The sequence below is a fragment of the Acomys russatus genome, chromosome 13 (genome assembly GCF_903995435.1).
Source record: "Acomys russatus chromosome 13, mAcoRus1.1, whole genome shotgun sequence".
NCBI classification, from domain to species: domain Eukaryota; kingdom Metazoa; phylum Chordata; class Mammalia; order Rodentia; family Muridae; genus Acomys; species Acomys russatus.
Genome location: NC_067149.1, coordinates 10174534 through 10246622, shown reverse-complemented (window position 1 = coordinate 10246622; position 72089 = coordinate 10174534).

The window sequence follows — 72089 nt, the reverse complement described above, 5'->3', positions numbered from 1 at the left end:
CCATGACTTGTATATAGAAGACAGATGGCTCTTTTAGTTTTGCATTCTGCAGATTGTGTGTTTGTACGTCCATCTGAACATATATTGTGGATGATTGTGCATGTGTGAGCGAGTGTGTGTGTGTGTGTGTGTGTGTGTGTGTGTGTGTGTGTAGGCCAGAGGTTAATATCTACGTCTTTTTAAATTGCTTTTCCCTTCATTGAGACAGAGACAGCTTGCTCTGGGGATTCTTTTTCCCTGTTCTTGAATTACATGTGGGTTGCCAAGCCTTCTGATTTCATTTGGGTTCTAGAGACCTGACTTTCAGTTATCACACTTGCAGGTGCTCTGTCTGTCTGTCTGTCTGTCTGTCTGTCTGTCTCTCTCTCTCTCTCACATATCTCTCTCTATCTATCATCTATCTATCTATCTATCTATCTATCTATCTATCTCTATCTCCTCTCATCTGTCTATCACTTATTTATTTATTTTAATAAATCATATTTTTCTTCACAAATCTTTGTGACTATTACTTATAATTAACCTAATGTCCTTTTGACTTCTGTAATTGAACAACCTGGGACTGGGCCAATGATTCCTGAAAAATGTAGTTTATTGTTCACAGTGCTTAAAAATGAAGGCATGCTGAAGCTAGCATCTAGTACACACATGGAGTATACAAAAGCAGCTCGATGTTCTGATCAGCACTGGTTAAATTCAAGCTTTCATGCTCATAGGTAATGTCCTTCTGGCACACCCGTTCTATATTCACACTCCATGTCACCAAAGACAAGAGTTAAGGCAGTGGACATACTGATTGCTGCTTTCTAGGGATCACAGTAACCCTACTATCTCAGTCACTGATATATCTGAAGACAGGATACTAAAAACTATACTTCAGAATGCATACCATAGGTGCTAGGTGTAGAGTGGAAATTTACCATTCTCACATAACACATAAGCCGGGTGTTCTCTGACAATATGCTTTTAATGCAAACCTTATTATCAACATGACAGAATTGTAATAGTCACAGATAACTGAGGGAAATTGTCCAAATTCATTTCAGAATAACCATAGTTCTAAAAAGTCAGATGTTTACATGTTTTGTATGACACTATTCTGGTGGAACATGAGAAAATATTTATTTACATCAGATAGGGAACTAACTCAGACTATGCTCAACTTGGTAAGTGAGAGATTAAAAAAAATATTTTAGAGAATATAATGAAATGGGTTACTTAAGGTAGCAGAAAATGACTCAGACAGAGACATCACCAAAAGACTAACTTGCCACAAGTAGAAGGTCATAAAAGATAGATGCCATAAAACCCTTCTGAAGCTTAACAAAATAAGAGGATGCCTTACCAGAATGATCTGAGCTTTTCCCAGACAATTTCGCTGGCCATTTCCTCTTCAGGCTTTCTGTCTGGTTTGATCCTCATTTAGACTTCTTGGCTGATTTGAGACTCTTTAGGGTAGCTCAGATTCTCTGTCAGAGATTTTCAGCAATTCTCACTGTTTTATATACTTGAGGACAGAGGGGTCTGTTGAACCCTGGCAGTTTTAGGGACTTTCTGAAGCATTTGAATTGTTTACTTCCTGAGCTTAAAGTGCATCCCTTCAGAATGTAATGTTTCTTCTCCCTTTGGAATATCCTATTTTAAGGGCCTTCCCTGTATAATGGGGTGTGTTGCTTTTATATAGAATATTTCGTGTTGTGATAAAGAGATTCCCCCAAAATGGAAGGCTTTATATAATTGGAAATTGCTTGACAATGTGTAAGTTCTCTGACATAGATAGGTATGTTCAAAGCACACAGAGATGGGTAACTGAAAACCAACTGGTTCTTCTATAAAGGATGCCTTATCATTTGTACACTGTTTGAGAAGAAGAGCTTCCCACGTAGGGTGTCAGTCCTTCTGACTCAACAGTGTTTATTACACAGAGTTAAGTAGTACTTGAAAATATGGAAACAGTTTGTAGATGAACTCTTTTCTCCCAAATGCCCTGTGTTTCCATAATATATTTACACACTTTTCTTTTTTTTTATTTGCTAAAGAAACAATTATGTACTTGACCTGTGAGATGCACATGTTAGTATGTCTGAGACACATTATTTTACATTTTAAATGAATGTCCTTGAAGTGAAAAAGGGTCATAGGTAAAGCACATCAACCTTTCTTTTAATTTCATGATCCATGAAACAATAAACATATGCACTCATAACGTTTCCTATAAATTTGGCAGATGTCAAGGCCCAAATAAACAGAATTAATTAAACTTGACAAAGGCAAGCCATCAAATTCATAGAAGATCAATAGCTCAGAATTCAAACTATTTTAGAGATAAATTCACAACTCAAAATCCCTTTATCAGCATATCATATCATATCAATATTTCTGTATTTATCACATCTATGTCTATCTATCCATCTTCTCTCTATCTATCATCTATCTGTCCATCCATCTGTCTATTATCCATCTATCACTATCTACATCCATATGTATCTATCATCTAATCATTATTATCTATCTACTTGCTACCATCGTTTATCTATTGGTTTCTTTTTATACTTATAATCTATCCAACTACATTTCCATTATCTAACTAATATCTGTCTATCATTTATTTATTTGTATTCATTACTTAACTGCCATCCACTTATTTATCACCTACTGTATCATACCTATCTATCTATTTATATCATATATCTAATATTTTATCTATTTAGCTTTCTGTTATCCATCTATCATTTCTCTCTCTCTTACCATCTATAATTCATATGCTATCTCTCATCATCAGTATGCAATGTAACTATTTATCAAGTTCTTCATTACCATTCTCTGCATTGTCCTCTTTTAAAGTGCATTTTCAGACTTTTCCTTCACTATATTTATGAAAACTAACAATCATTTTAAGTAAAATTATATTTAAAAAAACTTAAGGGACCTACATACAGTTTGCACTTAGGACATATTCTTATTCTCAGATGTCTTAAAGTTACAGTGGGAAAATCTTATGATGATTGTTGAAGGGTGTGGTTCACAGAAAATAACATTGAAGACAAATAAAAGGACTAATCTGAGAAAATGTCAGAAAACCAGTCAGGGCACTTTTAGCAGTGTGATTCATCACCCAGGGCACCTAAGAACTGCCATAGATTAAGTGCTTTGTAAGTACATATCCTACACTAAAGCTGGAGCTGTGAGGTCAAGTGCTCCATGCTTTGTAACTATCCCTAGAAATTAACCGCTGCCCAGGATTAGTGACATTGGACTCTAATTTCAGTTTAATTGCTATCAGTCTGAGTATTCTTGCATGAAACTATTTAGTCCTCAGAGTTCTTTCCCTTCATAACTTCTTATCTAACACTGTCTTTTTATTTTCAGAGTTAGACTTAACAAAACAACAACAACAACAACAACAACAATCAAATAACTTCAGCAGCAGATAAACCAACCAACCAACAAACAAACAAGGAAACAAACAAGCAAACATAATCACTAAAGTTCATTCCAGACTTGGGAGAATTGCTGAACAAGCAAAATTCCTGTGATAAATCACCAAAGTGAGCTGAGACATCTGCCAGCTGCCCCCTCACACTCGTTGAGACAGGGATGCATGTAGCTGAATAGCTACAGCTTTGCTATGTAGTGAGGTTAGCCACAGACTCTTGACCTCCAACTCCCAAGTGTTGGCATTACCTATACGTGAGCCCTACTCTTTTATGAGCATCGTCCAAGTTCTCTACAGATCCAAGCCTCTGGCTTCTAGTTAGATTCATTTTATAAGTCTCTTTCTCTAAGGTTCTGTAGAGTATGAGAGACCCCCACCATCTCCAGATTTTGTTTACAACATTAAAACTTCAAATATTACAGAAAGCGTCATCCAAACCAGTTACAAGGCTCAAGAGTCTATGGTGAAACTACTCAGCTGTGAGTGAAAGAACTGAACTATGTGTTCCAAAGATAGTACCCGGAGGTACATGCTGAGTCAAGTAATAAATACTGTTTTCCATGCATTCAAAGATATCCCAAATAGCAATATCCTGGCATGATTCATATATTATTACATGTTATCTTTTTTTTTAACAACTATACATATATTTGAAAGAAAATGTGATCTCCTCCCTGCCAATGCCTGAATTATAATTTTACATCACATGTAAATGTTATCTTTCTTTTATTTTTATTGCCACGGTAAAACATGACCCAAAGCAACTGATGAAAATTTTTATGTAGGCTTATTGTTTCATAATGAGAGACCATTATGGTGAGTAGGCATGGCGACAGGAACAAGGTGAGAGAGCACATATTCAACATGACACAGAAAGCAGAAGGAGAACTGAAAATAATCTTTTTTTTAGTTATCAAATCCTGAACACAATGTCATATTTCCTCTAGTAAGGGGCATCCCCTAAAGGTTCCAAAACTTTCCCAGGTAGTGCTACTAACTGGGGACCAGATGTTTCAACAGATGAACCTATGAGGGATATTCTTCATTCAAACCATCATAGTTATTATGATAGACAATAGTGGTTAACTAGTTGGATCTGCCTCTGCTTTACCCTTTTAAGCATCCCCTCAATAAATTGCAGTTTGTATCTTTTGTCTCTCCCTGTATTAACACATACACCTCAGTTCCTGTATTCTTGCCTCCACGTTGGTAGATAGCAGCATCTCCTCTATTCAAGAGATGCTTAGAATTGCAATTACAATTTAACTCTAGCTAGTGAGTTTTGAGGAGAATTTTCTAAAGGTTACTTTAAAAACATAGCCACATTTTAGACAAAGATGGGAGGAAGGTAGTGACCTCTTTCAGTGCACTGTTTTCAGGTTCTTATGTAAAGTTCATTCTGTTAAAGTCGTCAACTTCCAAATGATTTACACAAGGGAGATGACATACAGAAAAGAGATAGAAAACTAATCTGAGAAAATCTTGCTCTTCCTGAATGGTCAGCCATAAGATAGTTAAAATAAGTTTGGTTTTTATATATTACTGCTTACAGCCCAACAAATTCTAATTTATACTGTATTTCTAACTGCAAAGTATCTTAGGCTGGTCATTTTTATTATGGTCAAATATGACTTTATCTAGAGGAAAAAATAATAGTTTTTTTTTTCCTTCAGGAAATTGCCTACATAGGAAAAAGAGTGAAAGAAAAAACACATTAAAATGTATAATGTGTTTACTTTTGGCAACTGTGAAATTGCATGGTGAGACAGATATCCATGACTTTGCACATGATATTTAGTCGTGAATTCCTACCTTCGTTCTCTGGTCCATGTAACACATGAATTCACCCCACAGCTTTACTTCAATAGAAGAAAGAGAATTCTCAATTTGAAAAAAATGGTCTTGGAGCTGGAGAAGTCACTAGGCTGTAAAAATAGTGCACTGCATTTTTAGAAGACTGGTGTTCAGTTCCCAGCACCTGTGTGAGTCAGTTCCTACTAACTGTAAAATCTAATCTGAGGGCTCTGATGCTCTCTTTTTTCTCTAGTCTACTGCACTTATATATACACCCCAACACACATCCATATGCATAATTAAAAATAATTTCAAAAGAAACAAAAATGTTTTTGATCACTGAGATTGTGGAATTGAATAGAAGCCAGCAAGGGACATTCATTTTCCAGACACTACTATTCCTTCCTGCTAGATTTGCTCTGGGCAGTTAGACTCAATATAAAGAATTTCAAAAGGAATGAAAATGTATCATGCCCATACCACTATTTCCCTACTTATATTAGGAGTCCTACAAGGCTGAGTCATTCCTGTAGCGTCTAGTTCACTGAAGGTACAATTAGGAGCTCCTTGCTTTACACGGTAAGGTCCCTAGTTTCAAAACCTGAAGAAGTTAACACCTTTGAAATGGATTATTGACTATAATAGTAACAGATGCTTTTGTTTGGTCGACCGTGATTCTTTATTCATAGCACTGCAGTTATCTCTATGGGAGAAGCACAGCATCTCTCATTGAAAAGTGTTGTGCCCCCAAATTCCAGCTGTTTTTTTCTACTATGTAGGAAATCAGTTGCTTACAGCTTGATGGATAGAAAATGAGGCCAGTGAGCCTCCCAGGCATTGGCCTCTTGTTTCTTTCTTTTATTTTGAATTGGTTTTATGGTTGGATCCAAACAGAAGGCACTGAGTAATTTCATGGATGACTGACATTGACAGTGGCAGGGAGAGTCACTTCAAATCTAGAATAGGTATCTATTTGGTAGGGAGAAATCTTTGCCCCTTTTGCAAAGAAAGGGGTCACATGTAATCAACCTACTAGTAGAATGCTAGCTGGAACTCTAATGTGTGGTGGCATCTCACAGATTGAGCCGTGACCTCAGCAAGAACAATAGTGAAGTGGAGCCTCTTAAGGGGAGTGCCCATGTAGTTAAACATACATATCGCCCTGCTCCATTCCCTCTAACTACTTTAAAAAACTGGGACTGACAAGGTGGCTCAGGCCTTAAGCTCACTGTCTGATCTTCCAGAAACCCTAGGGTTCAATTGTCACATGCAGCTCACAAGCATTTGGGACTTCAGTTGCAGGGGACCTAACATCTTGTTCTTGCCGCCATGTGTACTGAACACAATATGGTGCACACACTAACATGCAAGCAAAACACCCATACACATAAAGCAAACACATTAATTTAAAATTTCTTTTACCATTTATTTCTGTGTCTGATATGTGTCTACGTGACTGTATGCTGTGTGTGCACAGGTACCTATGGATGCCAGAGGACGCCAGAAGAGGGAGTCAGATCTCTTGGAACTGGAGCTAAAGGCAGTTGTGACCTACTGGAAATGGGTGCTCAGAACCAGACTCGAGTCCTTCGAAAAGAGCATTAAGCATTCTTAACCACTGAACCATCTCTGTCACCCTTCTCTTGATTCTAAAGTTCATAAGGAACACTGACTTAGCTGGAAAAGGCGGCTAAAATTGAACTAAAGTGGCTTATCCTATCCTTCTGAATATGCAAGAGTATTGAACGATACTAGCCTTTGTGCAGATGCACATACTTTTACGTCCAAAAAAGCACTTTTTAAATGTCTCGAGTCCGTAATAGAAGATCTGTTATTTACTTTTGTTTATCTGTTTGGACGTACACTGCCATGACCCAGTTATTTGTTTTTATGCTGCTCAGGGTTCAATCCTTGATTGTTAGCTACGTCTTCTTTCCCCAAGACTCCTTAGCAGAAAATCCTCTGTCTGCTCTTTATTAGATGTCTGATGAGACTATTAGTCACTTCTACAAAGCAGTATGCATCTTGACCTGAGGTCATCTCTCTATGGGAGACAAAATGAAAAACAAGGTGTAGTTTTGAAGATTTGTCAGTGGGAAGATTTCTTTCCTTCATTATCTGATAGTCTATGAAAAGACTGTGGCTGCTCTCTCTTGTCCTATGGCGGCAGGTCTGAATCAGAGCACATTTTTTTCTTCTTCACTTGTTGTTCGTTATGGAGTCATAGCATAGGGAGGGAGGTATACATGGGTTATGTTGTGCCATGGCAGCTGATCTGTAAACTGAAACTCAAGAAACAAGATTTTAAAATTCCTATGGTAGAAGGAAGTTGTATCTGACCTTTGACATGGCCAAGTTAAATACCGAGGTTGATGAGAGTGCATGTGGTCTGATCATCAGCATGGTAGCCATGTCAAAAAACTTAGGCACCATATTTATGAGGTGTGTGTGTGTGTATGTGTGTAAATGAGAGAACAACCTTAGGTGTCATTTATCAAGTTAACTCTACTTTTGTTCTTAAATTGTTTGAAGTTTACAACAAGATCTTCACTAGACTGGAGCTTAATACGTGTACTCTACTGGTTTGGTGAGCAAGACCCAGGAGTTTGTGTGTTTTTAGCTTCCCAAAGATAGGATTTCGAAAGTGTGCCTGTAAAAGCTTGATGGTTTTTCTTAATGTTTTTATTTATTTTTACATGGATTTCTGGACATCAAACACAGGTCTTCATCCTTTCAAAACTTGTCAACTTTGCTCTCTCACTATCCCTGGAAGCAGTATTTTAAAACTGCTTCTACAGGGATCAGAATCTGGAAATTCTTGGGCTCATCTCTGTTATTGGTATTTTATTTATTTCTTAAAGGAACCATATCTTTTCTCACAATGTCCTAAAGTTCTTGTCTGAATTCTAAGGAATTTAATTTCTACGGTGTTTACCCAAAAGTTCTTCTCGGAAAGCTGGTTTTTCCTGTTGAATCACATCGGTTCCTTGTGGAATTCCTTCATTTTAAGGCATCTGTTCAGATACCTTCTTGATGTCTTTTGCCCCCCACAATCTATGATAGTTAACTATAATTATCGAGCTGACACAATGTAGAATCTGGAAAAAGTCTCAATGAGGAATTCTCTACCTTGGATTGCCCGGTGGATGTGTCATCCATGTACTGTCTTAATAGTTAATTGATGTGGGAAGACTTAGCTGCCTGTGGGCAGCACCATTCCCAGGGGTTCCTATGAGTTGATACATCAAGCTGAGCATCAGCAAGCAAACAAGTGAGTATATATGCATTAATTTCTCTCTACTCTTGACTATGGATGTGATATGACTATCTCTTTGCTGTTCCTATCTTGACACACTCATATATTTGGGGCTTCAAACTGGTTTTTTAAGACAAACTCATGCTTCTATTCAACTATTTCCCCAGTCCAACATGATACTTTTCTGAGATGTTGCTATTTGGGTAATCCCAGCCCCAACATCAAAAATGGTTAAAACACTGAAAATATCAGGTATATTTTATAGTAGTTACTGAGAGAATCATTTTCATTCCTTTTCTTTATAGTAATTTTTTAATTCTTTTTTCTTGCTCCTTTTATTTATTTATTTATTTTTTGAATTTGTTCACTTGACATCTTGGTTGTATCCTCATCCCTTATCAACTCCAAGTCCCAGCCTCCTTTCCTTGCCATCTCCCTCCCTCCCCTAGCCCTCAGAAAGGGGAGCCCTTATCCCCTAATATCTGACCTCATCCTATCAAGTCTCATCTGGACTGCCTGTATCCTCTTCCTCTGTGGCCTGGCAAGGCTGCTCCCCTGGGGAAAGTGATCTACATATGGTCCTAAGAGTCCAGACCAAAAGTAGTCACTACTCCACATATTCTGACACCCACAAGGAGACTGTTCTGCCTGTCTACTACATCTGAGAAGAGGGTCTAGGTCCTCACCATATCTGGTTCTTGGTTGGTATACCAGTCTCAGCAGCACCCCCTCCTCCACCTGGCTTTGTTAGCTACATTGGTCTCTTTGTGGAGCTCCTGTTCCATCCAGGTCCTTCCATACTCCAACTCTTCCATAACACTGTCCGTGTTCCACCCCAATGTTTAGCTATTAGTTTCAGCATCTGCTTGGGTACCCTGCTGGGTAGAGTCTTTCATAGGACCTCTATGGAAGGCTCCCTTGCTATTCCTTCCCTTCAACTCCTTCCAGTATCTATTCTATTTGCTTTTCTGAATGAGAATTAAGCATTGTCCCTAGGGTTTTTCTTGTTATTTAGCTTCTTTAGTTCTGGGTATTGTAGTGTGGGTATCCTGTATTGTGTAGCTAATATCCACTTATAAGTGAGTATATATCATTCATGTCTTTCTGGGTCTGGGTTACTTAACTAAGGATGATCTTTTTTAAATCTATCCATTTGCCTGCAAAATTCAAGAGTTTCTAGTTTTTAATAGCTGAGTAATATTCCATTGTGCAAATGTACCACAGTTTCTTTATCCATTCTTCTGTTGAGGAACATCTAGGTTGTTTTCAGACCCTGGATATTATAAACAAAAGCTATTATGAACATAGTTGAGCAAATGTCTTTGTTGTATGGTGCAGTGTCTTTTGGATAAATGCCCAGGAGTAGTATAGCTTCATCTTGTGGTATCACTATTCCCAATTTCCTGAGATAGCACCAGGTTGATTTCCAAAGTAGGTATACAAGTTTGCACTCACAAGCAATGGAGGAATGTTTTGGTTTCTCCACATCCTTTGCCAGCATGTGATGTCACTTTGATCTTAGTCATTTTGACAGGTGTAAGATGGAATCTCAGAGTCATTTTGATTTGCATTTCCCTGATAAGTAGGCACATTGAGCATTTCTTTAGGTGTTTCTTGGCCAATCCGTATTCCTTTGTTGAGATTTCTCTGTTTAGCCCTGTATCCCATTTTTAATTGGATCATTTGGTTTGGTGGTGTTTTATTTTCTGAGTTCTTCATTTATTTTTGGATAGTAGCCCTTTGTCAGAGGTAGGGTTGGTGAAGATCTTTTCCCAGGCATCAGTCAGTCTGTAGGCTATTGTTTTGTTCTGTTGACAGTGTCCTTTGCCTTACAGAAGCTTCTTGGTTTCATGGGGTCCCATTTATTAATTGTTGATCTCAGAGCCTGAATTGTCAGCATTCTGTTTGGGATGTACCAGTTAGCTCAAGGCTCTACTATTTGTTTTTCTAAGAGAAACTTTCTTCTCCTCTCAATTTTACCTTTGAAATGTTACATCAAGGGCACATTGCCATACCTCTCATATGCAAAGAAAGCCATTTTTTCTTCCAGAGATGGCACACTTCCCGGTAGAGTTGAATGATCAAGAGAATGCTAACCTGGTGGCTTCCCCAAGGCAAGTGGAAGACTGGTATCTTATGATGTTAACATTCACACTGGTATGTCTGACTAGTATATACTTGGTCTAAATCCAGTGGCTACTTTTTTGATTGAGGGGGTTCTGAAATGAATCCCCATATTAGTAGACTTATTCATCATCTACTGCCTCTCTTGGGTCTACTGTCATGCTACCTAGATGGAAGACCTGGTATTCTTAGCAGAAAATCAAAGGGAACAAATGGAGACAAAAGGCTCATAGAGTAACTTGCATGGTTATGATGAAACTTCTTATTTTTTCTGTTGCAGATGCTGAAAAGTAGGTGTTTCCTTCTATCCATGGCTTCATTTCCTACAACAGAATAGCAAAGTATCTTTCATGTTTGTTGGAAAATCTCATTTGTTTCTGTGTCCCTGATATTATTGGATGTCCTTTGGTTGGCCTCACTTCCTTGCTGTTCTAAGTTTTTGGTGTTGTTGCTTTGATAGCGATACCTGGACAATAAGCAACTTAGATGGAAAAAAAGGGCTTATTCAGCTTACAATTCCAGATTATACTCTGTCATTCTGAGGGCACCATAGTGAGGCATCTAGTCCGAAGTATATTTCCATACCCACAGTCAAGAGTATAGAGCATAAAAACCTAGTAACAAGTGCTGTTTCTCTACTCTTAACATTTCATGACACACTGCCTAAGGAATGGTGTTACCCATAGTGGGCTGGGCCTTCCACATCAATCAATGTAATTAAGAAAATTTCTCACAGATGTACCCATAAGCCATCCTGATCTCAGCAGTTTCTCATGGGGACTCTTTTCTCTGATGATTATAGATTGTGTCAGGTGATAAATTAAACCACAGGGTCGTGACCTGTACCCCAGGAAGCCAACCTGCTTGTTGTGTTTGGGAGCCCTTGGCTGAATTTCTTCTTGTTTCTAGTCAATTTTAAAAGTTTAGCATGCTACTCTCTTCATTTGTTCCACCACCTCCCACTTTCTTTATGCCTTTCTGACCTCTAGATTTTTAACATTTTCTCTGAGTTATTTTCTGGATTAATTCCTGCAAAATCACTTATTTTCTCCTTTCACTGAAAGGAAGCTTTCCTTTGTTTCAGATTTTCTGCCAGTCTTTTTTTCTTATGCCTTCATACATGCAATATCGAACAGCTATCCCTTCACAGCTGTGGTATGTGAGTAGAGCCATCTTCCAGGTTCTTTGTTTGATATCATTTTTTACCACTTTGCTATTATTCTTTTGTTGATTTCAGACAGCACTTAAGCAATCAGCCTTGAAGAAATGAAGCTTCTCTAAAGAGACACCTGTGTCCCTCAATCTGACTATCAAAATGCTAAAAAAAACAAAAAAACAAAAAAACAAAACAAAACAAAACAAAAAACTAGATCCCTCTAAGAAAGGAGAATTTCATCAGGAGCCTCATGCTTGCAGAAGGAAGAGTCACAAGCCAGGCTCTTGTCTCCTGGAAAGATATGTGCAACTTCTTATATGACTGAAGCCAGAACAATGGTGGATCAATGCTGGGAAGAACCGAGTAGGTCTCCTTAGACGTGTATACACCTGTCTCTTTATTTAAAATTTAATCTCACTTCAAGACTCTGAATATGAACTCAGGTGTGGAGGGGGCCACTGAACCTCTTTGTCATCACTCCCAATGTGGCCATGGTGAATATATTTCCCTTTTCCGTTTCTTGCTATTAATCTGGATATTTCGATTTATTTCTCAAAGATAGGTGGCCAAATTTGGCTTCCTGGGGTACAGGTCATGACCCTGTTTGGTAACACTTGTGATACTGGTTGTTACATCTATCTCCATTTTTCAGAAAGCTTTTCTTTCATTTTCATCATGTCTTTGTAAAATTCACCCACAAGATAGAACAGGAAAAAAAAAGATCACGTTTGCAAAGTTTTCTTCTGTCTTTCATGATAGAGTGAGGAATCGAACCTATCTTTATCATTTGTAACCAGCATGGCTGTGAACTTCAGTCAGTCTTGGGAATATGATGCATATTCAGAGTTGCTCTCAAGCCCACAGTCCTGTGTCCTCGTTTTACCCAAACACATCTCTTGGGGGTGAGGAACCGCACTGATGTGTTACTAGGAAGACCTTTCAGTTCCAGAGAAGACAGATTTTAAATGACAACCACAGTAGATCATAAACTACTGAAAAAGCACTAAAGAAATGCCAGTGTGTTTAAACTGTGAAAAGGATCTATATATTGTAACACACACTTGACTTTGCAGCACACACGGTTTAAATGGCAGAGGAAAAAAATGATGGCTCCACCCCAAGTTGAAAGGCTGGGGAATCTGTGTCTGTGTTCCCTTCTGCTCCTAAGCAAGTGTTTCTTTCTCTGTGATGGGAAGGCCTATTCTCCTGCAAATGTTTTCTCCTGGTGTCTACTGTGTTCCTCTTGGAGGAACCATGGGGTGGGGAGAAAGAAAAAAGAAAAGGAAGGAAAAAAGAAAAGTCTAGCAACTAAAGCTAGAACTTGAAGAGATATTTATATATATTGTAAATCACATTGGTGATAATTATTTTACTCTATGCATGTATGTGCGTGTGTGTGTACGTGTGTGTATGTGTGTGTGTGTGTGTGTACACATCTGTGCCCATGAGGCCTACAAGAGGGCATCGTATATCTTGGAGCTGTAGTTATAGGCTTTCAGAACCACCTGATGTGGGTTCTAGAATCTGAACTCTAGTACTCTTAGAGAGAGATAAGCACTCTTTACTGACTAGGCAACTTGCCAGCAACTAAAGCATAAATTGTTGCAAATCAGAAGTAGTTCAAAGAGTTCTACAGTAAGCAAAATATCAGAAAGTAACAATAATACATGGACGTGTAACACGTCTTTGCAGAGAACTAAGCCCTACCCTAAAGTAGCAGTGTTTGCTTCAATATGATTGGGAATTTGGGCATTCTGTTCCATGTGGTTTTTAAGATAAGTTTCTGTGTCAGTTTAGAATGTTAAATATTGCACTAAGCAGTGTATTTAAATGTTGCTTATCTTGCTGGGTAAAGTCTCTAGTGACTCCTTACACTGTGTTTGGAAGGCTGTGTCTTTTGCTCCAACTTACCTGGACTATGCTCTTGGACAGAATGAGAAGTGGCTTCCCTCTCTGGCAGCAAGGAGTCTGGGAAAAACTGAAAAGCGCACTCAGAAGCTGGTTTCCTGGGTCAACAAAGTAGCTCAAAATAGAATGTATGTCTGACATCTCTACCCTCATTTAGTTTTTGTTCCTGTACTGGTTAATCTTGATAGTCAGCTCGACCAGACCTGCAATCAACTAACAGTCAGGCCACTGGTAACTCCTGCCATGGGTTTTCTTGATCAGATTATTTGAAATGAGAAGTCCCACCTGAATTATGAGCAGCAGCACATCCCTGTTGCAGCCAAGATGAAAGGACACAGAAGAAGGAAATCTTGCACTTTTGCATGCTCACCTGCACCCTTGCTAGCAAGATCATCTGCCCTGTATCCCTTTACTGACATTAGAATTAGCTTTCTGAGACTTCCAGCATAGACTGAAGAGCAGCAGTTCCCCAGCAGGATTCATCCCCATATTGTGGATCCTGAAATATTCAGTTTCATAGACTGAACAATTACAGGATTCTTAGCCTGTCAGGTGTAAGACAGTCATTTTGGACTACCCAGACTGTATTGTTTATGCCAAGCTAATAATCTCATTTCAATATATATTAAAAACAAATAATTCCCTTGGTTCTGTTTCTCTGGAGACCCTGACGAATCCAGTATACATGCCTTGGCTTTCACTTTTCTAAGTATGAAGACACAGAAGTAGATATGGTTAAATCAATCATTCTCTTCGTGACAAGAGATTGAAACTGCTCCTCTGCAACCCTGAGTCAGCATGACTAGTCTCTTCTTTAAAAGAAAACAGCAGTTCAGAAAGAAGTGGGCGTGTGCTGGAGATCAACTGAAGAACCCTGCTGGCATCCCTCGGTGGAGATACACAAGTTATTGGGCCACCTTGCAGAATATGAGTGAAGAAAGCACGGGAGGGACTGCACTGTGACTAGAACAGCTTAATTATGTATGCATCTTGGCACCTGCCATAATTCCTCCTCTGTTCAAGACAAAATTCTTCTCAATGTTCCAAATGGTTTGGAGGTGACTATACTCCTTTACTGGTTCCTTTTCCAATATAAACATCAAACAGTCTCCACTTTCTGTTTTTAACTATTCCTTGTCTCTTAATTGGTGTGCTGGGATTGGAGGCCGAGCAAAGCCAGTTGGGATTTGAGAACCCTCCTCCCACCACCTTTCCCATCTATACCTCCCCCTACCCAATAAAAAGAATTAGTGATTTAAGGGAAAAGAGAAGTCAGACTTAAAACTTCAACTATTATTTCTCCATTCTTCCATGCTTCTCTCATCTAGAGTCCCAATAGAATGTCCTCCCCTCTGTCCCACTTTCCTGGTAAGTGAAGACTTTCATGGGACATGCCCCTTGGGCTAGCGTTCAGATATAAGTGAGTATATGCCATTTGATTCTCTCTTCTTCTGGGTTAACTCATTCATTATGATCATTTCTAGTTCAATCCATTTGTCCACAAATTTCAGAAATTCCTTGTTTTTAATAGCTGAGTAGTATTTCATAGTGTAAATGTATCACAGTTTCTTTATCTGTTCTTTGACTGAGGGACATTTAGGTTGTTTCCAGGTGCTGGCTATTACAAATAAGGCTGCCATGAACATGGTTGAGCATATGTCCTTGTTGTGTAATGGAGCATCTTCTGGGTATATTCCAGGGAATGGAATAGCTGGGCCTTGACGAAGCCTTATTCCCAGTTTTCTGAGATAGCCCCAGATAGATTTCCAAAGTACTAGTTTTCATTCCCACCAGCAATGAAGGAGTGCTCCTCTTTCTCCACATCCTTGCCAGCATGTAAAAGAGACTTGATACCCTATGAGCATATGCAGGGGGAGTAGGTCCCCCTCAGTCACAGTCATAGGGGAGGGGAGTAGAAGAAAAATGGGAAGGAGGGAGGAATGGGTGGATACAAGGAATGGGATAACAATTGAGATGTAATATTAATAAATTAATAATATATATAAATTAAAAATATGAAATAGTAAAAAAAAAAACCTTCAACTATTAGGTAGAAATTTTCCTAGTGGAAGGGTCAAATTTTCTTAGGATACATTTTATTCAGCTCCTAAATTGAAGGTAAAACTCTAAGGGATTAGTGATGACTGTGCTGCTTCTTATAAAAATATAATTCAATTTGATTAATGAGAAAAGAAAAGAGGAAAAAGGAGGGGAACAGAAGGTGAAGTGTCATTCAGGGACTAAGAATCATTAAATATTCATTTGATATGTAAAAATTTCCATTTTAACTTTTCAATAAAGTTTGCACAAAGAACTTTGTTTTATTTTTGTATTGTACATAAAAGGAAAGAAAGGGATTTATTTTCTGTCCATGACAACAATAGCATGAAAATGAGAATGTTAAATTGAGCAAATTCAGCAAAGGGGGAATTGAAGATCAGGGAAAATTCTAGAAATATCACAGAAAATCTGAAGCATTCCAAGATTTGTAAGAATCTGGCTCCAGTCTTTCCAATATGAAATTTCATATAGGCATAGCTGATGTGTGGTGACCCTTTAACATGGTGCCTGACAGTATACCTGTAATTTATGTGCTGGTAGTTGTACAAAATCTAGGCTATCTATACGGTATTATTCAGAGTTCAATATTTCTCATCTAGTCAATAACTTCATTTTCTGTTTTTCTCTTTTACTGTTAAGAATTTTTGTCAGAAAATCGGGAATGATGTAAGTACCTTGACAACCTCTTTAGTGAAAGGTAGTGGGGAATGGACAGATGAATGACTCAGTTGGCAACGTGTTTCTTTTACAAGGATAAGAAGTAAGGTCTGTCCCTAGCACCTGCATACATAAAAATAATATGGTAACAATAGGCATGCTGGCAACTTTGGCAATCCTAGTGGTGGGGCAGCAAAGACAGCTGGGTCCCTGGGCTCACTGGCTGGATGCCTCACTTAAACACAAGTTCAAGAAGAAATGAGAAATAATGTCTCAAAAGAAACTCAAAATCTTCTATAAGTCAAAGAGGGAGGGGTGTGTGAAGACACAAGGGAGGGGAAAACAATCAAGATGTAATCTAAATACATTATAATAAATTTAAAAAGCAAACAAAAAAGCAAGACTACAGTTGAGGGATGATTGACTTCTGGCCTCTGCACATATATGCAAACACATGAAAATGTTGTGCCACACGTACAGAGTCCTCACATAACACCAGCATACATGCACTGATAGGGAGCCAAGTATTGATTTATTCTTCCACACAATATGTGTGACTGTGGCCTGGTAATATGATTATTTTGTCCCAAATAATATGTTCTGCTATGGATTTGACTACAAGAACTTTTGTAGTCACATGACAAAAAAAAAAAAAAAAAAAAAAAGCCATAAATCAAGGCATTTTTCAAACACATGAGTCTGGACATGAGATAGCCTGTTACAGCAAAGCAGACATCAAACAGCATCAGACAACACTGTTAGATCTGGAGATATTGAAAGCTCATGGTCGGTTAAGTTTGTATATTCCAAGGACTACCTGATAGTTGAAACCATGTGAGATCAGGTGCAGAGGTGAACTATGTGTTGGAAATTAAGGGAACCAAGATAATTTGACTCTAGATCTGCAACATTCTGACTTTCCTTGATTGCAATTTTAATTAACCAATTAGTCTTGTAGAATCGTTAATATGATGAGTTTTTTTCTTCCAGAAATTTTGTTTGGCGGCAATGAAAAAAAAAAAAAAGATGTTATAGTTACAGTTTATTTTCCAGGAGGATGATTTTTAATTTTGTATTTAAACCAGAAATGTTATTCTAAATAAGCTTTTAAAAATTTCAGTCAAACAATCTATCTCATCAAATCTCTTTGAATTGGTCTTAAAACCTTATTATTTATCCAGGCATGAGGCCAGTTTGGTCTACAAAGCAAGTCCAGGATAGCCAAGGCTACACAGAGAAACTCTGTCATGAAAAAACAACAACAACAAAAAGAACAAAAACTATAGAAACAAAGAAAAGCTTGGTTTTTTCCTCAATACTTCTTTTTTTTGCCAGTCTTAATCTGTAGTTTATTTTTTTTCCTTTTTAAAAAACTTTTTATTATTAATTTATTCTTGTTACATCTCAATGGTTATCCCATCCCTTGTGTCCTCCCATTCTTCCCTCCCTCCCCTTTTCCCCTTATTCTCCTCCCCTATGACTGTTCCTGAGGGGGATTAACAAGTGAAATCTTGTCAAATATTTAGTTAAATATGCCTCAAATTAGTAAAAAGTTGAAAGAAATAAAAACTCACAAAATAAGTTTAATAGTTATAGGAGTTTAGTAGCAGAATAAAAATGAGATGAGAAAGAGTTAACAAACTTAAAGTTGGATTGCTAAAAATTATCCATATGCGGATATTTATATATAATAATAAAGTATATACTGAGTTAGTTTGGTTCAACTAAGTCAGTTTAGTATTACTTGTATGTCTATGAAATCAAAGTTGATCACTTGGTATTGGGCAATCAATTAAAGATTTCATCCTCAATTTGAGAGGGAGTAGGGAGTTAACAATGAAAGAACTAGAGGGAGGAAAGGGAAGGGGAGATGATACTATTATATTTTAATTAAAATATAAAAATATATGCTCAACTTTAACAGTACAGAAAAAATCAGTGAAAGGAATAATCCTCCTCTTTGTTTAAGGGCCTGTGGGAATACAATGAAAAATCTGATATTTATGTAGAGTCCTGGGAAGAAAGGCAAAAGGAAAAGAGTACACTATTTCATGCATACATAAATAAAACAGACCTAAAATTGTTTAAATATGTAAGCAATAAATAATTCAGTAATGTCACTGAACTGTAAATAGAATAAAGACACCAAAAATACAAATCCCATTATGCTAGAGTCAACCCACCAAGAATTATTGAGGAAGAACTTAGTCTTTAAAGAAGCTAGAGAAATAACATGTTATCCAGGGGAAAATCATGACTGAAGGGCAGCATATTTCTCAGAAGAAAAAAAAAAAGCACCGAGGCCAGTAGCAAGTGGTTCAGCATTTGTAAAGGGCTGGATGAATATTGGAATTATCTGAAATGTCTACACAGTGAAAACAGCCTTCAAAAATGAAATGATACCATGATTCCTCAAAGGAAGAAAATGTAGAGGACATATGGAAAGCATACCTGATCTGAAATTTTTTGCTAAAGCATTTCCTTTGACAGAAGAGAAAGGATACCAGAAATGCAGTGAACCATGAAAGGAGAGCCAGTTATGTGATAAACAGTTGTGTGGATAAAAGACAGGTGATTTCTCTGAGGTCTTCAAATAGGCTTGAGAGTTGAAACAAAATCTTTTAAGACACCTGATAGCCTTTTTATGGTGCATAGATACACATGTAAAAGAGCATAAATGGAGGAAGAGAAGGCATGGGTTTTAATGTTAGGTTCCTTCATTTTACTAAAGGTAGTTAAAACAGAAAATTGTTGACAACTGTGTCGGTGGTATTGTATTGTAGAGGTGGAGACAGCTACTCAGAACATGAGATGAAATACTCAATTACACAGTTGCTAGGGTAAAATCATAAGATATCAGTGCTATAGAGTTGGGTCAGCTGGGAAGAGCACTGGCTGCTCTTGTAGAACCCTTGTAGAACCCCTACTCTGATCTAGCCAATGGACAGGACATTCTCCACAGTTGGGTAGAGAGCAGGGACTAACTCTGACATGAGCTCTGGTTCCCCATATTTGAAAACCTCTCCTTGGTGGGGAGTCCTGGTGCCACTCAAAGAAAGAATAGGCAGGTTACCAAAATGAGCCTTGATAGCCTGTTACCATAAAGGGAGGGAGGAGGTCCCCTTCAGGCATAGACCCAAGGGAGGGGAATAAGGCGGGCATGGGTGGGAGGGAGGAATGGGAGGATACAAGTGATGGGATAACAATTGAGTTGTAGTCTGAATAAATTAATTAAATAAACATTTTTTAAATTAAAAAAAAAGAAAATAGAAAAAAATAGTGTCATGGATTGGCTCTCTTCAACAGGATAGGTCACCTGTAGAGCCAGTCTTTGGTTGGCCGTTTTCTCATCCTTTGTTCCATTTTTGTCCCTGCACACCTTGTAGGCAGGGCAAATTTTGTGTTGAAGGTTTTATGAATGAATTGTTGTCCTTATCCCTCCACTGGAAGTCCTGCTGGACTGCATGAGATGGCCACTTCAGGATCCATATACCCCACTGCTAGGAGTCTCAACCATAGTCTCCCATAGGCTTCCTGGTCTCTGGCATATCCCAGAGATGCCCATACCTCCAATTTCCATTTTCTCACCTAGCTATTTCTACCCTGCTCTCCTCACTTCTAATCCCCACCCCTGTTCCTTTTACCATCCCCTCTCCTACCCACCTCCTTCCCTCCACTTCCAATGCTTATTTTGTAATTGCTATCAGTTCACATTTTCAGTAAAGCAAAAGCGAGATTGCACAAAAGAATATGTGTGGAAATGTCCTGTATGACTGCACTTTAGATGGTACTGTCATTTCTGTCTCTCTCTCTCTCTCTGTCTCTGCCTCTCTCTGTCTCCTGTGTCTCTGTCTCACTCTCCATCCCCTTTCGTCTCCCCCCCATCCCATCCAGTGGGTTTCATGTTTTGCTCTATAACCTAGGTTTGTCTTGAACCACCTCCTGCTGTAGCCTCTCAAGTGCTGGAATGACTTGTGTGCACGGCACCCTACCTGGAATAATTTCTATATAAATTATACTTCAAAGTGTAATTTTAAAATATGTGCATGGCTTGAGTTCCTGGGATCTTTCCTTGGCCGGTCCTAACTCTCTCACCTTGTTCTCATCTGACTCACTCATGACCTATTAATCTCCCATAACATTAAAAGCTTTCCCATCTTTTAAACTGATTTATTTGACTCTCCAGTCACTCATCACTCTTCAATCTTTCAGTTCTGGCTTGACTTTGAAAGCCCTATGTTGGAAAGTCAAATACAGTGGCCGGATGACTTCAGTTTAAGTTGTGAGATATTAGATTTTGATGAAAATAGAGGCTTAAGTACCAAGAATATGATTTGGAGGAGTTAGCTTTAAAAAAGTTCATGTGGCATTGGCATTATGTGACCCACAGGAAGCAGTTTGGTTTATGCACTGGTTTCAGAATTTAAGACATAGTAGAATCATTTGGGGAGCTTATCACTAATACATGGGTGAAGTGGGATATAAAATCCCTTTGTATGTAGCTTTGCCGGTGACTTGAGTGCAAGAGTTTTCTGACCAAACTTTATATACAGTAAGCCTGCTTTATTGTGTTTGGCAGCATAGGTGTTATGTACCTGTCAGAAAGGAATATGGTCACTGCTCGTATCAGCAAGGTGTTGGTGTGGCTCTTAAAAAAGGTGGTCTCTTCCCTTGTATCAGATAGCATCATATTTGCATGAAATATCCACAGTCTTCCTGTTTGCTTTCTCTATGTATCATCCTAGGTTACACAGAGAATCTCATGTATTGTAAATGTTATGCTACACCTTATCATTTAGGGGATGCTGTTGGGATCATAACTCGCATGTATTATAGACAAGTAGAAGGGTTTCCTTTCATGTTTCCTAGACTTCTATTCAGGTAAAGCCAAATCTTTATTTTGCTGCTGAAAACAACATTAGGATGAGTCAATAGAGAATTGGAGTTTATTTATTAAAGGGTATATTTTTAAAAAATATGTTGTGTTTATTTATTCATTTTATGTGTGTATGCCAAGACACACACATGGAGATCAGAGGACAACTTTCTAGAGGTTGGTTTTCTTCTGCTACCAAGTGAGATTTGGCAATGGAACTTGGGGCATCAAGGTTGGCTGTAAATATTTTTATTCACTGTCTTAATTAGGATTTCTATTGCTGGAAAAAGATACTATAACCTCAGCAACTCCTAAAAAGGAAAACACTTAGTTGGGACTGGCATACAATTCAGAAGTTTAGTCCCTTTTTGTCATGGCATGACACAAGGTGGCATGCTGGCAGACACGATCCTTGAGAGATGGCTGAGACTTCTACAATTGGGTAGGCAAGAAGCAGGAAGAGTTACTGGACCTGGATTGAGCATTTGCAACCTCCACACCCACCGCCAGTGACGTACCTCCTAGTAGTGTCACTCCCTATAAGCTCACAGGTTCCATTTTATTCAAAGCACCACAGCCACTGAACCACCCCAGAGGCCTTAGAAGACATTTCGAACAAAGATTTATCTTTAAAGCATGGGAGGAAAGGAGAGTGTGTCTTAAGTACTTTCTTTTTTCCTGTGGAAAAAATATCCCCTAACAAGGGAAACTTAAGTGAGAAATAGTTGGGTTTGGCTGATAGGGAAGCCATGGTGGAGGGCAAGGAGAGCTTGGTTTCAGGAGTAGGAGCCTGACTGACCAATGCAATTGGAGAAATATGGCTTTAAAGCCTGTCGACAGACAGAATTTTCTGGCAAGGCCTCACCTTTTGTGACTCCTTAACCTTCCCAAGAAGTTCCATCACTATGGAAAAGAAATAAAACATAAAACCATGGGACCTTCTTTCTGTTTAAACAATAGAGAGGATGCAGGCCAGAATAATTTACACCCAAGAGGTTGGGTGTGAACTTTTCAGGGGAAAATCATGCTTTAATTGTCATAGCCAAGTGCACAATTTTGGTTATTTTTGATATTGTTGTCTTTAAATGGGTATAGGGAAGAGCTGAAGTGAGATCACAGGGTGGTTTTTGAATGAGGTTGGTAGTATTGATACTGGTTAGGAAAATGTCTAGGTTGCAGAAGTTCTGGAAGCTAAGACATTTTTATTACAAGCAGAAGTTGATAGTTTTGCTTGTGAAATTCCCAGTAAATTTCTGAATGAAGCGTGTGGATCAGCCTGAGGTCATAGAAAACCAGGTCTCAGATTGTGTGTGTCACAATTTTAACACTCTGAGCTGAAAACATTTCTCTAAAGAATAAATATTCATCTGGGCACAGTAGCAAATGCCTGTAATTACAGCACTTGAGAAGGAGGAGGTAGTCATATCTCTGTGAACTGGAGTCCAGCCTAGTCTATGAAGCAAGTCCAGAACAGCCAAGGCTACACAGAAAAACCCTGTCTCAAAAGAAGGAAGGTATGTGTGTGTGTGTGTGTGTGTGTGTGTGTGTGTGTGTGTGAGAGAGAGAGAGAGAGAGAGAGAGAGAGAGAGAGAGAGAGAGAGAGAGAGAGAGAGAGAGAGAGAGAGAGAGAATATTCTTTCAAGGTCATCAACTATGCCATTAAATGTTACTTGTGGTAGAATTATTTTGGATCTTCATCTGGCAAGACGCTGTGAGCAGACTCAGGAATAAGTGGCTTATAATCTTCCTATGTATCCATAGTATTCCTTATGTTTATATTCTTCCTAATAACATCAAGCAATAATATTGTTTTTCAAATATTTCAATTATTTCTTTTCAGGTTTGGCTGAATGCAAAGGTTTTAATGTATAGTATTCACAAAAGCCTTGTCACACTGAAGTTGTACATATTGAGAAATCATTAAAACTCCTGACGTTGGCACCTTTTACCCCTGAGTGGCATACTGTTCTAGTATTTAGGGTGTGTGGAACTTGGAACTGTGTCAGACACTTAGCTAACAATAGTTATCTCCCCACTTCAGATTATTTTTAAGAAAGCATAGCCATTTGTAAGCTTCATATTGACCTACAGATGATACCTGGGTTCCAGAACATATTAGTTCTCTTGAGTTCATTAGAAGCTTTAAATAGAAGAAAATTAGTTGTCAAATCTTGTTTATCATTTGTACCTCTGTGTCTGTGTGTGTGTGTGTGTGTGTGTGTGTGTGCGCACGCGCCTGTGCGTGCATGCATACGCACATGCTGCTATGGTGCACTGTAGAGAGCAGAGGACAATTTCTAAGGATTGATTATCTTCTTCTACCATTCTGAGCACCAGGGATAAAATTTAGGTCACTAGGCTTTGTGGCAGGAGTTACCACTGGACCATTTCATTGTCCCACAATTGTACATTTTGCACAGTCTAGTTTTCTAAATAACTAAGTTGATCAGATTTAAAGGTCTGACGAGTTTGATAAAACTTTTTGACTGTCCTTCTCCCTTCCATGCCTCCTTCCCTTCCCTTCCCTTTCTCTTTCCTGTTCCCTTTCTTTCCCTCCATCTTTCCCACCCACCTTCCCTCCCTCCCTTCCTCCCTTCCTTCCTCTCCCCTTCCTCTTCTCTTCCTCACTTCCTTCCTTCCTTCCTTCCCTCCTTCCTCTGAAGACAAAGTTTCTATGGTGAGTTAAGATGCTTTCCAACTCTCTCTCATGTAGCAACACTGCGGAAGGAATGAGCTCATTTCCTTTCTTTCGAACAAGACCATCTAACTAACATTTATCCTCTAGATGTGGGCAAAGCCCTGAAAGAAATCCCCATGCAGCATATTTGCTCCTCTGCATAGCTGGGCTACTGAAACCCACTGAGGTGATTCTTCACTGACAGGGAATAACTTTTTAAGAGAATTACAAATTTGTCTTAAATTCCTCCATTTGAACTTGTCTTTGGCTTCCAAATGCTTTTTAAAAGGCGAGGGTGGAATATTGCTGCCATCACTAAGCTCAGATTTCATTTTGGTCATCTCCAGACACTCCTTGATTTACCATTTACTATTATTTACTTTTGATTTCCACTTATTTTTCACCATGGGGCAATCTGCGTGTGCTAGACCCATCGAGTTTCTCTCCCATCAGTCACTCAGCTTACTGCCGTTCTTCCCACCTCCCTGCTTTGAATCAGGCAGCTCTCTCATCTTGGGACAATCTTTTTACTAGTTTAAATTCTTCCCATTACTCAAGGTGCTATTTAATCCCCACATTTCCTCCAGCAAACTTGATTCAATTTCTCTGACCTTCTTCGAACTCCTGAGTATGGATGGGTTACAATAAGGTGGTCCTAGTTTCACGGCACAACCAAAAGCACAGTGGGCATGACAGGGTTGGTGTGGCTTACAGGTCTCCATCAAGGTCCATCACAGAGGAAAGTCAGGGCAGCAGCAGAGGCAAGAGCCTGGAGGCATAATCAGAGGCCATCGAGGAATGCCACTGACTGCTTCCTCAGCCTGCTATCCTATACAATCTAGGACCACATGGCCAGAGGTTGCACCATTCTTCAGTGGGCAGGTTCTTCTCACAACAATGATTAAGACAAGCCTTACAGAGTTTTCTATAGTCCAATAAAATGGAGCTAATTCCTTAGCTGATGTGTCTTCTTCACAAATGATTCAGGTTTGTGTCAGGTGATAACTAACCTGAACCCTGTGTTCTAATCACAACAGACACTCAAAGATAGAAAGGACCTTAGACATCATTGTCCCACTGCCTCTGCTCACAAGGGAGAAACAGGGAGCAGGGTGTGGGGAGAGCATAGTGTATTTGTAGAAGACGTATGGGAATAAAATTTGTATGTGGCAATGATGAAATGTCATTTATAATGCTATGGCCTGGGGTCCTGTGAGAGGGACCCAGGTGCAGTTTAGTTTGAGAAGAGGAAGCAAGTTTACCCTCATGCAGAGGCTAAGAGGTAACTCACTAGGGTATTAGGGGGGAGAATGGAACTTGTGATGCTGAAGTTTCCAGGTGGTGTCCACAGCAAATAGAGTGACACAAGAGATACTAGCTCATAAGCTCCTCTTGTGAAGACTTTCCAGAGTGCTTTTAAAGAATGTAAATCATTCCACTTTCTTAACAGCTTATCATTGGAGAGTGGTTGAGATGTAAACATGGCTTTCAAGGTATAGAATTTCAAGTAGAAGTGGGGAAAAAAAAAGAAGGAAAAGCTGTGGAAGATAAGATCCTGTGGTAGAATAGAGGATGCCAGAGCTATTTCAAACTCAAAGAGAACCTTGAGTGATGTTAATGAGCAACTCATTTAATTTAGCATGCGTTTTCAGGTCAACAAAAATCAGTAGAGGGACAGAGGTGATAGCTTGGTGGGAGAAGTGGCTAGATGACAGGGTCAAAGGTCTGAGTTTGATGCCCCGGACTCATATGTTGGAAGGAGAGAACTGACAACTTCCAAAGTTGTCCTCTCACTTCCTCATGAACAATGGCACACACACACACACACACACACACACACACACACACACACACACACACACACACGAAAGAAAGGAAGAAAGGAAGGAAGGAAAGAAAGAAGGAAGGGAGGAAGGGGCGAGAGGGAGGGAAAAACCTTTTAAAATCACTACATGTGTCTTTAGTAAATTGATGGATAAAGAAATCAGTTTTTGTTAAGTATTGACTAAGTGTTAAGTGAATTCATGGTGTAACCACCACAGTAAAAAAATGAAAACAACAACAACAGCAACAAAAACACACACAGAAATCTCTTGGTGGTACCCTCTTCCTTTTGTTTTCTGTGGCATCACTCCTCTGACTTTCCTCTAACCTCCCTAGAAACACTTTCTTAGTTTCTTTTCCCAAGAACTCTTCCTGTAGTATTCTGTAATCCTGATTTTTAAAATTCTTCTGTATTTATTTTCTTTTTTTTTTAAGAGCCACCACTTATATCTGTAAGACAGAACTCATCTATGTCATAAAGGTTGCCCCCCATCTTGATACCAGGTTCACTGTCCTACACACACAACCATCCCTTACCAACTCAGCTACAAATCTCTGCAACCTTAGTAACTATGAGCTGATGCCCTTTGCCCACCATTACTCCCTAAATCCTCACATTTTACTAATAGTGCCTTTATTTTTCTAGCAAGGAATAAACATTTTACCTCTGGTTCATCTAAGTTCCTAATTCCTCGTGTCTGTCTATTCTGGTTTACGTTAACTATCAACTTGACAGCCTAGAGGGATCTGAGAGGACAATTTCAGTTGAGGAGCCTGTGGTTGTTAGACACCTTTGAGAAGACTGTCTCAATGTTTTACTGCTGTAGGATGAGCAGATCACTGCGAGAGGAACCACTCCCAGGCGTAAGCCTAGGATATACATACATACATACATACATACATACATACATACATGTGTGTGTATGTGTGTATGTATGTAGACTAGTTGTGTATAAACCTGCCTAAGGGCCAGAAAGGGGCATTTCTCTATGGTCTCTGTTGTATTTTCTTGTCTACGTAGTGGGCTCCTTGGTAGGGAAGGGCAAGCAGGTTTGTTTGAGTTTCTGCTTTGGCATTCCTCTATGATAAGCCATGACCTGGAGTTGTGAGTTAAAATAAACTTTTCCTCTACTAAGTTATTATTGATCAGAGTGTTTGTCTCACAGTGCTGAAAGGAAAGGAGACTAGCACCCAGGCAACAGCTCTCCCACAGGTCTGGGACCCATGTCTTCATCACTGCCATCACCTGACTGGAGCCTTTCTTACATTTCTTCCTAATGGCTTTGCATTTGTGTTGGTGCTTCCACTGTGCCTTCTGTGTGCCTTAGCCAACCTTTCAAACTTGATCAAATGCTGTTTCTCAGTGCACCAAACTGAAATATACATTTACTATCAAGGCTCAAGTGGCTTTCCAAAACTGCACATTGAGTGTGTCCCTCATTCTCACTAAGTTGTATCCAAAAAGTTCTGCTTGTGGGTTCTTGGGCAGCTCAACTTTTCACTGCCTTCTGAATTTTGCAACATGATGCTTTCTTGTGCTGCAGCATTCTCTTCTGGTGTTTCTGATGACTGACTTGTCACTACTTAACTTTCAGGAAAACAACACATTTTGGATGGAGTTTCCATGAATGCTGGTTTTTATTTGAAGGCTAGTCCCTCTCTTCTCCATGTGCACATGCACACACACACACGCACATGCACACGCACACACACACGCACTCATACACACTCACTCACACAAATACATGTCTATTTTACTACCCTGTTTCTTTTGTCTTCACATGGGGTTAGAGTGATGTTAATTGTTCACTTGTAAATAATTCTGTTTCTCTTGCCAAGGCTATAACCTCCATGAGGGAATAGGTTCATATATTTTGTTTACAAGGACATAAAACAGACTCTGCCACAAAGGATCTGCCCAATAAATAGTTTTGTTGCTGATGATGGTTTTACTTTTATTTGAAGCAGGTTCTTGCCTGGCTTGTCTGAAATTCATGGTTCTCTGGATTCAGCCTCCCAAGGGCTGAGATTGTAGGCATGCAGCAATAAGCCTGACCCAGCAAAAACTCATGACTAACTAGGAAGCCATGAACTTCTATTTTTAAAGATTTGTTTTACTTTAAAATGTACAGAATATGACATTTAGAGAAGCGTTTAACATTTTAAAGATTCTTTGACCACAAGACAGGTTAACTCCTGGCAACCCCCAGCCTACCTCAAAGAACCTCCTTATGGAGATGGCTTCAAATGTGGAAAACCAGCCTAGGCAAAACCACTTTGCTTCTGCCACAGCCAGAATTCTGGCTAAAAATGGGCATGTTTGGATACAGGCAGAGTCAATGGCCAAACTCTGCCAAGACAGGGTAAGCAAGTCCTCAATAGTTCCTGTCTCACAAATATGTCTGTCAGAAGGCTGAAGATGATGCTCCAACGTTATAAAGAGTTTGGGTGACTTTTCAGGCAGCAAATTGTTTCTGTCAATTTTTTTCTCATTTTGGAAGTTGCTAACCTGCACTTCCGGTTCACTAATGTAATTAAGTTTCAATCTTTCTCAAGTATCTGATGGGGTTGAAGGCCAGATAGTTTAGTCTTACAATTAACTTTAGCTGTTTAGGGGTTAAGATGTTTTTAGGTCTAGATAGATGTTTTAAGTGGACAGAGATGAGTTTTGAAATATATTGATTCTCATTCAGAATTTTAGAATCACCAAAATAGGAAAGATATTTTCTATATAGTTGCCAAACATAATTAACCAAAACACCATGAGTGTAACATTCATATAATCCCTGATTGTTTCATGGTTCTTCTTGCTGTATGTAATTTTTAAAATTTATGTGTAATAATATAAATGTATATGCCAAAAATTAAAATATTAAAAAAAATAAAAATAGAGAACTACCCCCAAAATAAAATGTGTGTATGTGTGTGTGTGTGTGTGTGTGTGTGTGTGTGTGCGTGTGTGTGAGCTCGCGTGCGTGTATGTATAAAGCTTGAATGCGTATGCAGTTCCTTAGAGACCAGAAGAAGGCTTTGGATTCCATTGAACTAAAGTTGTAGGCAGTTGTGAGCTGTCAGGTGTGGTAACTGGCTGGCAGCAAAACTCAAGTCCCCTAGAAGAGCAAAAAATACCCTTAACTGCTGAGCCTTCTCTCTGGCCCCATGAATTTGTATTTTAAAGAGAATCATGGTAACAACATTTTTTCAGGGATAAAAAGATGCAGCTTTTAGCTTGAAATAAGGTGCAGAAGATAAAAAGCCAAACCAATCAAACAATCAAAAAAGTAGGTTGTGCATGTTTTATATATTTACATTTAAAATGAGAAACCAAACCTGTGGTAATTAGTAGTAAGGTCTGACTTTAGGCAGAAAAGCATGAGTGGGTGGAGTACCATTGCTCCACTCAGGCCTTACAGGAGAGACTTCAATATATTTGTTTCTTAGAAGCCATTCACCAAATGTGGAACTGAAAAACGTTTTGTTTAGATCTCCATAACTCATCTAAAAGGACAAGACATGTAATTTGTATATACTCCTTAAAATAAAGAGCAGGGTAAGTGGATATGTTCAAGATATACTGTATACAAGTATAGAATTTTCAAAGAAAATTAAACAAAAATGAAAGCAAACAAGAAACAAAAGTTTGCTAAAATGATTCCTATGTGTTTGTTGTACTAAACATTTAATTATATTCTACAGTTTTTAAGAAAAGTCCCTATAGCCATGTATCTCTAAGGCTTACCTGGGTTTTAAAGGGACCTATCACACTTGGAAGGATCAGCACTCTTCCAAGAGGTATGAATTGTCCCGAAGCCCCACCTGTAGGAGTTTATATTATGAGATGCTCAGGAGTGGAGAAGTTTCTTTCCTCTCTGGATTAGCTTTGGCATTAAACAGACTAGAGAACAGCACAATGTAAATGTTGGGTAGAAGGTTTTGTGGGTGGGTTTGCATCCCCTCCCCTTCCCTGGAAGCCCTTCTAGGCTATGGGAGATGGCCACTTACATATCCATATCTTCTGCTTCTAAGAGTCTCAGTCAGCTAGAGTCACCCCCATACTCTCCCAGGAGCCTTCAAGATGTGTAGGGATAAAGATGGAGCAGAGATTGAGGGAATGGCCAAAAAATGGTGGGTCCAACTTGAGGTTGATTCATGTGAGAAAGCCAGCCCCTGACACCATTAATCATACTCCACTATGCTTCCAGACAGGAGCCTAGCATAACTGTCTTCTGAGAAGCTCCACCCAGGTGAGGATTGAAAAAGATGCAGAGACCCATAGTCAAACATTAGGCAGAGCTTGGCGCATCTTTTGGAAGAGTTGCGGGGCGGGAAATAGAAGAACCCAGAGGAGATAAGAATTCTACTAGAAGATGAACAGAGGCAACTATCCAAGGCTCATGGAGCTCAAAGAGACTGAACCACTCGCCAAAGAGCATTCATGGATTGAACCTAGGTCTGCTACACATATGTAGCTGTTCAGCACATTGGTCTTCCTGAGGGTCCCTTAGCAATTATAGTGGGGACTGTCTGTGACATGGAGTCTTTTGCTTGTTTTTGGATCCCTTCCTTTAGTAGAAAATTGCCTAGCTCACTGGACATCAGAGGAAGAGGGTATGCTTAGTCCTGATGTGACTTGATGTACCAGGGTGGATAGGATCCCCTTTTCTGAAGAGAAGGGAAAGGGGGAATGGAGGTAGAGGGAGGGAGGGAGGGGGGATCAGGAGGAGATGAGGGATGGTGCTGCCAAAGGAATATAAAGTAAATAAATAAATAATAAATGAGAAAAAAGGAACATGACTGCAACTATCAGGAGCCAAGAAAAGGATTGAGGGCAGGGATGGGCCATAACAGAAGTGCAGATACCAGATACAGTGATAAAAAAGGGAAGAATCTTAGTATTCTATGATGCAGTAAGGACACCACACTTTATAACAATTTATCACATAGCTCATAAATAAATAGGAGTGCCACATTTCCTAACACAAAGAAATGGTAAATGCTTACAGAAATGGAAATGGTAATTACTTTAATTTAATCATTACACATTACATTATTCATCAAATTATCACAATATACCTCATGCGTAACTATTATCTATCAGTTTCAAAAAGAGGCTTGAGGCATTCTCAGTAGAAGACTGCCTACCATTTATAATGCCCTAGCTTTGATTGTCATGCCTGCCTTAAAATATCCTTAAGTCCAAACAAATTTCAAACAAGTAAAAAATAGTAGGTATTCAATTATAACAGTGTAAATAGAGTTGTTGACTTTGAAAGTGTTTTAACATTAAATGTACTGTGCATTATGATTTTAATTTGAAATCTCATAAGCTTATAATATTGAAGCTATTTTCAAATGCCTAGTAATGCATCTCTTCTAATAGTATGTCAATTTAAAACTTTGTTCATTTTCTTCATACTCATTTGTAAGAGTTTGTTATGTATGCACTTAAAATGTAATCTTTATGTTTAAATGACACTTAAATTATACATATTTATGAGGTACAGTGTGACATTTCAATGCATGCAGTCAATACATAATGTTCAGAGTGATTGACAATATCTATCATCTCAAACAGTTTGGTTTCTTTGCGTTGGGAACATTTAAAATCTGCTCTAATAGCAATTTTGAAATATGCAATTAATTATTACCAACCATCACGTCCTACTAGGTCATAAAACACTAGCAGTTGTTGCTCCTAGGCAACTGGTTCCAGTGATGGGTATCTCGAACTTCTCCAACCTTCCTGTTCTCCTCCATTCCTAGGTTCTGATAACTACTGTTTGGCTTTTTCTCCTATATAATGTCACATGACTACCATATACTGTGTAGAAATTTTACATGCACCATTGCTTCAAATGCTAACCTTGAAGGATCCATTATGTTTTCATATGATCAGGGAACAGTTTGGTTTTTTTGCTTTCAATTTTGTATGTGTATGTTTGTGTGTGGTTGAACATGTGTCTTGCAAGTGAGTGTGCATGTATCTGTGAGTTTGTATAGAGGCTAGAGGTCAACACTATGTTTGTTCCCTGAATTTTCACCTTGTTGTATGAAACAAGGTCTCTCAATTGCACCCAGGTTCCATCTTGTCTCCATTTCTCCCGTACTGGTATTACAAGCATATGGCAATCATGCTTGGCTGTTAGTGCTTTTACTCACTGAGTTACCTCACTAGCCCAATACTAGATCTTTTGAACAACATTGGTGACTTTAAAACTTTGAGGCATTTGAAGATGGCCTAAATGGATTCTGCACTGCAAGATGGACAGCAGTCTTTTGAGGTCAAGAACAGAATTCTAGAGTCTTTCAAAGGATTTGATGGTGGTACCTCTGAAAAGTTGCAGAACTTGAAGAGATGAGTCGAGTCAAAGTTTGACCCATATGGTGGAAAGAGAGCTGACTGTTAAAAGTTTTTCTGTGACTTCTACAAATGTACAAGGGCTAAAGTCCTGTGAGACTCAAGGCATATTTCTCTGTGAATCTCTACCAAGCTGCACCCTTGACCCTTCATGGGTTGTCCTGAAAGGAGCTGAGTGAAGGAAATCGGTTCTTCTACATAATGCTTGGCTTACCCAGCTTTCCTATGAAATCTGAGAAGCCTCTATGACTCTATGACTCTCTGATGTATCCTTGTGTGTGGCTACAGATTAGAATTATATGGATGATGATAAGGCCTGCCACTAGCTTGAGCAGTACAGTTACTCAAAGTAAATTTACCAGCCCATGGAGGACATTTATCATTCAAATCACCATACCTCTTCTCTTTCCCCTCTCCTTTTTTCCTTTCCATTTTCCTCCTCTTCCTCTCCCATTCCTTCCTTTCTTTGAAATAGTGTATTTATTGTAGCCTAATCTTGGCTGTAATATTAAATGTAGCCAAGACTGACCTTTAAAATGTGACTCTTCAGATGATTTTTTTTGTAACTAACATTGAATAATAAATGAACAAATTCTGAAACCTTTGAGTATTTTTTTTCCTTAGCAAGTGAACTGTTTGTATTCCAGAGAATTTTATTTCATGTTTACTTATATGTATTATGCATCATTTATGCATGTAAGTGCAGAGGCCTGAAGAGTATATCATTTGTGCATGTGAGTACAGGTGTCATTGTGCTTGTGAGTTCAAAGACCAAGAGAAGACCTTATTTCCTCTGAAGTTGGTGTTGAAGCCTGTTCTGTGCTGCCAACCATGAGTGTGAGGAACTGAACCTTGGTCCTTTTCAAGAGCAGCAAGAATTCTTAACTTCTAAGTCATGTCTTTATTACCTAGCTGTAGTTTAATAACAATACATTTATTAAGTCTTGAAGAACTTTATATATGATATTTATATATTCCTTACCAATTTTGTACCCTCTCAAACTTAAGAAAAAAAAAATCCTAAAACCCTACCAAGTAGTTTTTTTTTTAATCCACATACTTATGGGGATAAGGCCATCTACTGTAGCAAAGTTAATATGTCAAGGTCCAAACCCTGAAAGAAAAGTGATTCTCTCTTCCCTGGAAGTGATCCCCAATTAGAGGTGAAGTATCATGAGCCTCCCTACCTCCCATTCTAAAATGTTAACTTTGTGGTCTTGTGTGGGCAACCAGAGCTCCCGTGAGTTCTACTCTTTATTATTAAAAATTATAATATCAAACACCCACACCCCCACAACCCTCAACCTCCCCACCCCTGACACCCACCCCCCCCCGCACATTTAAGTAGGTGTGGTTGCTCCTCATTAGCAATCTAACACCATCTAGGCAATAAGTGTATTTTATATACATTTAAAGTTTTCCTAGTGGTTCATTTTTAAGGAAAAGGGATGATGAGAGAGATAAAATTAGTGAGTCACTCAATAGTGTAATTTTAAATTATTATACTAATGCATTTGTGACAATGAGACTAAATGACATGGGTCTTCCAATGTCAAAAATAAAATCACTTTGGATTCCTTTGGCATAATATGCAAAAATCACTCAAATTACTTAATGATTTGTCTAACCTTGAATTCCAGAATGACAGACACTCTATGTAAGATTACATCTTTGGAAGATAGACATTACCAATATTAAGGCATCATGTGAGTTCAGCAGTAGACAAAGGTAAGAACATTAGTTTATTATATTAAAAAAGATTTAGATTCATTTGCTTCTTTCCTAACCTATGCCCTGGAATTGTGAATCATGAGATGATTTAAATTATAGCTGTTATCTCATTTCCTGTCACTCACTTTGTCTGTGCCGAATGGAAAATGAATGCTATTCAGGCTAATGAAAAAGGATTGATCAACTTCAACGAAACCCAGGTAGAAATCCTATGATGATATTTGCTATCTCAAACTGTATTTATCTTAGTTTTGTTTATTTATTTTGACTTATTTACATTTTAAGGATTTATCATATTCTCAAGTGTGTGTGTGTGTGTGTGTGTGTGTGTGTGTGTTTGTGTGTGTGTGTGTGCGTGTACATGCATGCACATTTGTGCATATGCACCAAGTACAGTGTCTACAGAGGCCAAATTAAGGCATTGGATGCCATGGATCTGGAGTTTTAGGCAGATTTGAGCCACCCAAAGCCGGTGCTGAGTATCAAATTCCTCTGCAAGAGAAGTCTATAATTATAACCACTGAGCCACCTCTCTAGCCTCTGCTGGACTGGTATGGAAATGTGACACTCCAGCTGTGTGACTCCCTGCTTCAGATACATTCACTTTGATGTATAGGAAATGGGTTTGAATGCTGTGCAACTGTGATATTGACTTAACATTTGTTACTGTTTAAGGAAACATTAGAGCTGACAATTTCCTTCGACCTGTGAATAATTACAAAACTGCAGCATATGTTCACACTGGTATAAGAGAACCCGTTTCTGAGGCTTTGGAGAAGATGAGGTTTACTGGCTGACCTTGGTGGCATTCCAACTGTTCTACTAGCCATCTCCCATCACGCACTGTGAGTGAGAGATAATGACTTTCTTGTCCTCCTTTGTGGCAAATGATGTGATCCGGTTCAGGGTAATATTATTCCTGTGCATTTGTAGTAATAATTTTCTTTCTGATGCTGTCCACCCACTATCATTGGAATAGGATCATGTATGGCAAGTACCTTGAGCAATTGCAATTGCTAGAAGGGTCACACATGCAGAACAACTTAAGATACGGCAGAGAGGAAGAGTAATTAAAACCCAGCCCGGTGTGAGCTTTGCCCAGTGCCTGGACCTACACCTATTTCATGCTCATTTTTACATGATAGCAGTAAATTCCTCTTTGTGGAAGTCACAATTCATCAGTTTATTACTAATATGTGAACAATGTTCTAATTGAAGCATTTATCTATTTGATCAATATTTGAGCCACTATTAAAAGCACAGACACTCTTTTCCTATATTATAATTATGGGTAAAAGGCATTACTATATTTTGGAGAGCATATAATAATATGAAAATTGTCGCTGGAAATCAGGACATGAGGAGAACCTGTCATACAAAAGACGTCTCAGAAATGAAGCTTTATGGTGAGGCAGAAATGGCTCAGTGGTTAGTAATGTACACTGTTCTTTCAGAGAAAGTATCCAGTCTTAGTTTTTTAAAAAATATTATGTTTCTTTTTAACATATATATTTATATTATTACACATGAGTAAAATAAAGTACATACAGCAAGAACTGTGAGACAACCAGGAGTTATATAAATGTTACATTCATAGTGATTTGGGTATTTGTATTTGGCAAACTTGAAGTAAATATCTTTCCTATCTTGTTGGGTCTAAATTTCTAAATGGAGATCAATATCTATCATATCTGATCTCTATTAACTTAAAACATCTATCTTGATCTAAGAACATCTTAACCCCTAAACTACTCAGTTTAACTGAAAGACAAAACTATCTGGTCTTCCACCCATCAGAGATTTGAGAAGGAATAAATCTTAAATATCTGAGTGAACCAGAAGTGCATGTTAGCAACCTCCAAAATAAAAAATGATTGAGACAGTTTACCTCCTCAACAGTCACCCAACACTCTATAACACTGGAGCATCATCTTCAGCCTTCTGGCCCAATATATCTGACAGACATATTTGCAAGACAGGAACTTTTGAGGATTTGCTTACCCTGTCTTGGCAGAGTTTGGCTGTTGACTGGCAGAAATGAGGACATTTTGCCCAGTGACTTGTTTGCCACATTTGAAGCCAACTCCATAAGAAGGATTCTTTGATGCTCATTATCTTTTTTGAGGCAGGGTGGGTGTTGCCAAGAGTTGACTTGTCTTGTTTTCAAAGAATCTTTAGAATAATAAAAATTTGGTTTTTAGCATCTGTATTGAACAACTCATAATTGCCTGGAACTTGTGGCTCAGAAGAGAGAATACCTGTTTTGGCCTCCTCTGGCAACTGTGCTCACAGGTATATATCTTTGAGAAGACACACATGCATATGTATCATTAAAAATGAAAATAAACATAAAATGAAACTGTTCAATGCAACACGTGTCTAAGTAGGCAGAAAGGGACAGAAGGAGAGATTCTGGATGAAGGAAAGCACAGACTCAAGCCCCATCTTCCTCTAGAAGAAGGCACTCAATTGAAGGCCAAAAGTGGAAATGAAAATAAAAAGTTAGCTGGCTGGGTGGCTGGTTACTTTTTAATTTTCATTTCCACTTTTGGACATCAGTTGAGTTCCTTCTTGTTGAGAAAAATGTCCTAGTTTCTGCCATAGACAGAATTCTGCCTAAAAATGGGCAATCTTGGATACACGCAGTTGATGGCCAAACTCTGCCAAGACAAGGTAAGCAAGTCCTCAATAGCTCCTGTCTCATGTCTGTCAGATATATTGGGCCAGAAGGCTGATGATGATACTCTGTTCTATAAAGAGTTTTGGGCGACTGTTTAGGCAACAAACTGTCTCTGTCACTTTTTCCTTTTCATTTTGAAAGCTGCTAACCTGCACTTCTGGTTCGCTCAAGTAATTAAGTTTCAGTCATTCTCAAGTTACTGATGGGGTTGAAGACCAGATAGTGTAGTAAGGATTTGTCTAGCAATAATTCATTTTTCTTGATGAGTAACATCCTAGACATTAAATATATGGCAACATATTTAACCATTCCTCTTTTGATGGACATCACCTTGTACAAGATTTTTTTAAAAAATTAATAATGAGCTTTCACTGACAATGTTAACATGTTACTGCCAAGGCTTTTTAGGCGTGAATATACAGGTCTTCTCCTTTCCTTTAGACATCCAGGAAACAGCAACTGAACCTTGAACATAGTGCAAGTTACCAAATAATTCTCTGGAGTGCTGTCACTATTTTATCCTGATGTGGAGAAGGATGTGCCCCTTGTGGTTAAGCCCTATCTGTGCCAGAATTAGTATTCCCATCCTTTCAGTTTTCATCATCTCAAGACAGGCTTGGTTTCAATGGTTTTGCTTTATTAGTAGTTCTTTGACACATTCACAGATAATTAAGTTCATTCTGGTTATTTGGTAGTTCCTCCTCTCTCACTGCTTTTGCTCTTTTATCAATGCTATGTATTCCACCAGTCTATTCCTTTCTGAGATCCATGATTTTGGTTGTGTTTTGTGACACAGATAGTATGACCATTGTAGTTGTGACTACATAGCTGAATGCAATGACTCCTCCTTTTCTTATGTATGTATGTATGTATGTATGTATGTATGTATGTATGTATGTATGTATATAAAGATTTCTTTATGTGTTTGTGTTTATGTCTTATTGCAGAATAGGCACTTGAGTGTAGTTCCTTTGTAGGCCAGAGACACAGACAATCTGGATATGAAGTTGCGGGTGTTATGCCCAAATTTTGAGAGACTCCCCGAACAGACCACCCAAGAGCCAAGTCCAAATGCAATCACAAGGAAGTCTTTTTTGCAGGTTCCAAGTCTTTTTTGAAGGTTCCAACTTGGGACACACCTCCAATGCACTGACACAGCAGATGCAAGGAGGTAGCCCCGAGTCTCAATTGAGAGGGGTTTTTATAGGTTTTAGAAAAAGAAATGGGTTTTACAGTATATGATTGAATGACATTTTGGGCAGAAAAGTTGCAAACATGGAGTCACCAACCTTGGCATTTTGTGGATGGATAATAGGTGTGGGGGCAAGTTGATCTATAGAAAATATTGGTTGAAGCAGTCATGAGGGCATTAGGAACTTTGGCCTGGCTTCTTCTAATTGTTTATTGCTATGTGCCAGACCACCTGCTGGTCAGCTTGACCAGCAGAGAGTGTATTTGGACTTTGCCAAGATGAGCTGATTGTATTGGTAGGGAATATTTTTCTGTTTAGTCTAGTTTGTGGTTTTCTTGGAATCTGGGTTCAGCTCTTGGCCAGGTTTGACACATTGGAATTTCTTTTTCAAAACTGAGTTTGTCTAGTCCTCTGAAAGAGCAGTACTTTCTCTTGAGTGATGAATCATCACTCCACCTGCCCTGCCACCTGTTCTTTAGAACTGTCCTTTATACCTTTAGTATGTCTAATGATAAGAGGACCATTATAAAGTCATGAAAGGCAGTGCTAATAACTATAGAGAGGATAGTAAGCAAGTGTTTGATCTATTCTTCATTTTCTCTTTGTTATAAGCTAGTTCTCTAATAGGCTAAGAAAGTTCTTTGTGTCCCTATTCCCTTTTGCTCCACTACTGTGTCCTTTTTTCTCCCTGTTCCTTCCCCATTTTTTCTTCCATCAGGGAGGATTTCTCTGTAGTTCATTTTACAAACAAGCCTCTTGTTGGGACACACAATCCCTAGGCCCTGTTATTGTCTTAACTGATTTAATTTCCTTCACAATAGATACCTATGGAATTACACATATTTGGGTGTTTATTTCTTTGTTTGTTTTCACTTATTTCCCTCTGAATCTCAAATTCACCTTTGAGAAAAAATTTGAACTGTCTTCACTGCTTTGAAACAACTCAAACCAAGATAATATAAGAGTTTTAGTTCTTTTTGCCTCTTCTACTTGGCTGCCTCATTTATCAATTGTCTGTCTAACAATTCTCCACCTTACACCTTCTTTCCTCATTTGGTTACACATTTTGTGATGAACAGAAGAAGAACACAATGGACATGAGGATTTTTCCGAGCCCCAAACCATCAGGACACATGCTGGGCTTCTGGAAGTCTATGAAGTCACAGACCTTGCACTAATCTGAGAGTTGCCAAGCTTCATTTCTATTACTAGGATAAAATATTCTGACCAAAAGGAACCTCAGAATTTCTGATTCTTGTCCCAGGCATCAGGAACTTGAGACAGGCAGCCACATTCTTTACACAGTCAAGTATAGAGGACAATGAATGTGTGTGATTTCCCTTGCTTGAGCTCAGCTTGATTTCTCCAGTATTAGTTCAAGAAAGTCCCACTACCTAGGGAATGGTGACCCCCATAGTGGTCTGGGTCTTCCCACATCTAGTAACTTAATTAAGGCAATTACCCACAGAAATACCACAGACCATCTAAGTATACAATCTGTCACTGAAACTCTCTTCCCAGAGAGTTGAAAACTGCAGCGATCACACTGGTTGTGTGTGTGTGTGTGTGTGTGTGTGTGTGTGTATTTGAATAGTAACTGGGAACAGTAGCTGTTAAATGTTTGTTGAAGAACTTGTAGTGATTTGCTTACTTATTTGATTATTTTGATTATTATTTTACATCCCAATCATAGCTTCCCCTCCCATTTCTCATCCCAGTCCCTCCATTCCCATCCTCTCCTCCATCTCCCCCTCCCTTTCTCCTCTAAGACTGGGAGGCCTCCTATGGATATCACCCACTTTGGCATATCAAGCTGTAGCACATTTTCTCCTATTGAGGCTAGACAAGTTTGCCGGGTACACAAAATCTGAAAGACAAGAAAGTAGGTAATAGCCTTGAATGCATAGGCACAGGGGACAATTGCCTGAACAGAACACCAACAGTTCAAGCACTAGCTCAGTGAAAGGGACCCAAAAGCAGGCAACAAAGTCAGAGACAGCCACTACTCCTGCTGTTACAAGGTCCCACCTGAAAACAAAGCTGCACTTCTATTTCGTATGTGCAGGGGCCCTGTACCATCCCAAGCATGCTCTTTGGTTGTTGGTTGAGTGTCTGTGGGCCCGGGTTAGGTTTAGGTTTTGATGTGGTGTCCTTGACATCTCTGGTTCCTTCAATCTGACCTTCCCACTCTTCCACAAGATTTCCTAAAAACCTATCCAACCCCTGTTAAGGGAAATGGGATGTTGTTTTCTTCCTGCTGAAATGGGATGAATAATACCTTTGTAGGGGCCCAAATAAAATTGGATAAAATGGTTAAACAAACTAGAAGTAGCATTTGTGCTCCAGTTTCTAAATGTTGAGAAATCCCAGGCTTAGTAGAAGTCTGGTGTGTGGCAGTCTGAAATGCTGGACCAATTGGGATCTCAAACATTCTTCTAAGCTGTCCTGGGTGCTGTCCTGTTCTGATGAGGAACAGCAACTGAAGCACTTGGTGCTGGAACATGAATGATGCAGGATGTCAGTGTCCTCAAAACACTGGAAACATATAATCCAGTTCTACTTCTGAATATTTATGTGAATGAAGTGGAGTCAACATGAAAAACAGATAACTTGCAGTTACATGTTTATAAAAATTCTATTAACAAAAGACAGGCTATGAAACTGCTCTAGTTTCACATCAGAGGGTGAGTGGAGAAAGAAAATGTGGTATATATATACATATATATATGTGTATGTATCTATATATATCTATATATATATCTATATATCTATATATATATCTATATATATATATATAGATATAGATATATATATATATATATAATGTAATATTACTCAGCTACGAACAGCAGAATCAAGTTTGTGGGAAAAACAGAACTGAAGAGCATTATATTAAGTGAACTAATCTAGACTCAGACAGACAAAAGTCATATATATATACACACACACATATATATATTACAGAGAAAGAAATGAGCAAGAATAATAGATTGTTGCAAAATCAAAGATATGTTATTAAGGAAGGGGATCAGGGAAAGGGAAAAAGGGACAGAAGAAGAATTGGAAGGTGGGTGAAAATAATCAAAACACAATAATTGGGTATGTAGAAATGTCACTGTGAAACCCACTAATTTGTGCAATGATCATGAATTAGTAGTTAAGATAATGAAGAGATGTTCTGGTTGTGATGAAAAATATTTCCTGAGATCCAACTAATAATTAACCATGGGACTCTCTTTCTATTAGCTGTTGGGAAAGCCTCTCAGATGACAGTTTTGCCAGACTCCTCTCATGTGTGTCTTTCTGGTTCTGGGTTACTTCACTCAAGATGATATTTTCTAGTTCCATCCATTTGTAAATTTCATAGTATCCTTGTTTTAATAGCTGAGCAATATTTCTTTATGTAAATGTACATCTTCTTTATCCATTCTTTGGTTGCAAGATGTGTAGATGGTTTCCAGTTTCTGGCTGCTACAAATAAAGCTGCTATGAACATAGTTGAGCAAGTATCCTAGCTGCATGGTGAAACATCTTTAGAATATATGCCCAGGAGTGGTACAGCTGGGACTTGAGGTAGAACTATTTTCAAATTTCTAAGTGACCCCCAAATTGATTTCCAAAGTGGATGTACAAGTTTACCGGGTACACTAAATCTGATAGATGAGAAAGTGGGGAATAGCCTTGAATGCATAGGCACAGGGGACAATTTTATGAACAGAACAGCAACAGCTCAAGCACTAAGATCAATAATTAATAAATGGGAGCTCATGAAATGGAAAAGCTTCTGTAAGGCAAAGGTCGCTGTCAATAGAGCAAAATGACAGCCTACAGATTGGGAAAAATTCTTCACCAACCCTATATCTGACAGAGGGCCGATATCCAATATGTATGTATGTTTTTATGTTTATATGTACATGTATATATGTATACATATGTGTATATATGATACACACATATATGTATATATGTGTATATATGTATATATGTGAAATTAAACACAAACAAACCAAATTACTCAATTAAAAATGACACAGCTAAACAAAGAATTCTCAACAAACAAATCTCTAGAAATGCCAATGTCCTTAGTCACTGGGAAAATGCAAAGAAAAATGACTCTGGACTCTGAGATTCCATCTCACACCTCTCAGTATAGCTAAGATTAAAAACTTCAAACAACTGCTCATGCAGGCAAGTTATTGATGGTAGTGCAAAACTTGTGATTTACCTGTGGTGTTGGGCACTTGGTCCCCAGTTGGTGGTGCTGTGTTGGAGATATTACAGACCTAAGGGAGCAGCTGCTTTTTGTTGTTGTTATTGTTGTTGTTTTTCCTTATGTACATGTTTGTTTGTTTGTTTGTTTAATTCACTTTACGTCCTGGTCATAGCCCTATACTCCCTCACCTCCTAGTCCCACCCTCTTTCTCTTTCCTTCCCCTATTCCTCAGAAAAGGGGAGTCCCCCTCTCCCATCTACCCTAGCTCATAAAATCCTACCAGGACTGAGCATGTTCTCTTCCCCCGTGACCTGAGAAGACAAGGGGGATCAAAAGGCTAGCAAGAGAGTCCATTTCAGGGAGAACCCAGGCTCCCATTACTAGAGAATACCCATGAAACCTGAGCTGCCTGTAGGCTACATCAGTGTAGGGGTCATAGGTCCAGTCCATACAAGATCCTTAGTTGATGATTCAGTCTTAGAAGCTTCCTTTGGGCCCTAGTTAGTCGGCTTTGTTGGTCTTCTTGTGAAGTTCCTGTCACCCAGGTCCTTTTCTCGGCTCCCCATGTTGGCACAAGGCTCCCCTTACATTGCCCAATGTTTGGCCGTGAGTTTCAGCATCTGTTTTAAGGTGCTGCTGGGTGAAGCCTCTCAGAAGACAACTCTTCTAGACTTCTGTATCTTGCCTTGATCATATTGTTTTATCACAGCAACAGGAAAGTAACTAATACAGAATTATTACTTTATGTATTTCCCAGTGTGGTGATAACATCCTTATAGGAAGAAATTAATCTTTTCTTTTTGTCTCTTATATTTTCATATCTCTTCATGTCTTTAAGTTTTTTCTCTTACAGCATAATTTATTTTTCAACTTACGGATATATAATTTCTTTATTCAGTTCCTTTTATTTAGAAGGTTCTGCTATTATAAAGAATAATGTTGCAATGACTTCCACGTTGCTTCAGTTTTATACAATTTTTCCCCCTGTGGGAGGAACAAGCTTCCTTTAGACTGTAGCATTCTGTGAGGGGGAAGACATACAGGAGGGCTTTGTGTGTGTGTGTGTGTGTGTGTGTGTGTGTGTGTGTGTGTGTGTGTGTGAGAGAGAGAGAGAGAGAGAGAGAGAGAGAGAGAGAGAATGTGTCATACACATATTGTTGTAGACATTTTTCTTAAGTTAGAGACATTATTGATTTTTTAGTTAAAGACATAAAAAAATTTGAACCAAATAAAATTAATTTAGAAACAATGGAGTTTTATTAAACCACAAAACAAAGAAAATTATAGCATTTTTAGGAAGATAGATCCAATTAAAAATAATTACACTAAATAAAATAAGTCAGAATCAGAAGGAAAACATCTCTTATTTGTGGGTCTCTAGAATATTTCTGTATAAACAACTTTTTTGGCTTCAGGTTTTTAAAAAAAGATTAATTTTATTATTATGTATACAATGTTGTCTGCTTGTTTACTTGCAGGTCAGAACAGGGCACCAGGTTACATTATAGATAGTTGTGAGCCACCCTGTGGTTGCTGGGAATTGAACTCAGGACCTTTGGAAGAGCAGGTGGTGCTCTTAACCACTGAGCCACCTCTCCAAACCTTCAGGATTTTTTTAAAAACAAATACTGTATTTTTATTAAATTCAACCTTTCTTTGCCTCCTCCAACTCATTTTGTGTCCTCCCACCCCAAATTTATGATCATGTCTATTTTAGTCAGTATCACTATACACACACATAAATAAGCAGGGAGTCCGGAAATCTCAAGCATACTTTCGGGTACTGATGTCACCTTTATGTTGAAGTTCAGGGGGAGCTGTGCTGAGGGCAGGAGCTGTGTGTTACAATGTCGTTCTTGTCTAGGAGCTGACTGAGATCTCAGTTCTGGTTCTATAAAGCTGACAAAGAAGTTGTTACTTCTGTCATCACTTTTGAAAATCAGTCTGTTTCTTCTCTGACGATCACTCCTATTCCACAGATACCCTCATTTGAATATCTTGTACCAGGAAACTGTGGGGGCTCTGCTGTTTCTGATCTCAAGTGACTCCAGATTGAGGAGAACTTTAGATGTGTCTTGGGGTCTGCAGATGATACCGTAACAGAGAACTCACTGCAAAGCTCCCCTGTGCCAAGAGGCAGCAGACTAGTCAAGGGGCAAGTGCGGTGGTGGAGCAGGTGGCCTCAGGGCATCCCGTGGCACCTTCTAGAATACTTGTGTCCACAGATGACTTGCTGGACTGCTTGGTGAATCCGCAAGTAACCAAGATGGTGGCCCAGCTTTTGATACAAAGGAAAAGTTTGTGATGCTAATAGATTTTTAATAACTTTTTAAAATATATTTTTAGAAAAAAAAGTTGGCAAAAAATGTCCCAGTTACTCTTTTTTTTAATTTTTTATTAATTTATTCTTGTTACATCTCAATGGTTATCCCATCCCTTGTATCCTCCCATTCTTCCCTCCCTCCCACTTTCCCCTTATTTCTCTCCCCTATGACTGTTCCTGAGGGGGATTTCCTCTCCCTGTATATGCTCATAGGGTGTCAAGTCTCTTCTTGGTAACCTGCTATCCTTCCTCTGAGTGCCACCAGGTCTCCCCCTCCAGGAGACATGGTCAAATATGAGGCACTAGAGTTCATGTGAAAGTCATACTCCACTCTCCACTCAACTGTGCAGAATGTTCTGCCCATTGGCTAGATCTGGGTAGGGGTTTAAAGTTTACCACCTGTATTGTCCTTGGCTGGTGTCTTAGTTTGAGTGGGACCCCTGGGCCCAAATCTGCCTATCATAATGTTCTACTTGTAGGTTTCTAGGACCCTCTGGATCCTTCTACTCTTATGTTTGTGTCTTAAGCCTTGATGGGTGATGGGATAATTTTGTCATCACTGTGTTTTATGCAGAGGCTCTTTGAGTGATTAACATGCCGGTACAGAGTGAAGGAGCCTGATGGGAGACTGAGGCGAGGATAGCAGGTCTTTCTCTGGAGATTTTGTGGACTCCAGTGAGCATTCAGGCTTTTGAGCAAAGCATCTTTTAAGTGCCTGCTAGACTATTGTGGTGAAATTCGTTAAGCCTGCCTCATTTTTTAAAAGTTATTGGCTTTCATCATCCTTCCTCTTATTCCTGTTGTTCCAGATGAACACTTAAATTTAATTAGGTTTCCTTAATCACGTTATAATTAAATGACTTTAGTTTCAGAAAAGCAATAGTTTCTTACTATAAATATAACAGGGAAATGAAGGATGGAAAGAAGCCCCGTTCCTCCCCCTATTCATCTGTGCGCCAATCAGTGCTAGAGTCACATCAGAGAAGCTGAGGAATGCACCAGGTGGTTTGAAGTGTTAGCTGAGCTTTGGTGGACTGTGAGCTCTGAACTGTTGACAGGTCTGTGTCTCTAACTTTTCTGCATCCCTGCAGTAGAAAAGATGGGCTCCTGCATGATCCTCATGGCCAGTCTTCTGCATTCATTCTATTGAGTTACACACTCTGTTATGTTTCCCAACCACAACTCAGGATAGTATTGGGAAGGCTTTTCTCAGATGTAACTAACACACAGAGTATGTGGACCTCAAGAGAAAGAGATTATTCTTGACTACTGGGACTGGTTCCTAGTTGTTTAAAGACTTTAAAAAAAAAATGTTTCCCTGAGAAAGACGAACAAGTTCCATGAGTAGCCTGTACCTTCATCTCCTGCCTGAAGTCTCTCTGACCCTTCCTGGCTGCACCTTCATAGATTTTAATCCTGATTAGCAGCCTCAACAAGTGCAAAAACCAACTCATTATAATAAAGATCTCTCTCTCTCTCTCTTTCCCATCATTAGTTGCTTTTTATATTGAGCACTTATACTCCATTTTAAAGATATTCTTTTCACTGATACAATTACTTTATGTGATAAAATTTACATATTAATTAAATTTTACTCTTAAACATCAAGGGGTACTCAAGAATCACTGGATATTTCATGGAAACAGGAAACATGGAAACAAAATCGTAAGGTTTTAAAAGCACAGAAATTGATCCTTAGAGACCGTAGACAAAAAGTCAAGCCACTAAACAGAAGTTTAAAATTAACATTAATATCTCCTAATTATTAATCTCAATGAGTCAAAAAGATATGGGACAATAAAAGAATAGTGCAGACCTCTTGGAAATTAAAATCATAGCAGGAAATAAATACTCAAAAGGACATTCAGAAGGAAAACTTGCAAGCATTGTCTTTGTGGTTCTAGAAGAAATGAAGTACAGAAAATAAGAGAGAAAGAAAAAAATCCATCCAGGAGGCCTAACTTTGCAAAAAAAAAAAAAAAAAAAAAAAAAAAAAAAAAAAAAAGGCAAGAAAACCCTGAATGGAGGTTGCTATGAGAACAGAAACTATGAAAAGGAAAATAGAAGAAATTTCCTAAGGCTGAGAATACATCTTATGATAAAAAGGGGAAATTAGTGTTTAGCATAATGAATGAAATACACAAAAAGTAGAAGTTGTCATAGTGATCATAAGAACTAAGGGGAAAATCCTTTCTAAAAGAAAAGAACAAGATGAATGATCTGAGAAAGTCCAGCCTTTTTTGGCAAGAGACTATCTTCATTCCTCTCGTTGTGACCAGTATCATAATGTTCTCTAGGCAAACTGAAAATCAAGCTTCACGTCTTATAAGAAACTTGTTTCTAAATAGAATTCCATCGTTGGTCAATAAGCTATAGATGCATTCAGACAAACAAGCAGGGGATAAAGATGTCCTCTAGCAACTTGTATCAGTTACTCTACCCTGCACTCTATCCAAGACAAAGGAGAAAATGGAGAAGGTAGAAACAGTTCAACAAACATGCCAGGAAGCCACCAACTGGATAATTGGTGAAAGGAAGACAGGGGTGCAGTAGATGTGGGGATACTCTGAGCTAAATGAGAAGGCTCTGCTCAGAGGCAGGGGCATAGCTAGTACTGTAATGCAGATACAGTGGCACTAAGCAAGAACAAAGTGCAATGGATGCTCTCTCCCTCACAGTTCCCTTTATTGCACCAAGTTGTGTGTACATTTGGAACCCTAGACTTTTGCACTCTCAACTATCAGTTGCCTCACACTGTAAGGATCTTGCTGGAACCAAGGACAGAACGACTTTCTTCGGTGGTCATTATTTTCCTTATTCTGATGCCACCACATTTCTTTGAGAAAATCCTCACTTTTGTAATGCTCACACTACCTATTTCTTTTGGCAAGGCACTGACATTATTGAGAGAAAAGTGTGTTTAAGGTGAAATTAATTTGTCCGTTTAAAGCAAGAATTTCATAATGAGGGGCTATTAAAAGTGGCTCAAAATAGGTTATAGGCAAGTGCTTACTATTTTATAATTTTCTGGAGTGCTTTACCACTAACATAATAATTGTTCTACAACATATCTAAATCCACATCTACAACAGAGACAATGTCCCACCATCTCTTCTGTGGCCTAAGTTCTTTGTGAAAAATGTTAATAAGAAGCATTGAACTGATACTCAAAAATAACTTCAGAAAATTATTATTCAGCAAAGCTAAGATTTGGTTGTGCACATAAACATTCTTGTTTGATTATCTTATGATATTTTGCTTTATTGGGCAAAGTTTCTCGCTCTTATGTGTTCTGGTCATTTACTTAACTTTTTAGTACAAACACACACACACACACGCACACGCACGCACGCACGCACACACACACACACACGAGTTTTGTCTTTTTTTAAGATGAGGCACATAAAATCATAATGCAAGAGCCATATTCTAAGGAAAAACAGTTTTGAAAATTAAGCACACATTCTGGTATAATGAACCATGTAATTAATCTAAGAACAAAATGATAAATTCCCTAATCGTACAGATACTCAGCTCGTTCTTTGTCGATTTGGTTACTAACTCAAGTGTTTCATTTAATACCCCGAGTTAATGAGGGATCACATTCTAACAAGATGAACATTGCAGGATTTCTGCCTTGAGCTCAAGGTCCTCATGAGCCCACAGACCAAGTACAGTGGATACCTCAGTTGCTGAAGATACTGGAGAGAATGGAGGTGTGTATTCATGTCTATATATGATTTTTATATGCATTATATATTGTGTGTATTGCATATATAGGAAACAGATTAATATTTGCTTAAAGGTCTGCTGCATAATGGTTACAATTATTCTATGAAAAGTGTGCAAATTGGTATTTTTCTTCTGTCATCAGGACAAGAAAATACAGCATATATAGTCATAATGCCAAGTAGGTAAAAGGCAGAGTCTGAATATTTTGTTAAAGAAGTACCTAAAGATTGCTTGAAGATGGAGTCTTGTCGGTAGGTTTTTCACAGATGGATCCACAGAAGGGTAAAGAGATCTTGCTATTCTTTGAAGACCCAATATTATTCCTGGCACCTACACTGGGCAGCTCACAACCAATTGTAACTCTAGCTCCAGGAGATATCATAGTCTCTTCCAGTTAAGCAGTCACCCCTGACATGTGGCAGTCACTCATGCAGACACAGACACAGACGCAGAAACACACACACACACACACACACACACACACACACACACACACACACACACACACAAACACAAACACATACCCCCAAATAAAAGTAAAATTAAAAACATAAATATAGAAGGAAATATAGAATCCAGCTAGAATATCTCATTTTTTAAAAATAGAATTTGCTAGATCTCGGTAGGGGTTTAAAGTTTACCATCTGTATTGTCCTTGGCTGGTGCCTTAGTTTGAGCGGGACCCCTGGACCCAAATCTGCCTATCATAATGTTCTACTTGTAGGTTTCTAGGACCATCTGGATCCTTCTACTTTGCTATTCTCCCATGCTTCTCTCATCTAAAGTCCCAATAGGATGCCCTCCCCTCTGTCCCAGTTTCCTGGTAAGTGAAGGCTTTCGTGGGACATGCCCCTTGGGCTAGTATGCAGATATAAGTGAGTATATACCATTTGAGTCTTTCTGCTTCTGGGTTAACTCACTCATTATGATCATTTCTAACTCAATCCATTTATCGTCAGAACTGTCTCCACACTTGAGTGGAGAGTGGGATATGACTTTCTCACGTACTCTGGTGCCTCACATTTGACCATGTCCCCTGGAGGGGGAGACCTGGTGGCACTCAGAGGAAGGACAGCAGGTTACGGAGAAGAGACTTGATGCCCTATGAGCATATACAGGGGGAGGTAATCCCCCTTAGGAACAGTCATAGGGGAGGGGAATAAGGGGTAAAGGAGAGGGAGGGAAGAATGGGAGGACACAAGGGATGGAATAACCATTGAGTTGTAACAAGAATAAATTAATAATAAAAATTTTTTAAAAAATAGAATTTGCCAGGAACAACAAAAAGATATGAATTGGAAGTTAAATCACCATATATTACCAGTAGAGAAAGCTTCTGCAGAAAATTATCAGGCATTTTCTGAACTAATTTCTTGATTTTAGAAGTTATGGGACATTCCTTTGCTACCATTTCCAATTACATAAACAGGAGACATGCATACCGATAAGAAGCGAGTGGAGCTGAAGTGATACTGACAGCTGGGTGTGAGGCCTATTATGTTGATGATGTTCAGACATTTTACAACTTTGTTATTTCAACTGAATGGGTATTTTTTAAGCAACATTGTTTAATGGCTAAGTGAATACAAGATAATCTGCATAACGTGTACAAAATTCACTTATGTAAAAGGACACCAGAAATAGCAGAATAGGTTAGAATTTAATTTATCAGTGTTAATGCCAGCAAAATGGATACTCATGTCACAAATCATAAGGTTTGCCTTCAAATCTTGCACTTTATTCTTATTTTCTTTTTGAGAACGTACTTCATTTAGTGACTAGAGAAATGGTTCAGTGGTGAGGAGTACATGCTTCTCTTACAGAGGTCTCTGGTCAAATTTCCAGCAACCACATTGGGAGGCTCACAACTACCTGTACCCCTGTACCTTCAGTTCACAGGTATGTGATACCCTCATCTGACCATTGTGGGCACTGCAGAGGAGCTCTGTGAGTTTGAGGTCATCCTGGTCTACAAGGCAAGGACCAGGACAGGCAGGATTACATAGAGAAGCCCTGTCTCAAACAAACAAACCACAAAACAACTTATAGAAGAAAAGGCTTATTTAAGTTCACAATTCCTGGTCACAGTCCACTAGTGTAGGGAAATAAAAGGAGGAAATGGAAGCAGATAGTCACACTGCACCCACAGTTGAAAGCAGAAAGATAAACTCATTAGCGATTGCTGCTCTGCTTGTTTCTTCTACTTTTTAAAAATTTATTTATCTATTAATTCATTCATATTGCATCTCAATTGTTATCCCATCCCTTGTATCCTCCCATTCCTCCCTCCCTCCCACTTTCACCCTATTTCCCTCCCCTATGACTGTGACTGAGGGGGACCTCCTCCCCCTGTATATGCTCATAGGGTATCAAGTCTCTTCTTGGTAGCCTGCTATCCTTCCCCTGGGAGCCACCGGGCTTCCTCAAATATAGGGCACCAGAGTTCATGTGAAAGTCAGTCCCCACTCTTCACTCATCTGTAGAAAATGTCCTGTCCATTGGCTAGATCTGGGTAGGGGTTCAATGTTACTGCACATTTTGTTCCTGATTGTTGCCAGTTTCTGCAGAACCCCTGGGCCTAGATCTGTCCTTTCCTCTACTTTTATACCCATCTGGAACCCAAACCCAAGGAATGGCATTGCCCTCAGTGGGTGGGGTCCTCCTGCCTTCATTAAAGCAACCCAGAGCATCTTCCAAAGACATGCCCATAAGAATGTCTGATAGAGGCAATCCCTCCCTCATTGAGACTCCTTCCTGGTGATTCTACTTGTGCTGCAATGACAATTAAAACATTTTATTTCCCCTTAAAGCATGTAATGATGTCTTATAATCTGTCCTAGATATGTATAGAGTATAGTAATACATAGCTTAATGATGATGGTACATTCTTAGAGATGTCCCACAAAGTGATTTCTGTACGAACATCATGAATAACACTTAACACTAAATATGATGGTCCACCTGACTCCATATCCAGGCTATGTGATATACCCTCTGATGCATTATAGACAATTATATTCTAAAGATAAGCTCTCTGGTTAGTTTTATTGTCAGCTTGACATACTTTGGAAGAGGAAATTTCAGTTGAGGAATTGCCTCGATTAGATTGTCCTGTAGGCATTATCTGTAGGATATTTTCTAAATTGCTAATTAATGTGGGAGGGTCCAGCCCACTGTAGGCAATGCCAAATCTAGGCAGTTGGGTTTTGGTTGTATAAGCAAGGTAGTTTTGAATACGGATTCATGAGCCAGTTTCCTGTCTTGCCAACCCTCAATGCGAGACTTTAAGCTGAAATAAAATATTTCTTCCCCAAGATATTTTCATAATGGTGTTTGTCTCAGCATTATGAAATAAGCTAGAACAAATAAGTATTAATCTACCTAGAGAAGATACTTAAAAGTACAATGGAAAAGATAAAAAATGTAAAAATATCATGCTGATATAGGGTAGTAACTGGGAATATAGATGGTGGAGACTGAAATTTCCTTTATGTTAGTAAAAGATTAAACAGAAATCCAGGACATTATTGTGTAGGAGCATGAATTCATAACATACACATAGAGGAACATTCCACTTCCCTTAATACTTTTAATTTTTATAGTTTTATCTTTTTATTTTTTCAAGATAATAGTTCCCACACAGAGATGCTTTTCTTTTCTTTTTCTTTTCATTCTTACTTTCTCTTTCTTTCTTTCTTTCTTTCTTATTTTTATTTATAGATAACAATTCTTACAGAGAAGCACAAACACTCAATTTACAGAGAATAAAAGACCCCCCTTTACTCACAGTTCAGTGGTCCTGGGAAAAGTGGAATGGGATGAGAAACTATTTTCTGGACATGAGAAGGAATTTACATACCAGAACTGACAGTAGCTGTAAGCCACCAAAAATCCTAGGGTGTGTGGGGTGGTACTCATTATGTCCCATTCCTTTCCTTGAAACTCTTAGAAATCCATGGCTCCCGGAGGAGGGGAGGGTGAGCTTTCTACAGGAGTGTGATGCTGGTTGGTTACCCACGCTTCAATAGATGGTCATTCACCTGTTTTTAGACGGCCATCACCAAATGGACTGAGTGAGTGTTAAAAAGGACAGAGAGGAGAGAAAGAGAGAGAGAGGGGGGGGAGGGAGGGAGGGAGGGATAGGGAGGGAGGGAGGGAGGGATGTCGGGTTGGGTGGGTGGGGGGACAGGGACAGGGATAGAGAGATGGGGAAGGATACACAAGAATATAAAGTTAAGAGGTAAAAGTGGTATGAGGATAGGGAAGGGATTGTTGGGGTTGGAAAAAAGGGTCAATCTGATCAAACACATTACAGGAATGTATAAATACTAAATAACATTATCTTTAAAATTAAAAATATACATAGCTATTAAAAACAAGGAAATCTTGAAATTAGCAGACAAATGGATGGAACTAGAAACAATCATCCTGAGTGAGGTAACCCAGACCCAGGTAGACATGCAGGGTATGCCCTTATTTATAAGCAGATATTAACCACATAATGCAGGATAACCATACCACAATACACAGACCTAAGGAAACTAAATAATGAGGAAGACCCTAGTCAGAATGCTTAATTCTGTAGGAGAAATAGAATAGACACCAGAGGCAGTTGAAGAGAAGGGGCAGGAAGGGAGCCTGCCATAGAGGTCCTCTGAAAGGCTCTACCCATCAGGAGATCCAAGCAGATCCTGAGACTCACAGCCAAACTCTGGGGTGAAGCACAGGGAGTTGTATGGAAGATTTGGGGAATAGAGGGACCTGAATGGATCATGAGCTCCACAAGCAGACTAATGGAGCCTACAAATCCGGCCAGTGGATGGGGATGCTGCAGAGACTGATGCACCAACCAAGGACCAGGCATGGTGAGGACCTAGATCCTCTGCTCAGCTGTAGTAGATAGACCGCACAGTCTCCTTGTGGGTACCATAATATGGAGAGTTGGGACAACTGGCATGGATTCTGGTCCCCACATGTTTATCATTTACCCCTGGCTGGTTTGCCTTGCCAGGCCACAGAGGAAGAGGATACTTGCACTTCAGATGAGACTTGATAGGCTGAAGTGCTGAAGTGAAATGTTAGGGGAGGAAGTCTCTAATTTCTGAGGACTAGGAGAGGGAGGGTATGAGGGATAGAGGGAGGGATGGGGAGGTGACAATAAAAATAGCTTAAACCAAACATTATGCACCTGTATAGTCTATTGTATCTTCATATCCTTCTTTAGTAAGGTTTTTATTCTATGTATGTGTGTGTGCATATTACAGTACATGTGTGGAAGTCAGAAAAACACTTAGGATACCTGTACTCACCTTTCACCTTGTTTGACATAATGTCTCTTACTCACCTCTGTGCACACCAGGCCAGTAAGCCTGCAGCAATCTCCTGTCTCTGCTTATCATTAATAGTAGTCCCTTTTCTACTTCTGGGATGGAACGTTTGGTTTGCTCTCTCTGTTGCATGCCTGTGTTCCAAGATATGCATTCTCAGCTTCCTGCTCCTGTTGCCACTCTTTGCTCCATCACAACTCTTTCTTGTGTACTTTGTCTCGGTCATACATCTTATACCAGTGAGTCTTCATAGCAACTGTGCAAGTGGGGTTGCATCTGCTAACATTTTATTGTCTTCTTTTGGGACAGTATTATAGCTGTGGCACCACCAGTCTATATGGATTTTTTTTCATATTTATTCTGAAACAGAATAATTCTATACTTCTTATACAGAATAGGATCAAAGCTCCTTTTCCTTGTGCTTACCTCAATCAGGTTGCCATTTTTTTAAAGTCAGAACTATCTCCAAAGGATATTTGTCAGTTAATTTATTTTCCAAGCATCTATCTTTTTACATTATTTTTACACTATAGCATCTGGGCTCTACACACCAAAAAAAAAAAAAAAAATTGGAGTAAGATAATACAAGGTAGGTCTCTAGCTAATGTAATAAGTACAGTTCCTGAAGATCTCAGAAATCAGATGTATGAATAAATCTTTCCTGTTTGGATTTACAATGAGCACATTAAGAATATCATGTGCTGATGTCTTCTGTGTGAAAATCAAATGGATATGATCTTCAGTGATGCTGCTTCACCTAAGCTCTTAGTCCAACAAATGCGACTATATACTCTTAAGTTTGGAGCCATCAATTAGAGAATGGTATCCCACAGATTGTTCTTGGTTGCTCACGGGAACTTGGTGATAAGACCCTACTGCCACAGACCCCACATAGTTTGGGCAAGAATATAAAGAAACAAAGCTGACACTAACCAGGGGCGTCCCTTCTGCTGGACAGCTTTCATGGCATTGGAAAGTGGGTTGTAGCTGTTCGTGGGGGTATCATTTTTTGTCTGACCCAGCTGGGAATCCTATGAGCAATAATGACCAACAAGACAAGGTAGTCTTGTGGGAGCAATAATGGCACAGCAACCAATCACTTTCTGTCTTGGGTTTTATGCTCTCTGCACATGAGGAAACTCATACCTGTTTCTTGTAGAAGAATCAATTGTTTGGGATGTCATTCAGGGCTCAGGGTGGACTGACTACTATTATTCTCCAAAAGTGGACATGAATATAAAACTGCTCTCTGAATTCATGTCTATGTCTCCCCAGATTGTTGCAGCTTTTAGATATCATCAGAGAAAAGTCTTTTTGTGCAGTGGATGGTGGTTAACACATAAACTCACAACTTGTCCAAATTCAGAGAATAAGTAACTGTGGAGTACTCAGCCACAAATGGGTCATTTACACCATGTCACACAGCTTTAAGGCTTTGGGACCATTGGGGAAGCAGCAACAGCAGCAGCAGAATTGTGAGAGACTGAATTGAGGAAGGACCAAAGCAAAGGAGCTGTGGTTGCCTACACAAGATCAAGGGAAGGATGAGCATATGAACTCCTATCCCTAGAGGAGGGACTATTGCCATGGACCGTCTCAGTAGGGTATAGGTCCTTGGGAACGGGAGTTCTCGAAGCATTGGTGGGCAAGGGGTTGGTGAAGTGACAGAGTCAAAACCAGAGAAAGTTTGAATCTGAGTGTATTTTGCAAGCAAGTAGTCTAGATTTTTATACACATTTTTTGAAACAGGGAAGGTTTTGTGGCTACATTTCCTATGGATTAGATTCAAGGAAGTCAGTGAACCAATCAAGCATACCCAGTAGAAAGTACAGAATGCAAAGTAATAGCGTTGTCATTTTTGAGTTACAGACTTGAATGAAACAATACAGGATACAGAACGCCAAGTAAAGATGGCATCACTCTTACGTTATGGGCTTGGTGTCAGTATGCATGTGCTCTCTTTGTCAAGTGTCAATGTTCTCTCATTAACTTTTGATTAACACCTGTGTGCTGGGGGTGTAGAAACCAAGACATTCTTTTCTTAGATCTCCTTTCTAATATCCGAATGCCACTATTTGGAGCTTTCTGAAACACTTTATTTCTTTGTAAGCCATAATATAAATTATTAACTAATAAATAATTGTCAGCCATGTTTCTTTTAATAAGTGTAGAAGACCAGCAAAGCTTGGTGGTGAACTCCGGGCCTGAACGGTCCCTGGCTGCAGTCCCATGTTAGAGTGTTTCATTGAAACGTCATCATATTTGAAAGGTCCTGGTATGGGAGTAAGGTTAGAAGAAAGAATAAAGACAGAATATGCCAATACAATGAGAAAAAAGAAGGCTCCAATCAATTACTCCTGGCAGGAACATAAGACCCATTCCAGGAGGCTCTCCCTGGGCAGGGGTGGTTGGCTAGGGTTGTGTAACAGTATTTGCCACACAGACTCCACTGGAGGGGTCATGACAGACTGTTGCCAGCATATGGCAATATGGTCAGGAGAAGAAGCAAGCAATAGTAAACACTGAACCTTCTCTCTTGAACACTTCATTCATAATGTTATGATAAATACAGCATAATAATGTCATGGAATCAGGAAGATGGGTAAGCAAGCCTAACACATCTAAAAAACGAAAAAAAAAAAAAAAAAAAAAAAAAAAGTAAAGGCATGCAGAATTGTTACAATGCCAAATTCCAAAGAGTTGGCTCTGAGAAAGAGATTAGAATGCTAACACCACTAATTTACTCTAAATAAATGGGTATTTAGTAAAATTATGTGGAATAACTTTGCATTGATTTTAATGACTGTTCAAGAATATCATAACAGTATTTTTCTCTCCTATCTTCAAATGAATGTGAATTTTGATTTTTTCTGAATATAGGCCTTGAAAGAAGGAAGGTACAGATCAAAGTAAAGAGTCTATTTTTAATTCACTTGTATAGAATTTTGCATATAGATACAAAATAAGTTTAATTCTAGATACAGTGATATAAAATTCAAATTTAAGATTATTCTTCACACATTATATATATTATACATAATATATATATATATAATTTCTGCTCTAATGTGAGATATTGTACCCATATAACTCAATTATAATACAAGCTTTACTTCCAATACTTTGAAAATGCTACTTAAGATAAATAAGTTATACAAGTAAATTGTTAGTTGACCAAACCATTGTGATGACAGTTACTAGTCTACTTTTATCACAAGAATATAAATCTTAGGTGCAGCAGATAGATATCATTTTACAGAAAGACAAGGTAGGGTAGTTAGAGAAGGTCTTCAAAACCTCAGAGAAATGCAGAATATGGCATTAAAATTTTTTTTTATCATTTTAAAGATTCACTGACAATGAAACAGGCTAACTCCTGGTAACACCCAGCCTACCTCAAAGAAAATGGTGAGCATCAAAGAATCTCCTTATGGAGATGGATTCAAATGTGACAAACAAGCCACTGGGCAAAATGTCATCATTTCTACCACAAACAGAATTCTTCATAAAAAAAGGGCAAGGTTGGATGGAAACAGAGTCAACAGCCAAATTCTGCAAGACAGGGTAAGCGAGTCCTCAATAGTTCTTGCCTCGCAAATATGTCTGTCAGATATATTGGGCCAGAAGGCTGAAGAAGAAGTTCCAACATAATAGAGAGCTGTGGGTGACTATTCAGGTAGCAAAGTGTATCTTTGATCTTTTCATTTGGAAAGCTACTAACCTGCACTCCCGGCATACTCAGGTAATCAAATTTATTCCTTCTCAAGTCTCTGATGGGGTTGAAGACCAGGTAGCTTAGTTTTACAAAGAAGCTTAGCTGTTTATAGGTTAAGATGTTTTTAGGTCTAGATAGATGTTTTAACTTGATAATGACAAGATGTGGTGGGGATTAATTTACAGTCAGAATTTTAGATGCACCAAGATAGGAAAGATGTTTTCTTCAAGGCTGTCAAATACAAGCCGCCCAAACACTAAGAATGTAACATTTATATAATTCCTGATCATCCCATGGTTCTTCTTGCTATAAGTAGTTTATTGTATATATGTGTAATAATATAAATACATAAATATATGTAAAAAAGGTTTAATTAATTAAAGAATTACTTGAAAATAAATAAAATTACTTAAAAAGTAAATAAATAAGTACATTCCTCACTCTTCAAAACAAACAGATTTTTGTCTTGGTTTTATGAGGGTAGGGTGATGATGTGCAGATTCTTCTACTAAAGCACAACCTATGTTTTAAAAAGGGAAAATATCATTACTTAATGTGAATAGAAAATCCTTGTTTTGATTAATTATGACATTAGAGGAGAAAAAACATTTTTCTGAGAATTTATAAAAACTCTGTTGGCCTAAAGGAGTGATTCAATGGCAGACTGTAGCTTAGCATTTATGAACGCCTGCCTCGTATGCTCAGGATCACATACACACACACAAAAAAAATACACACAGAAAGAAACACACATAAACATACAACCTTGTATAAATACACAGACACACAAACACACAGACATATACACAGACACACAAACACTCACAAAAAAACCATTTCTTTGTGTCCTTATATTATTAATAGAAATTATTTTGCAGTGGATATCTTGGTCATCGGGTTTTAACAGTATTCCTTTTTTTTTTTCAACAATGTTGATGCATTATGAATCTATTAATTGGGAGCGTGCACCCCAAAGCCAGCTGATCTTTGAATTTTGAACAGTTATGGCTTTCGGAGATGATCTCTTCTGATGCAAAAAGAAGCTAAACTTACCAGTGAAAATAAGGATAAATATTTAGAATGAAGACAGACAAGATAATGGTTTGGAATGTGGCAGTTGTAGGTTCTTCTCCCGGTTCCATGGTCTCACCAGTCACGTGTAGTTGGCTGTGTTTACAATACCAGGCATGAATTTCCTGCTATTGAGAAGGATACAAGTGCCAGGATTGCACCTTTTGTGCTGGTCACTGTTGTGGCTTGTAAGCATTACAGGTAGAGAAAACCATTTATTCCTGGTGAGTTTGCATAGTTCCTTCTGATACTATGAGAATGATGGGGCTTATTAGCAAGCCAGCTTAGACTACTTGTTGAGCTCTGGGCCAATGACCTTCTCTGTCTCATAAAGCAAGGAGGACATGCACCTGAAGAACAGTATTGAAAATTTACTCTTAGATTTGACACATACACATACACACACACCAAGAATTTCTGACATAGACACTTATTCTCAAAGCCATCTCTTCTTTGCCCTATTATCTGAAAGTTAGTTCCCAGAAAGGAGGTTCCAGTGTAGACTCAGGTGGATTCTTTGAAATCCTGTGTCCAGAATGTGTAGTGTCATCTGCAAGAGGCCTTACCTTCTGTTCCTGGAGTGCGACCAAGGGCACCAGCAACAATGGTAATCTGTATTGTTTGCGGGGGTGGGGGTGTCTAATGGACTCTCCTGGCTGACAATTCAAAAAGACGTTCCTTATGTCTGACACTGTGGCTTTCGTTAGATAATCTCTAGTTTAAAGGGAGCATTGTCACCACACATGACTTAACTTTAACTAAACTATTCTACTTCCATATACATATGTAACAAATGCATATAATATATACATTTTGGTAAACATAAAGTACTGTATTTCCCTATGGCTTCATCAAGAATTCTCAGAGTTTCTTAGCCACTCATTCTTTGCTCTTCTATGTTGCCTTCTCTTTTTCCTCCCCAGCCAAGTCTCCTCTCCAGGTTTTCCTATTCCTTCGTTCACAGCCACTAGAACCTACTATTTCCCTCTCTAGATTTCCTGCCTTACCACCTGTACTGTAGTCCACTTTCACTTTCCTGGTATCTGAATTTTCTCTGAATTATCTATTCACATCTAAAAGTCCAGAGCTAGCTGTCAGTTTTACACTCAAAACCAATACAAGGTGTCTCTTTGAAAACAGCTCTTTATCATAATGGAGACAGTGAATCTGATCATGACAGAGATGGGCTTGCAGTGGTGGCATGCACCTGTAACTCCAGCGTTCAAGAAGCAAAGGCAGCAGGATTGATGTAAGGTTTGTATCAGCCTGCTCCACGTAGTAAATTTCATTGCAGATCACACTGCCTCAAAATACAAAACCAGGTCCCAGAGACACACCATTTTTTTTGAGAAACAAATAAAAGAAAACTTAAATTTTCATGAGTCAATATATTCTGCAAACACACTTCTTTAAGTTTGATTTGGAATTGGAAAGGGAGTTTGGGTTTTCCAGAATTAGAGCCCAAGTAAGGATCAGATAGTTTAAGATATGATAACAGATATCATTTTACTATCACTTAACCTTGGAGTTAGACAATGGAGAACGTTCTACACTGAGTCTGTTTGAAGAGTATCATGGCTGTGGTGAGGGCACTGGAGTCACAGGAGACAGTAAAGGCTGGGTTACCTTCTGGGAGGGCTCTAGGAGAAGAGAAAACTGAGATAACATCACAATCTTATGTGTCAAGCTAGTTGCTCTTTACTACTGGGTTTACTGCTACATGGAGAGGCTGCAAAAGTCACATGTGACCCACTTGTTTGATATGAACACATAGAAAGGGATTTGAGGGAGAAGTTGGACACTGATGCAAGATGCTATTTGCATAGGAGATGTGTTAGAAGAGTCATTAACACCACAGATGGACATACAGACAGCAGCACGGTAGGGTCCTTAAGAAAACGTGATGTCCATATGGCAGAAGGAGGGTTCCTTCTTATACATTTTAGAGGAAGGGGAGGCTTTGTGCCATGTGACTGACAAGGAGTTTGTAGTGCACACTGAGAGTCTGTCTGCTTCTTATTCTTGGCTCACAGTGGCGAGAGAGGGAGTCAGCTACTCTGGGACCTGTAAGCACATCAGCTATGCGGCTAGGGAGAGCAAGAATCAGACAAGGAAATTTATGAGAAAGGTTTACAGAGTTACATGGCCCTGGCTAATGTTCTCGACTTTTCTTTCTGTTAGTTGAAATTGTGGGTGTTGTAGCTGTCCTTACTTGTATTTTCTACCTAACAAGAGTTGGGTCCACATCAGCTGGGTCATGGGTAGACAGTCTCTGGTACCAAAGCTGCTGAAGAAGCAGGTTTCTGTGAAGGAATGTTCTATCCTCAATGGTCTCTGTACCTGCTGACAACTATCTTAGCTACCTAACATTCCAACTCTCAAATAATTGAGACCTCAAAATACTTAGCAGAATGTCTGGCCATTGTAACTTGGTAATAATTCCTGTTTTCACACAACCAGATTTAGGGTTATCTTATTACTGTTAAAAGTAGAGCTATTTCATCTTCCAAATTTAAGTCTTTGTATCTGTTAAGCAGTTATGCCAACACTTGCCCCACCCATCTCATATAACTGTGATCCAATCAGAAAATATAAAAGAGTTATCTCAGATCTATTATGAAACTGCAATAGGATTAAGATGACCTCAGTAGCTCTAAGCTTCCAGATATTCTAAAGAGTGACAACAAAACATCTTTCCTAATCCCCTGACACCATCACTCCCATTTGGTTAAATCAATCTCTCAAGGTTAAAAGGCAGACCTCCACAAGGGAAAAGTCTTCATGGGTGTTTCTGAAGCTGACTAAAGCTCAAAGCTGGTGCTTTTGTGCAGATTCTGAAACTTGACCTTGCATTGCAGTTGCCGGGGAAGCTTTACAAACTACAGAGATCCAGGATCTGGTCCAGTGCAATTCAGTCAGCTCTGGGTAGTAGGATTGAAAGGGCCTGTACTTGCAGAGGTTCATGGGGGTGTTGTAATGCACATCCCAAATTAAGAACGCTGTGTTAGGGAAAGGAGAATGCAAACGTCTTATTGAGGTCACCATATGCATCAAGTAGGTGCTTTGCATATATTACTCTACTTTAATTTTAAATTAGCCACGTGAAATAGCTGGCTATGTCCATATGCTGCAATTAGGAGCTAAGTCGACTAGAATTCAGAGTGTTCAAGGAAACATAGCTAGCACAAGTAATTGTTTATATCTTTGCACAAGAATTTCTATTTATGCATTACTTATTTATGTACGCTTAAGACTTGATTACGTGTTATTAGGTTAAATGTGTTCATCTGTGTGTTTGTGTGTGTGTTTGTGTGTGTGTGTGTGTGTGTGTGTGTGTGTGTGTGTGTGTGTGTGTGTGTGTGTGCCCGTAGAGGTGCCCATAGAGGTGAGAAGATGGCATGGGATCCCTTGGAGTTGGTGTTAATGTAGTTGAGAGGAGGCTTTTGTATGTTCATGGAACAGAACCTGGATCCCCTGTGGGAAAAGCAAGTGTTATTAACCATTGAACAATCTCCTCTACTTATTTATTTGTGGCACTGCTTCCTTGATAGTTAGTGAATATCAGCCAAAGTCTGTAAACAAAACTCATTTTTAAAACTGCATCTTGGCTACTAAATATATATTCTTCATTTCATCATTTTTTCCATTTGTAATGTCACACTAAATGCATACTGTATGGGGGTTTTAAAATAATCTGTAATCACAAAACCCTTGGCAAGCAAGCCTATTACTCTGACTGTGGCTCTCTGTGTTTTTACAGAGAAGACAAAGTTTTTAAACAGTCATTAAAAGAGCCCTTAAAACTTAAGCCCTTCAGGAATATACTGAACTATTCAAAGAGCTTTAAGATGAGCAGGCTCTCATCAGGTGTTTGACAATGCACATAAAACAGTTTCTTTTGGGGAGCCAAATTAAGGAATTTAGAAAGTGAATGATAAACCATTGTATTGCCCTAGGGAAAAGAAAGTAAAGTTTTTTAACTTCATGGTCCCCTAATGGGAAATCTGTATCTGGTGATATTTCAAAAGACATCTTCACTAGAATGTCTTTAAAAAGTAAAAGAAATCTTTAAAAAGGCATAACAATAGATACCTACAGTAAAAAAAAATAAAACAAGAAAGAAAAAAACTCAGTAGGAATAAGAGTTGGGTAGAAGAGGAAGTCAGTTTTGAAATCCTGAGTAAAAGTTCACACTGTGAGGAGCTCCAGAAAGTTTCATATATATTTTGCCATTTCTTTCTAAATCAGTGGGTTCAAACTTCACATTAACACAGCTGTAATGCTAACTGTGTGCCTATTAATACTGTCTACTGACCTCAAAGACTGTGGCTGCCAGCTTGAGCTGATACCTACAACGCAGGAAAATTGAAACCATTGAATCCACACATTAAGTTTCTGGGAAGGTAGTTTCCTAAGCAAAATGGCAGAGGTCAGAGTCATCCTGGCTCTCTCCATAGGTTGATAAGTACTTGCAGGTGTAGGGCAGGAGATATTTTCTGACTCTTGGTCAAAACAATTTAATAAAAATGTATATTTTCAAAAGGAAAAAAAAAAACCAGATTGACAAGGGAAGTTCCCAAACTATTGGCTTATATTTAAAATACAGTGAAATAAAATACAGTAGACTATCTTACTCATTGTAGGCAATGAAATGTTCTTGGGCCTATGATTCTAGCAATTATTACCATTTCAATGCTTAGAATAATGCGTGTCAATCATCAGCTTACTTGCGTATTACTGGAATATCTATGTTGCCCAGAATACCATTAAGAATGGATGTTTGTATACATATAATTATTTTGTCCTATGTAGCTGCCACATATTGAGTTGTATTTTCATTTTGACTATCTAAGCTATATTTGCTAGAAAGCTGCATGCTAGCAGGTGTCATAGTTGCTTTTCTCCTTGCTCTTATGAAATGCTTTAGGAGAGGCAACTTAAGGAAGGAAGGTTTCTTTTGGCTTGCCTGCTGCTGGAAGAGATACAGTCCATCAGCACAAGCAAGGCCTGGGAGCAGTAATGAAGGGTTTGGTCTCAAGCAGAAAGAATCAAATGGTATATACTCACTTATATCTGCATACTAGCCCAAGGGACATGTCCCACGAAAGCCTTCACTTACCAGGAAACTGGGACAGAGGGGAGGGCATCCTATTGGGACTCTAAATGAGAGACACATGGGAGAATAGCAAAATAAAAGGATACAGAGGGTCCTAGAAATCTACAAGTAGAACAATATGATAGGCAGATTTGGGCTCAGGGGTTCCGCTCAAACTAAGGCACCAGCCAAGGACAATACAGAAGGTAAACTTTAAACCCCTTCCCAAATCTAGCCAATGGTCAGAATATTCTCCACAGTTGAGTGGAGAGTGTGATATGACTTTCTCATGTACTCTGGTGCCTCACATTTGACCATGTCCCCTGGAGGGGGAGACCTGGTGGCACTCAGAGGAAGGACAGCAGGTAGCCAAGAAGAGACTGGATACCCTATGAGAATATACAGGGGGAGGTAATCCCCCTCAGGAACAGTCATAGGGGAGGGGAATAATGGGAAAATGGGCTGGGGGGGGGGGAGGAATGGGAGGATACAAGGGATGGGATAAACATTGAGATGTAACAAGAATAAAAAAAAAAAAAAAAAAAAAAAAGAAGGGTCTGGTCTCACTGTCTGTAGCCAGAAGTAAAGAGCAGATGGGAAGTGGACCCAAGGCATGCATCATCAAAATGTAGCTCAATGGCTCACTTCCTCCAGCAAGTATATACCTCCTCAAAGTCCCATGACTTTCCCAAACAGCACCACCAACTGGGAAACCAGTGTTTAAACACGTGAGCCTATGAGGAACCTATTAAATTCAAATCACAACACAGGGCTACCTTATATATCAGTGAATCTCACACTGGAACAAAAAGCAGAGGCTCATGGAGGGTGCATTCTGTCTTGTGTTAATGGATACTGACATATTTAATTTAGTGATTAGTCAAATTTGCTAAATTTGAAATCTGGAGACACGCCTTTGGGTGTGCCACGGAGGGCATTTGCAAAGAGTGTTAACTGAGTGGGGAAGGCTCATTTTCACTGCCCCTAGTGAAGGGACTTAACATAAAAGTAGAAAGGAAGAAGCCAGCTGAGAGTTAACAGCCAAAGCCCTCTGCTTCACAATCATCGCAATGTGTGAAATCCCAGCCTCACAGCTCTGAGGCTATGAGCTTTATCAGGCTTCCCCTACTGTGGTTGACTATACCCTCTTCAGTCACGAACCAATAAACAAAGCCAAAGCAAAACAAACAAACAAAAAAACAAACAAAACCCCTTCCCTCTTCCCTTTAGTTCCTTCTGTCCTGTAGGGTTTTGTCAAAGCAACAAGAAATGTATCTAAGCTTATGAGTTTGTTTGAAATGCCAATTTCTTTCTTTTTAAAAAATATTTATTTATTTAAGTATACAGTGTTTCACCTTCATATATGCCTGCAGCCCGGAAGAGGGCACCAGATCTCACTATAGATGGATGTGAGCCACCATGTTGTTGCTGGAAATTGAACTCAGGACCTTTGGAAGAGCAGGCAGTGCCCTCAGCCTCCGAGCAACCTCTCCAGCCCCTGAAATGCCAATTTCAAAAGAAGATCAACATTCACACTTTGAGTTTCACTGTCATAAATTAGGAGAAGGAACAGGAAGAGATGATGAAGGAGGAGAGAAAAGAGGAACTGGAGAAGGAGGATGAGGAGGGAGGACGTATCAAAAAGGAGAAGAGGAAGCTGACATTAGACAAGGAAGTAGGTCCAGTCATGTTAGTGTTTAGGGCTCTCATGAGCATCTCAATAACTGCACTAGTGAGTTTTAAGTGTCAATTGGCACATCCTAGAGTGATCTGAGAGAAAGCTTCCATGGAGGAATGAGGCCTGTGGGCATGTGTGTAGGAGTGCCGGACTGTCTTGAGTATTTTTGATGTAAGAGTTCCTGCCTTACTGTGGGCAGCACCATTCCTTGTGAAGGTGTCCTGAACTGTGAAAGAAAGCTAAGCCTGGGTGGGACAGTGAGTCAGCAAGCTTTGTTACTTTTGTTTCAAGCTCTTGCTCCAGTTCATGCCCTGACTTCCCTTAGTGGTGGACTGTGATCTGAGCAGGTAAGCCAAGTAAACCTTTTCCTCCTCTTAAAAAAAAAAAAAAAAAAAGGAAGGAAAGCTAATAGAGCAGTGATTTTAAAAGTAGTTTCTATTTATTGAACACTTCCTGGCCCAGAGCCTGGCTCAGACCATATTAAGACCTCACAGATGAGAAAGATAAAGAAAGAGAAAAGGTATTAAATATACTCCCAAGGTAACAGGAAAAAAAAAAAGTCATGACAAGATTTAAACTCAGTTTTCTTCAGCTTCAAAAGCTTAGAATTGGTCCCTTATCCAACTCTGAGCTGAGCTATGATAATCACTCGATTCTTAGAAAATCTACATGAAATTGTCAACACAGAGCTTCTTGACTTTTCTAAATGTAGATTGGTTTAACATTTTAAAAGCAGACAATGTTCATTGTGTATATTACATTAAATATTATTCCATTTAATACTAATCAGTTCTAATAAATGAAGAGGCAAATAACCATAGCTCCTATGAGATCATGGTTTCCATAGTCGTGTCATGTCCAAAGACAACACTCTGCAGGATTCCTTCCTTGAAGCCAGTCAAAACACTGCATAGCTGGAGTAGGTTATCTCCTGTCCTACTACTTAAGAAGGAACTATTGGTGGTTGATATTGCTGAGGAAGGAAGAATGATTTTGGGGGGCGGGGTTTATCCTCTAGTGCTCCTGTGGATGGCCCCACATTCAGGCACATATGACCAATACTAAATGGACTTTGTCATAAAGTTATGTTGGGAGTGTGTAAGGAGTATGTAAGAGGGACTGGAAGGGGTGGAGTTTATAAATGATCAAGTATCATTATATACAGGTATAAAATTCTCAAAAATAAAAGAAAAATATAAATAAAAAAGGGTATGTAAAGAATACTGCCTTGACTTGAGGTGTGATCTCATCCATTCTAACAGGTGTACTATGGAATCCTAGAATAGTTTTAATTTGAATTGCCCTGATGATTAAGGCTGTTGGACATTTTTTTTTTCTTGGTATCTATAGTTTTTTTTTATTTTATTATTTTTTTAAATTTGTTCATTTTTTATTCAGATTTTGGTCACCTCCCTCATGGTTTCCCAGTTCCACACTCCCTTCATCATCCTCCCTCCCTACTCCCCTAGTCCTCAGAAAGAAGAACCCTCCCTCCCCTAACATATCACCTCAGCCTAACAAGTCTCATCTGGACTGTCTGTTTCCTCTTCCTCTGTAGCCTGGCATGGCCACTCTGCCAGGTGGAAGTGACCAACAAGTGGATACCAGAGTCCATGCCAGAATTAGACCCTCCTCCCCATATTATGGTACCCATGAGGAGACTGTGCTCCCTATCTACTACATCTGAGCAAAGGGTCTAGGTTCTCACCATGCATAATCCCTGACTGGTGCATTAGGTTCTGCAGCACTCCCCCTTCTCCACCTGGATTTGTTGGTTCCTTTGGTTTCCATGTGCAGAGTTGAGCATTTCTTTAAGTGCTCAGCCATTTGATAGTCCTCTTTTGAGAATTCTTGCTTAGCTTTTTCCATGATTTTTAACTGGGCTATTTTGTTTGTTTGTATTAAATCTTTTGAGTTCTTTACATAATTTGGATATTAGCCTTCTGTCACATGAAGGATTGTTGAAGACCTTTACCCAATATGTAGACTGTCCTTTTGTTCTATTGTCTTTTGCCTTACAGAAGTTTTTCAGTTTCATGAGATCCCATTAATTAACTTGATTTTAGAGCCTGAGCTGTTAGTGTCCTGTTCAGGAAGCTGTCTCCTGTGCCAATGAGTTCAAGGCTCTTCCCCACTTCTAATAGATTTAGTGTTTCTGGTGTTATATGGAAGCCTTTGGTCCCCTTGGAGTTGAGTTTTGTGTAAGGTGATAAATATGGACCTGTTTCCATTTTTCCTACATGTAAACATCCAACTAGACTAGAACCATTTGTTGAAGATGCTTTTATTTTGCATTGTATGGTTTTGGCTCTTTGTCAAAAAATCAAGAGTACCTAGATATGTTGGTTTATTTCTGGGTCTTTGATTCAATTGTGTTGATCAACCAATCTATTTCTATGCCAGTATCATGTAGTTTTTATTACTATTTCTCTGTAGTATAGTTTGAAGTCAGGGGTGGCGATACCTCCAGAAGTTATTTATTGTATGGGATTTTTTAAAAGCTCTTCTGGGTTTTTGTTTTTCCATATGAAGTTCAGAGTTGTTCTTTCAAGGCCTGTAAAGAATTATGTTTTTTTTTATGGTAATTCCATTGACTTTTTGTAAGATGACCATTTTTACTATGTTAATCCTACTAATACATGAGCATGGGGGGACATCTTTCCATCTTCTGATATCTTTTTCAATTTCTTTCTTCAGAGACTGTCAGTTCTTGTCATACAGATCTTTGACTTGCTTAGTTAGAGTTGCACCAAGAAACTTTGTATTATTTGAGGCTATTGTGAAGGGTGTGGTTTGCTGGGGAGGATATTCAGAAAGGGAAACATCCCTCCATTGCTGGTGGGAATGCAAACTTCTAAAACCACTTTGGAAATCAATCTGGCACTTTCTCAGATAATTGAGAACAGTTCTACCTCAAGGCCCAGCTAGACCACTTCTGGGTGTATACCCAAAAGATTCTCCACCATACAATAAGGACATATGCTCAACTATGTTGCAGTTTTATTCATAATATAAGAATCTGGAAAGAACTTAGATGCCCATCAGTCAAAGAATAGATAAAGGAACTCTGGTACATTTACACAGTGAAATGCTATTCAGCTATTAAAAACAAAGAAATCATGAAATTTGGAGGCAAATGGGTGTAAGTAGAAAAGGTCATCCTGAATGAGGTAACCCAGACCCAGAAAGACACACATGGTGTGTGCTCACTTATAAGTGGAATTTGGACACATAGTACAGGAAAAAGATGCTATAATGTGCAGACACAAAGAAGATAAGTAACAAGAAGGATCAAAGGAAGGATGCTCAAATATTACTCAGAAAGGGAAAGAGAAAAGACAGAAGTAGTGGTTGAAGAGAAGGAACAAGGTAGGAACGCAGAGAGGGAGATGAGGGTGGAGATCTGACCTAGAGAAGACTGGATGGGAGGACAGAAGGTCTGAAGATAAAAAGAAACCATGGACCAGGGCATCTTTGTGACAAGCTGAAGACATAAGTCAGAGTAGGCTCCTGAGATGATATGAAGTGTACTCTGGCAGAGACTCTGAAGAGCCGGGGCCATAGTGACTGAATAGAGCACCCTCTCTACACAAGACTTCTGGTAGGAGGAGGGGTTCACCAATTCATGTACGAAAACTTCAACCCAAAATTTACCCTGCCTACAATATGTGCAGGGATAAAGATAGAGAAGATGGTGCAGATATTGAGGGAATATCCAACCATTGACTGACTGGCCATGAGAGAGAGACAATATTAATCATACTCTGCTATGCTAACAGAAAGGAGCCCAACAGAGTTGTCCTCTGAGAGGCTCCAGCCAGCAGCAGTTCAAAACAAATGCTGAGACTCTTGCCAAACACTGGGTGATGCTCAGGGAGTCTTGTAAAAAAAAAGTGGGTGGAAGGAGAAAAGGATCTGGAGGTGACAGTATCTCTACAAGAAGACCAACAGAACCAACTAACTAGGGCCCAGAGGGGTTTGCTGAGACTGAACACCAGCCAAGGGCCATGCATGGAGCATACCTAGGCCCTCTACACAGATGTGCCAATGGACAGGTCAAGTTTCATGGGGGTCTTCTAGTAAGGGGAGCTGGGACTGTCCATGATATGGACTCTGATGTCAGCTTTTTGATCACTTCCCCTTGGCAGGACTGCCTTGCCAGGTCACAGGGGAAGAATACATGCTCAATCCTTTTGTGACTTGATGATCTGGGGTGGATGAGAAGGTAGGCTCCCCTTTTCTGAGGAATAGAGGAGGGGAGAGGGGGTGAGGGAGGGAAAGTGGGACTGGAAGGAGAGGAGAGAGGAAGGTATGACCAGAATGTTAAATGAATACAAAATAAAATTTTAAAAATTTTAAAGAAATATTTTTTAAAAATTCACTGCCTTCAAATCACCAAGAATAGGCAGACAGTTTGGAATTTCACTATTAATTCTTATGATAACTAATACAGTTATGAAGTAAGGAACAGAAAGTGAAAAACAAAGCCAACTCAAATAAATTGAATGTTATTATATGGTAATGAAATTATCTGTGTTACTCAACATATAGCTTACAACAGGAAACGGGGAACAAACCAACAATGTGTCAATATCTTTTGTAATCTTTTTCCTTTTCTCTGGCTTCAGTTACTGTGAAAGCTAATTTTTAAATATCAGAGCCCATTTTACCATCATGATCCTTGGGGAACTGGTGATGCCTGTGTCCAAAGAATCCCAGGATAATCTTGAGAACAACCCATCACATCCCTCTCTGTTTTCTTAAAAATTGTGCATTCAAAGCACAAGAAAATCAGATTCAGGTAAAAGATACTGAAATGGAACCTCTTGGAAACTGAAATTGGACAAGAATAAGATGCATTTCTCTATACTATATCAAAGATGGCATCCAATCATCATATGAGGTGCAGAGTGGCCTGAACTAAAGTGCCCTAACTTGTCCAATAGTGAAAAAGTAAAGCAGCAACTATATCAATATAATACAAAATCTCTCTCTCTCTCTCTCTCTCTCTCTCTCTCTCTCTCTCTCTCTCTGTCTCTGTCTCTCTCTCTCTCTCTCTCTCTCTCTCTCTCTCTGTCTCTCTCTCTCTGTCTCTGTCTCTCTCTCTCTGTCTCTCTCTCTCTCTCTCTCTGTCTCTCTCTCTGTCTCTCTCTGTCTCTGTCTCTCTCTCTCTGTCTCTCTGTCTCTCTCTCTCTGTCTCTCTCTCTGTCTCTCTCTCTCTGTCTCTCTCTCTCTCTCTCTCTCTCTCTCTCTCTCTCTCTCACACACACACACACACACACACACACACACACACACACACTGGGTGTGCAATTGAAAGGAAACAGAGAAACAGAGTTCTCAACCCCCTTAGCTCTATATTTGTGTTCCTAATATAGTTGGTAGTTCAAGTTAGTACGCAACATCTGTGTTAGTTTAAAAATAGTTAGGGGTTATTTGGAAAAAAATTAAGATAATTTCTTTCATGTGTTACCAAAATAGATAGTTGAATGTCTCAATATTACCAAATATAAATACTAAAATGTCACCACTTATATAAATTGGGCAAAAGCTAAATTTTAATGTACATTATTAACAGAAATAACATAGAAATTTGGTAAATATATTTTATAATGTAAATATTATGACAACAAATTGAAGTCCAGAAATACATTAAAAGCAATTTGGAAAAATGCTAAGAAAAATAAAAAGATGAAGATTGGAATTTTCAACAGCCATCTTTATTTGAAATCACTCAGAAAAACTCAGAGCAACCCAGCATAAATAGTTCAGTGAGTAGGGACAGACAAATTAAGTTCTACCTAAATATTAACAAATAAATAAAAGTACCTTCAGGGCATGGGCACATAGAGCTGAGTGATAGAGAGCTTGCCTAATGTGTACAAGGCCCCTGGTTTAATGCTTAGTCCTGAACAACAATCAATCTATGATGGGGCGATAGCTATTCTTTGTGATCAAATTGTCTACATCTGGAATTAACTAAAATCCAAGCACTTGGGTACACCTGTGAGGAAAAAAAAATCATCAAAAGTGGAAATACATTTTTAATTCGTGGGCAGGAAGATACACTTTTAATTCAGATCTTTCAAGGTGGGAAGATCTATTACCAACTGGGTCTATACAAGTACAAGGAAGAAAGAATCTCTCTCTCTCTCTCTCTCTCTCTCTCTCTCTCTCTCTCTCTCTCTCTCTCTCTCTGTGTGTGTGTGTGTGTGTGTGTGTGTGTTTCTATTTATATCATCTAATGATCTGCACAAGGATGATTTTCAGCTGGCAAAGACCATGCCTCTGGCATGAGGCAGTTCCCAGCTGACAAAGATTACACACCATCTCTAGAGGCTGTTAATGGCAGTTTCACATCTCACACTTGGGATAAAAACAAAAATATGTTTATATATCATAACCAAAACTTCCACTACAAACATCATTTGATATTTTCAATGAAAAATAAAGAAGCAACAAGGAGAATTAACTCCAGCTTCATTTTTGTAAAGTGATCCAATGTATCATGTGTCAGGATATAATCTCAGACAAGATTGTTGTGATTCAAACTTGAAATATCCCCATGTAGGTCCAGTTATTCGAACACTAGGTCTCATTTATTGGAGATATTGAAAGTGCTTATCAAACTGTTAGGAAGTGAAGTCTTGCTTGAGGAAGCCTGGCACTGAGTGAGGGAGGGGTATGCTTTGCTCCACTTACAGTCCACTCTCTTCTTCATGGTTCTAGTTGAAGATACGATCTTTCATCTTCCTTCTTCTGTCATCACACCAGCCTATTACTACCTTGCCTTCCCCCAACAATATGGAATCTTCCTCAGTGACCCTAAATGCAAATAAATTCTTCCTTCTGTAATTGCTTTGGGTAATGGTATATTATAACAGCTACAGAAAAGTAATTAATGCAAATATCATGAACATGCTGTGCCGGGAACGTACTTTAAGTTTGCATCCTTCCATCCAACCAAAATTTATTGAGTAACAATAAACTCACAAGGTTCAGCAGTGTGAATGACAGCAATTTATCATATGATTCTGACTACCTCAGTAGTCTGTGCAAGATGAATGCAGGTTATTTTATTCCAATCCCATTTACTAGTATTAACTCTCATATCACCCAACACACAGTAAATATATCCATTTGCACATGTGGTTTACAGAATGAGAACAATTTTAATAAGCTGCAGCAGACTCTGAAGTTTCCAG